General features: G+C 47.6%; 2 protein-coding genes and 2 pseudogenes across 2 annotated transcripts; 2 read left to right on the forward strand and 2 right to left on the reverse strand.

The window, feature by feature from the left end:
• Positions 1–28365: 28365 nt before the first annotated feature.
• LOC136535711 (protein unc-13 homolog) lies at positions 28366–32024 on the forward strand (annotated as a pseudogene).
• A 295-nt stretch (positions 32025–32319) lies between these two features.
• Positions 32320–34092, reverse strand: LOC136535712 (uncharacterized; annotated as a pseudogene).
• Positions 34093–35162: 1070 nt separating this feature from the next.
• On the forward strand, positions 35163–39015 carry LOC136535713 (uncharacterized). Its single transcript, XM_066528085.1, has 2 exons — positions 35163–35248; positions 38601–39015. Exons 1-2 carry the CDS (start codon positions 35163–35165, stop codon positions 38902–38904), a joined length of 390 nt encoding a protein of 129 aa, XP_066384182.1. The 3' UTR covers positions 38905–39015.
• A 10734-nt stretch (positions 39016–49749) lies between these two features.
• On the reverse strand, positions 49750–52486 carry LOC136540683 (protein BZR1 homolog 4-like). Its single transcript, XM_066532692.1, has 2 exons — positions 52155–52486; positions 49750–50919 (listed from the first exon to the last, which is right to left on the reverse strand). The coding sequence occupies exons 1-2, from the start codon at positions 52464–52466 to the stop codon at positions 50023–50025; spliced, it is 1209 nt and encodes a 402-aa protein (XP_066388789.1). The 5' UTR covers positions 52467–52486; the 3' UTR covers positions 49750–50022.
• Between the last annotated feature and the right edge of the window lie 19407 nt (positions 52487–71893).

The raw sequence follows: 71893 nt of genomic DNA on the forward strand, positions 1-71893 counted from the left end.
GCGGAGGGTTGCAACCTCGAATTTCACTGGGTTCTTTGCTGCCACTCTAGAATGATCTCCTTTGCTTTCTTTGTTGAATTTATCAGATCTTGTACTCCGTTGTAATCTCAATGTTCTTCGAGTCAAAGAAATAATGAATAAGATGGTTTCTGCTGGAGGCCGAGTTGTCTATTACTGTATCCGAGTTCTTCTCTATATCTACATGCTTTGGCTGTAGTGTAGTATTGTTGCTGACTTGTTGTATCCTTTTTCTGCGTTGCTTCCTGCTGTGCCTCCAGCTCCTTAGACGTTTTGTGTAATGAACTTGTGGTTTCTTGTAATATATACTTGTTTCTGTGAATATGATCAGGCTTTGCCCTACTTTTGAATCTATCTTTGATTGCTATGAGCAGACTTTGACCTGTCTTTCTTTTACTGCATTTGTGTAATTTTTGAGTAGTCCTTCCACTTTGTGTGACTGGTTTTGTCACTCTTCAGATAACAATAATCGACTACATGTTGATATCCGGTTTGTAGAGTTGTTTTTTGCCACCCTTTTGGGTGTGGGATTTGATCATACTGCTTTCTCGAGTAGATAGCCATCCTTGTAGGGTTGTTTCCTGCCGCTTTTGGGGCGAGTTGGTCGGCCATTCTTGCCAGATTGTACAATTGTTTCGGCTGCTCTTGGGCTGAGGCAGTTGGTCATGCTGTTCTTGGAATATGTAGCCAAGTTGACTTTGATCATGCTGCTTGTTGGGCAAAGTTTGTCGATCGTACTGCTCTTGGGGTAGGCGACCGAGTTGTAAATTTGTAGATGCCACTTGCTGGGCGAAGTAGTCGATCGTATCGCTCTTGAGGTAGGCGACCGAGTTGTTGGAGTGATTGTGCCGCTCTTGGGGCGAAGTAGTTGATTGTACCGCTCTTGGGGTAGGCGACCGAGTTGTTGGAGTGATTGTACCGCTCTTGGGGTAGGCGACCGAGTTTTCTTTGTTGATTGTGCCGCTTGTTGGGCGAAGTTGTCGATTGTACCACTCTTGGGGTAGGCGACCGAGTTGTTTTTGTAGATAGCGCCGCTTGTTGGGCATAGTAAACGATCGTACCAGCTCTTGGGGTAAGCGATCGGACCCGTATAGCACAACCGTTTCTAGGTTGGCTGTTTGTAGGGTAAGTAAGCAATCATACTAGCTCTTGGGGTAAGCGATTGCGCCCGTATAGCAATAATTGTTTCTAGGTTGAGCTGTCTGCAGGGCTGCCCCTTTTTCCCCAACCTGATTATGGGTTGGTTCTGTCCGTTGGACAGGGCTGTCAGTCGTACCATATCTTTTTATGGTAGAGTGACAAATGCTAGCTTGGGTCTCCTTACCCAAGAAGCTATTTGGCCGTTGGCCGTCAGTCAAACCATCTCCATATGGTTGAGTGACAAAATTGCCCGTGTAGCGCAACCGTTTCCAGGTTGGCTGTTAACAGGGATGTCCCTTTTATCCCCAACCTAATTGCAGGTTGGTTTATCGGTTCGACAGGGCTTATATCTTAAGTCGTTCTTCTTGAAGAATTTCTGCTTTATTTCTCCTGAAGCTTGAGTACAATATGTTGTACTAATTGTAGAATCTTTTGAGTTGGCTGATATGCCAAGTATTCTTCACTGGTATTTCATCTGGAGTCATCAACTCGTATGTGCCGAGTCCTGTTGCATTTTTCACGATGAAGGGTCCTTCCCATGGACTGAGTAGTTTGTGTCGTCCATCTTTCTTCTGGATTAGTTGTAATACTGAGTCCCCTGGCTTTAGTGATCGGGGCTGAGTGCTTTTGTCATAATGTCTTCATAGTCCTTGCTGATATCTTGCATTTTGGATTATTGCAATGTCTCTTATTTCTTCTATTGAATCAATTTCTAACCGCCTTGTTTCTTCGGCTTTGCCTTCTTCGTATTGTTCTATTCTTAGAGATAGCCATATCAAGTCGGCTGGTAGTACTGCTTCTGATCCATAGACCAGAAAGAAAGGTGAGTAGCCGATGGCTCTGCTGATCTGGGTTCTTAAACCCCATACTACTTTTGGTAGTTCGTCGATCCATTTTCCACCATAATCTTTCAAATCTTCATATAATCTTGGTTTTAAGCCTTGTAATATGAGTCCATTTGCTCTTTCGACTTGTCCATTGGCCTATGGGTGTGCTACTGATGCAAAGTCGATTTCTATCCCACAATCTTTTGCCTAGTATTGAAATTCTCTTGCTGTAAATGGTGAACCAAGATCTGTGATTATTCTGTTGGGCATGCCGAACCTATGCATGATGTCTTGTATGAATTCCACTGCCTTTTCTGCACTATATTTGACCAAAGGTTTGTATTCAATCCACTTTGTAAATTTGTCGATTGCCACAAATATGTATTCGAAGCCTCCTTTTGCTTTTTTGAGTGGTCCGACTTGATCCAGCCCCTAGCATGAGAATGGCCAAGCTGGTGGTATGCATATCAAATTATGAGCAGGCATATGTGATTGCCTGGCAAACATTTGGCAATTCTTGCATGTTTTGATGAGCTCTTCTGCATCTTTGAGTGCTGTTGGCCAATAGAACCCGATTTTGAATGCTTTGCCGACCAGTGTCCTAGAGGCTACATGATTTCCACAACATCCTGAATGGATTTCATCCAAGATTTCCTTTCCTTTATCTGTTGGAACACATTTAAGTAGTACTCCAGATGATGCTGCTCTTTTGTATAGTTTGTCTCCCACTAGAACATAGTTTTTGCTTCTTCGCATAACCCAGGTTGCTTCTGCTTTGTCTTTGGGTAGTTTCTTCTCTTTGATAAAATCAATGTATGTTTGTCTCCAATCATTTTGTATGACCATGATCTGTCTTGATTGGTCTGGTTCTTCTACTTGATCTATTTCCATTGGATCTGTTGTCTCCTTCTTCTTTTCTGTGTTCCTGGGTTGTTTGATAGATGGGGTTGTAAGTTCTTCTACAAATATACCAGGTGGTACTTTTGCTCTATCTAATCCCAGTTTGGCTAGCACATCTGCTGCAACGTTGGAATCCCTTAGTACATGATGGATTTCGAGCCCTTGGAAATTTTTCTCAGATTTTCTAACTTCTGCACAGTATGCATCCATATTGTCTTTTATATAATCCCAATCCTTATTGACTTGATTGATTACTACAGCTGAATCACCGTAGACAAGTAGCCTTTTCATCCCAAGTGAGCTTGCAACTCTTAGACCATGTATTAATGCTTCATATTCTGCTTCATTGTTAGTTGCCTGCCAAAGTATTTGTAGCACATACTTTAACTGTCTTCCTTCTGGTGATATGAATAGCACTCCTGCTCCGGCTCCTCCTAACTTTAGGGAACCATCAAAATACATTTTTCAATGATCAAGTATTGGTTTGGGTTCTTTTTGACTGATTTCTGTCCATTCAGCAATGAAGTCGGATAATGCTTGAGATTTGATTGCTGTTCTTGGTTTGAAGTCTAGGTTGAGAGCACCGAGTTCTACTGCCCATTTTGATATCTGACCTGTTGCATCTTTGTTGCATAGAATGTCTTGAAGTGGAAAATTGGTTACCACTGTAATCTTGTGTTCATGGAAATAATGTCTCAGCTTTCTTGACGATATCAGTACTGCATAAAGTAGTTTTTGCACGTGTGGGTATCTCACTTTTGATTCTATTAGTACTTTGCTTATATAATAGACTGGTCTCTGCACTTTGTATGCGTGTCCGGTTTCTTCTCTCTCAACCACAATTGCTGTGCTGACAACGTTCTTGGTTGCTGTAATGTATAGCATCATGTCTTCTTTGCCTTTTGGTGGTGTCATTACTGGTGATGATGCCAAGTATTCTTTTAACCTTTGGAATGCTTCTTCTGCCTCTTCTGTCCATTCAAAATTTCCTGCCTTTTTCAATAATTTGAAAAAAGGTAGCCCTTTTTCTCCTAGTCAGGAGATGAATATATTGAGTGCTGCCATGCATCCTATAAGCTTCTATATGTCTTTAACTTTCTTTGGAGGTTTCATATCCATGATGGCTTTAACCTGCTTTGTACTTGCTTCAATTCCTCAATTGCTGACTAGAAATCCGAGTAGTTGTCCTGATGGGACCCCAAAAACACACTTTGTGGGGTTTAGCTTCCACTGCCATGCTTTTAGATTCTTGAAAGTCTCCTTGAGGTCTTCTATTAATGATCCGAGTTCTTTTGTCTTGATTACCACATCGTCAATGTATGCTTTTGCGTTCCTTCCGACTTGATTCCCCAAACAAGTTTGAATTGCTCTTTGATATGTTGCCCGTGCATTTTTAGCCCAAAAGGCATTGATTTGTAGCAATATGCCCCAAAGGGTGTAATGAACGATGTCTTGCTTTGGTCTTCTTCTCTAAGGGATATTTGATGATAGCCCGAGTAGCAATCCAGAAAGGATAATAGGGCTGATCCTACTATTGAGTCGATGATTTGATCAATCCTTGGTGGAACATATGGATCTTTTGAGCAATTTTTGTTGAGGTCTGTGTAGTCAATGCACATGCGCCATTCTTTTGAATTCTTCTTCTCAACTATGACCGGGTTGGCAAGCCAATCTGATGTGACCATGCTAGCACCGACCACTTCGGCGAGCTCTCCGACCACTTCAGTGAGCTCTCCGACCACTTCGGTGAGTTCTCCGACCACTTCGACGAGCTCTCCGACCACTTCGGTGACCTCTTTGACCACTTCGGCGACCTTTCCGACCACCTCGACGACCTCTTTGACCATCACGGTGACCTCTCCGACCACCTCACCAGCTGATACACCACTCCAATTCCATACTGGACTGATCACCCGTAGCCGCGCCCAAAAGATACAGCAAGAGGTGCACGCGCTACTTTGTGAATTTCAATTAAACATTGATGGTAATTTCGAGCTACCTAAGTTGTGCATGTTGTTATTACTCAGGTTCTATGAGAAGAAAGACAAGGATACATCAAGGATGGATCAGAGAGAAGAGCTACGTTCGAGTCAATCCAGCATGGCGTCCGACCAGTTTTAGTGAAGACTGCTCCGAAGCTCAATAGTCTGCATAAAGCTAAAGATCCCGTGCAAAACTGAAGGAGTTATGACCAAAACATTAAAGACTGCACAAAAGCCCAGAAGACGTGTGGAAACCGAAGACCACCTCGTAAATTCTCTAGCTAGTTGACCTTCCACCTCCTAACGTGGCTTCTTCAGTTCACATCTATCTTAGAGACTTCTCATAGTATAAATACCACCTCTAGGCTATTAGAAAAGGACTTTTTGATGATTTGATAATCCCAGTGATATTGCAGCCGAGCTGCCGAGTGCTTACTCAAACCCTTGTTCTTCCTTGTTCTTCCTGGACTTATGAAGAGATTCCTCTAGAATCCACTAGTTCGTGCTCTGCGGGTTCCAGTACGGCTGCCCCACCTTGTGTGGATTAGCTCCAGTTGTGGTTCTGTGGTCGTTTGGAGATCGAGTCGAAGTCTTTGTGGTTTCGGTGTCTCTCTCCCCGTCGCTTGGTCGCATCCAACCTTGGTCAGGTATAAAGCTAGTTACTCCGATGTTCTTCAGCAAGTTATCCTTTTATTCCCGCTGCCTTTTTGCAAGTTACCTTGATCATGACCTACTATCGTGAAGATCGGGCCAACTCTCATACTGAAATAGTTCAGTACATATCATCTAGTATCAGAGCTTCGGATTGACATGGTAGGTCTTTCCGTCATCCACATCAATATCCTTGTTTAATCTACTTCATATATTTGTGTTTAATCATATCCTAAAGTCCAAAGCCACACAAAAAAATACCTATAACCATTTCATGGTACTGTTACATTGTGTTTTGTGCTCATCGAGTTGCTAGTCACCATCATTTATATATATTTTGAGTTGTTTCGTTCGTTACCGCTGTTAGTGTTATAAAAAATAGATAAAAAAAAGGAAGAAAGAAAGATTAGTTTCAAAAAAAAAGAGAGAGAAGTGAAAAAATTTGAAAGATCTATGTTGCGGTGTAGTGCTAAAAATTTCAGATTACATATTTGAGTTGGTGGTAATCTTGTTAGCAACAACGTTGTATCTTTGAGCACATCAAACCAATCGATTGGCAGTACCGTAGCCCTCCTTGATAGCCACCTATAGCTCCACCAAAAACCTAAACTGGGACGTTCGATTCATAGTCCTTATGACCTCTCTACCACCTCCATTGAAGCTGCCACACCAGCACTGTCATGGTCCTTGAGATCAGGAAAGAACTTGGGTAAGTAAAAGGTGAGATCGAGTGTTTTCACAAATTTACCTATTCCACTTTTTCTTGCAACTAGTCTAACATGGCATGATCCAATTCGAGTATTCATGGTGGAAACCATGGAGATGGGGAGCCCCCTGTCACATGGGCTAAGGTGCGCCACATGGTAAACTCGCTAGTGGAGGCAATGGAGAGGATGCTTGACGTTCGTCTTCCCACGGAGGGAGGCCGAGGACCACATTGTCGTCATGAAGAAAATCACCGGGAGGAGTCTGGTGATGAGAATTCTGGTTTTGGCCATGGATTTGATGGCTTCGGCGATGGCCATGGAGGACATGGTGGTGGTCGCCGTGCTGGTCTTGATAATCAGCGTGGTGGTCGTCGTGCACATGGACGTCGTGTACGATTCGAAGATGAAGATGAGGTTCATGATGAGTATGAGGCGGGATTTGATGATAATGAAAATCCTTTTGGTCACCATGGGCGTTTTGGACAGCCACATGAACATCGTCGTGGTGCTGGTCCTGATGGGGAAAATCATCGTGGTCGTCGCAATAGAGATGATCTGGATAGCATTGCTCATGTAAAGTTGAGTGTTCCAAAATTTTCAGGGAAAGAAAATGCTGATGCTTATCTTGAATGGGAGGAGCAATGTGATCAGATTTTTAGAGTGCATAATCTTTCTGATCAGAGGCGTGTCAACCTTGCTTCTGTTGAGTTTTTAGGTTACGCTCTCACATGGTGGAACCAAGTTCAAGAAAATCAACGTGTGTTGGGACGTGATCATATCAACACATGGGCTGAGATGAAGAGAGTGATGAGAAGACGCTTTGTGCCATCAAGCTATCAGCGTGACCTCCACAGTAGGTTACAAACATTGAGACAAGGATCAAAATCTGTTGATGACTACTTCAAGGAGATGGAGTTACTCTTGGTGAGATCTGGAATTAGAGAAGACGAAGAGTAAAAAATGGCAAGATTTTTGAATGGTCTCAATGAAGAAATTTTAGGTTTTGTTGAGATGTTTCCATATCATAATTTGCAAGACCTTGTTGATCAAGCTATGTATACCGAGAGAAAAATTCAGCAAGAGGAATGAAGAAGGTCTTATGGGAGCCAATCAATTTTAGTCCCATGGCATCGGTAGCAGTCCGGCACCTTTATTGGTGGGGGAAGATCACAAGGAGTTGCTACTAGGCCTTCTCCATCCATTGGTGCTGCAAAGACCATGGTTTCTATTGCTTCTTCACATGTAGTTCAGCAAGAACAGCGATGTCCTGCTACAAGCACAGCAACCCCTTCTGTTGCATCAGCTGCTGCTTCTTCTTCCCATACCTGAGGCATTGTTTGTCACAAGTGCCAAGGTCGAGGACATATTGCTGCTCAATGTCCTAGTCGAAGGACCATGATCATAAATGAGCAAGGTGAATGGGAATCTGAAAGCGAACCTGAGGAAGAAGCTCCAATATATGATGAAGAAATTATGTAAGATAAAGGTGATGAAATTCAACCTGATGATGGAGACAACAATTGCTTCATTTCTCACCGAGTGCTTAGTGTTACTGCTGTCCAAGAAGAGAATAATCAGTGGCACAATCTTTTTCACACCCGGGGCATGATCAAGGACAAGTTGTGTCAAATCATTGTTGACAATGGTAGCTGCAATAATATTGCAAGTCAAGAATTAGTTGAAAGAATGGGACTAAAATAGCGGCGCCACCCTTCTCCATACAAGATGCAATGGTTAAATGATTATGGTGCGCTGCGTGTAACCAATATTGTGACCGTTCCCTTCTCCATTAGGCGGTACAATGATCATGTGGAGTGTGATGTGGTTCCAATTGAAGCATGCCAATTGCTATTAGGAAGACCTTGGTTGTATGACCGAGATGCTCAGATTTGCGGTCGCGCCAACAAGATTGTTCTCATGTACAAAGGAGAGCGCATCACTTTGCTTCCCTTGTCACCGGAGGAGATTGTGAGCGATGATCTGAAAAGAAAACAGCGAGAGAGCGAGAACCACCTATGAGTGACCCACAAAAATAGTGAGGGAGAGATTCCACAGCCAAATAAAACCCCACAGCCTCAAAGAACCAAGATAACGGGAAAAGAGGGTTTAGTTCTGATGGCTAGGAAGGGGGATTTAAAAGAATTGAGTGAACCCAATGCTGTGTTCTATGTACTCCTATATAAAGACAATTTTCTTGTTACTAACGACTTACCCTCTACTTTGCCAAGTGTTATCTTTGATGTGTTACAGGAATATGAGGATGTCTTTCCAGATGAAGTGCCACCAGGACTACCACCTAAGAGAGGAATCGAACATCAAATTGATCTTGTGACCGGTGCTTCACTCCCAAACCATGCTGCCTACCGCACCAACCCGGAAGAAACCAAGGAGATTCAGCGACAAGTGGAAGAATTGATGAGAAAAGGGTACGTACAAGAAAGTCTGTCACCTTGTGTTGTTCCTGTCCTTTTAGTGCCTAAGAAAGATGGGTCTTGGCAGATGTGTGTGGATTGCCAAGCAATAAAATAACATTACCATAAGGTATAGACACCCCATCCCTCGGCTAGATGATATGCTTGATGAATTTAGTGGTGCTATCATATTCACTAAAATTGATTTAAGAAGTGGATACCACCAGATTCGCATGAGAGAAGGAGATGAATGGAAAACAACCTTTAAAACAAAATTTGGGTTGTATGAATGGTTAGTAATGCCTTTCGGATTAACCAATGCACCAAGTACATTTATGAGATTGATGAATCATGTGCTTAGAACTTTCATTGGCAAATTTGTTGTCGTTTACTTTGATGACATCTTAATTTACAGCAAGTCTCTTGATGAACATGTTGAACATATTCAATGTGTGCTTGCTGTCCTACGTGAACAGAAATTATATGCTAACCTTGAAAAGTGCACCTTTTGCACCGACAAGGTAGTCTTTCTTGGATTTGTTGTTACAGGACAAGGAGTGGAGGTCGATGAAGAAAAGATCAAGGTTGTATGAGACTGGGCGCCTCCATAGAACGTGAGCCAAGTAAGAAGCTTCCTTGGACTTGCTGGTTTCTATCGGCGGTTCGTGAAGGATTTCAGCACTATTGCTGCACCAATCAATGAGCTAACAAAGAAAGAAGTACTTTTCAAATGGGGAGAAGCACAACAGAAGGCATTTGAAGAATTAAAGATAAAGTTAACAATAGCCCCAGTCCTTGCACTCCTAGATTTTGGTAAGTCATTTGAAATAGAATGTGATGCAAGTGGAGTTGGGATTGGAGGCGTGCTCATGCAAGAACGAAGACCAATTGCATACTTCAGTGAAAAGCTAAGTGGTCCAACTCTAAATTATTCAGTTTATGATAAAGAATTATATGCTCTTATTCAGAGTCTGGAAACTTGGCAACATTACCTTTTTCCTAAAGAATTTGTGATACATTCAGATCATGAATCATTGAAACACCTTAAAGGACAACATGAAACTGAATAGAAGACATGCAAAATGGTGTGAATTCATTGAATCATTTCCCTATATTGTCAAATACAAGAAAGGAAAAGAGAATGTTGTAGCAGATGCTTTGTCTCGACGCCACACTTTGCTAACCCAACTTGACACTAAGATTCTTGGATTAGAAAGCATAAAGGGTTTATATACAACTGATTCATATTTTGCCTGAACCATATTCCAAGTGTCGAGATGGCAAAGGATGGAAAAACTTTCATGTGCATAATGGGCTTTTGTTTCGAGCTAACACACTATGTATTCCTAGATTGCTCTGTTCGAATTTTACTTGTGCAGGAAGCCCACGCAGGAGGACTCATGGGCCATTTTGGCAGCCAAGAAGATAGAACAAGTCCTTACCGACCACTTCTTTTGGCCAAAGATGAGAAGAGATGTGGAGAGACATGTTCTTCACTATGAATCTTGCCACAAAGCTAAGTCTCGTGTGAACCCTCATGGATTATACACTCCTCTGCCTATCCCTACTGTGCCTTGGGAAGATATCTCCATGGATTTTGTTCTTGGTTTACCTCGAACCAAGCGGGAGAAGGGATTCCATCTTTGTTGTGGTTGATCGTTTTAGCAAAATGGCACATTTTATCCCATGCCACAAGAGCGATGATGCTTCACATATCGCTGAATTGTTTTTCAAAGAAATTATACGACTACATGGAGTGCCACGAACCATTGTTTCTGATCGTGACACCAAATTTTTGAGTTACTTTTGGAAAACTTTGTGGGGAAAACTTGGAACACGGTTGCTGTTCTCTACGACGTGTCATCCACAAACGGATGGACAAACTAAAGTTGTGAACCGTACTCTATCAATGCTACTGCGAGCTATCCTCAAGAAGAACTTGAAACTTTGGGAAGAAAGTTTGCCACATGTCGAGTTTGCATACAATAGGGCAGTACACTCGACCACTAAATTTTGTCCATTTGAAATTGTATATGGGTTCAAACCCACTGCTCCCATAGATCTTTTGCCTTTACCTATGCTAGGAACTGTGTAAACTTCGATGCAAGCAAGCGAGCCGAGTTTGTTAAGAACCTTCATGATAGAGCTCGGACAAACATTGAAAAGATGACAAGGCTGTATGAGAAGCATGCCAATAAAGGTCGAAGGAAGGTGTTATTTGAACTAGGAGACTTGGTTTGGGTGCATCTACGCAAGGACATATTTCCTGAACAACGCAAAAGCAAGTTGCAAGCCAGAGCTAATGGTCCATTCAAAGTGCTACGCAAGATCAACGACAATGCTTATGAAGTTGATCTGCCAAGTACTTATGGTGTGAGTACCAGTTTTAATGTGGCCGATCTATCTCCATTCTTTGGATTGGAAGAGTCGAGGACGACTCTTTTTCAAGGGGGGAGGATGATGTGACCGCGCCAGCGCCGACCACTTTAGCGAGCTCTCCGACCACTTCGGCGAGCTCTCCGACCACTTTGGCGAGCTCTCCGACCACTTCAGCAACCTCTCTGACCACTTCGGTGACCTTTCCAACCACCTCGGCGACCTCTCTGACCACCTCACTAGCTGATACACCACTCTAATTCCATACTGGACCGATCACCCATAGCCGCACCCAAAAGATACAGCAAGAGGTGCACATGCTACTTTGTGAATTTCAATTAAACATTGATGGTAATTTCGAGCTACCTAAGTCGTGCATGTTGTTATTACTCAGGTTCTACGAGAAGAAAGACAAGGATACATCAAGGATGGATCAGAGAGAAGAGCTACGTTTGAGTCAATCTAGCATGGCGTCCGACCAGTTTTAGTGAAGACTGCTCCGAAGCTCAATAGTCTGCATAAAGCTAAAGATCCCATGCAAAACTGAAGGACTTATGACCAAAACATTAAAGACTGCACAGAAGCCTAGAAGACGCGTGGAAACCAAAGACCACCTCATAAATGCTCTAGCTAGTTGACCTTCCACCTCCTAACATGGATTCTTTAGTTCACATCTATCTTAGAGACTTCTCATAGTATAAATACCACCTCTAGGCTATTAGAAAAGGACTTTTTGATGATTTGATAATCCCAGTGATATTGCAGTTGAGCTACCGAGTGCTTACTCAAACCCTTGTTCTTCCTTGTTCTTCCTGGACTTGTGAAGAGATTCCTCTAGAATCCACTAGTTCGTGCTCTGTGGGTTCCAGTACGGCTGCCCTGCCTTGTGTGGATTAGCTCTAGTTGTGGTTCTGCGGTCATTCAGAGATCGAGTCGAAGTCTTTGTGGTTTCGGTGTCTCTCTCCCCATCGCTTGGTCGCATCCAACCTTGGTCAGGTATAAAGCTAGTTACTCTGCTGTTCTTCAGCAAGTTATCCTTTTATTCCTGCTGCCTTGTTGCAAGTTACCTTGATCATGACCTACTATCGTGAAGATTGGGCTAACTCTCGTACTAAAATAGTTCAGTACATATCACAATCTGGGATGATTATTTCTCTGATGAATCCCGCTGCCATGAGCTTGGTGATCTCTTTTTTGATTGCTGCTTTTCTGTCTAGAGCGAATCTTCGTAGCTTCTGTTTAACGGGTTTGGACCCTTTGTTCACATCAATTATGTGCTCAGCTAATTTTCTTAGGACCCCTAGCATGTCGGTCGGCTTCCAAGTGAAGATATCTTTGTTGTCCCGAAGAAAGTTGGTGAGCGCGAGTTCCTATTTGGGATTGAGTTTTGCACTGATGATTGTTGTCTTCTCCGAGTCACCAGTCAACAAGTCAATAGTCTTGGTAGCGGCTTCTTTTGGTGGTACAAAGTTGGCTGGCTTCTTAGCCGGTATTTGAATCTCATCCGGGTTCATTTCGTTGGCCAGTATTGCAATCTCCTTTCCTTCCTTTATGTCTTGTAATCTTTTAGATATTTGTACTGCTTGTACGTCGCAATCATGTGCTTTCTTTAGATCTCCTTTCAATGATAATACACCCTTTATTGTTGGCATCTTGAGTAGTAGGTATGGATAGTGTGGCACTACCATGTATTTTGTTAAAGCTGGTCTCCCAAATATTGCGTGGTAGCATGATTCAAAGTCTGCAACTTTGAATTTGATGAATTTCGTCCGGTATTTGTCTGGTGTGCCAAAGGTGACTGGTAGGGTTATCTATCCGAGTGGCATAGCTGCTCTGCCGGGTACTATTCCATAGAATGGTGTGCTTGTTGGTGTCATTAGTCCTTCACAATCCAGATTCATCCTTCTAAGAGTATCTGCGAAAATTATGTTGAGCCTGGCTCCTCCGTCGATGAGTACTTTAGTTACTACCACTCCTATGATAGTTGGACCTAGTACTAGTGGGTAGCATCCTACGTTTGCTGCACTGGTCCATTGGTCTTCTCTTGTGAAGTGGATGGGGTACTCTGACCAATCTAGATATCTTGGGGTGGCTAGTTCAGCTGCCATGATGGCTCTATGAGCTAGTTTTCTTGCCTTTTGCTTCGTGTGTTAGGAACACCTAAAAATATAACTGCTAATTGGCATTTGGGTTCTTGATAATTTCCTTCAGCTTTCTTTTCCTCCTTCTTGGATTCTTCTTGCTTTTGCTCCGAGTTGTTTTGATTCATGTTTTCTCTCTTCATGAATTGCCGCTGAAAAGTGCTGCATTCAACTAACTTGTGTCTGGTTCCTGGGTGTATGTGACATGGCATGTTCTCTATGTTTTCCGATGCTCTTCCTCGGTAGTTGTTGCTCCAATAGTTGCTATTACTATTGTACCCGTTGTTGTTACTGTTGTTGTTATTGTTGTAGTTGCCATTGTAATTGCCACCGTTGATGTTGTCATTGTATCTTCTCTTATTGTCTGTGGTTGCCACCATGTTGTCCTACCTTGGCCTTTTGTCTTGCTGTCTGTAATCAGGTCTTCTATTTTCTGGGTTGTCCCTAGCAAACCGATGCTAGGTTCTTTCTTCTGATGAAATCAGCTTTTCAACAACCCTCTTGAAATCTTCATTTGTTCTTGGGTTCTCATTGAAATAGTCTTTGTATTGCCAGTTTGCTAAGATTCCTTCCACAAAGGCTTCTATCACTTCTCTGTCGGTAATGTCGTGGACTTGAGCCCTGAATTCTCTGAATCTTCTATAGTATTCCCTTAGACTTTCTCCTCTCCTTTGCCTTACTCCTTTCAACTCGGCTGCGATCATTGGATGGGTAATAATGCCTGCAAAGTTGTTGCAGAAAGCTTCTTGCAAGTCTTCCCAATATCTGATTGATCTTGGCCTCAATTTGTCAAACCATTGTAGTGGCATTGCTTCGAGGGCCATTGGGAAAAATAGAGCCTTGATGTCTTCATCTCCTCTGGCTAACTCAATAGATTGGGAATAAACTCTTAGCCATTGTCTTGGTTCTACTTTGCCATCATACTTGGAATGATTTGCTGGTTTAAATTTGTGTGGTAGCTTCAATGTTTGTAGTCTTCCTACAAAACAAGGAAATCTGTCGTATGGTTCCGTTCTTCCATAGTCTGGCGATCTTGCCCTTCTGTAATAAGATCTGTCTTCTTTAAACTCGGATTCTCCATAATCATCTTCTTTGTCAAATCTTCTTGATGCTTCCGGGTATCGTTGACTTAGTTCTGGCTTGCCCTTTTCTTGTAATCTTGGGTAATGTTCTTGCCTTCCAATATTGTCAACATTTTCCCCTAGTCTTTGAAAAATCGACTTTTTGGGTGGTTGTTCTCCTTGTGGCTCTTGTGGAACTTCCTCGCCAGGTTGTTTTTCTGGTCCCCTGACTTCTTTCTTCTGGTCTTCCTCTGACTTTCCGTTATTCATGAGGGTGTGCAATTCTTTTGTTAATTCTTCAATTCTTTCCCTTTTTGTACTTTTTGTGGCTTCTCTCTCCGCCTTCTTTCTGTTGTATTCCATTAGTTCCACCTTGTACTTATTCCAGATTTGCTTCCTTTGTTTAGCCCTGTTCCTTCTTCCAGCCTTCAATTTATTCTTCTTTAGTCTTGCTAGCCTTTGCTCATCATTTTCGTTGCTGTCACGAGGTACCCAAGATGGTGATTTGTTCGTAGGGGTATCGGCGTTTGCAGGAACTCGATGGTAAATGCAGGGAGACAATGATTTATACTGGTTCAGCGCACCAGAAAGTCACGGCTCCCTACGTCTAGTCTGGTGTGGATAGTATATTGTGCCCTATGCTATTTGTTGTGTTGCGAGGTATATTGTGGTTGTGAGTTTTGTCGGTTATGTGTAGGTGCTGATCTAGGGACCCCTATCCTCCTTTATATAGTCCAGGGGATGCAGGAGTCCTAGTCGGTTACAAAGTAGAGATCCTAGTAGGATTACGTGTAACTAGTCCTAGTAGGATTACATGCAGGGAATCCTAGTTGGACTAGGTCTTCTTCTCTCTTCTTTGTGGGAAACCCCATGGGTCCAGCATCGACAAGCCCCCGAGCATCTCATGGATGAGCTTCGGAAGCCTTCTTGTTCTTCTTGGTCTTCGTTGAGTTGTTGTAAATCCGTTCTAGGTTCTTCTGAAGTGAAACCTTGAGATGGTCTTCTTTGATTCTTCTTCTGACTGATGTGCACTTTTGCTAAAAAAAGTGCACTCAGTGAGTGCAGCCCCTGAGCCTCTTGCTTGTAGTGACAAGAAGCCAGAGGGTCCCTTTAGTCTTCTTGGTTGCTCCGAGTTCTTTTTCGGTGGGTGCAATTTTTCGTAAAAATTGCACTCACTGAGTGTAGCCCCCGAGCCTCTTGCTTTTGCTTGCAAAAGTTAGAGGGTCTAGATTCTTATCTTCAAAAATTTCTGGGGTTATGTATCCTACAGCCCCTGAGCCTTCTCCGAGTTCTTTTCTTTCAAAAAGAAATCGGATGAAGGGTCTTGATGTGTTGTCATTTGTTGTAGTCTTGAGTTCTTGTATTCTTGGTCCTTCGTCTTTAAATCCGAGCCCCCGGGCATAGTTGAAGCGAATGCCGAACCCCCGAGCTTAGTGTTTGACTAAGCCGTGATGTTCTTCTGAGTTATTTTTATTCATCCAGGTCATTTCTAGACTTTTCTGGTTCTTGATGTTCCTTTTCTAGGTTGTTTGCACTTCGTCTAGGTTCTTTCTGAACTTGTATGTACCTCATCCGGGTTGTTTTCTGATCACTCCAGGTTCTTTTTTGTCTTGATTTCTGTTCCCAACTTGTTTGGGTTGTTTTTCTTCAATATGGGTTCTTTTTTATCTTGACTTGATCTCTGTCTCTCCTTGTTGGGGTTCTTTTCTGATCAATCCAGGTTCTTTCTAAGCTTGTCTTGGTTCTTGCCGCACCTTGTTGTGGTTCTTTTTTGATCAATCTGGGTTCTTTCTAAGCTTGTCTTGGTTCTTGCCGTACCTCATTGGGGTTCTTTTTTGATCAAACCAGGTTGTTTCTTGACTTATCTGAGTAAAGTAGCTCTCAGGAGCGAGTTTTTCCTGATCTCATGGTACAGATGTAGCTTTCCTGCATGTTAAACATAAAAATATGTTGTAAATGACATTCCAGATATAAAGTGGGGAGCATGTCCCATATTTGAATAATCAATCAGGGGCAGGCCCTGGCATTATGAAATGCATATAAACTTTTTGCGTCTTGCTCTTGCTAGGCCATGCAAATTCCTCAGGTAGTGTCCTGTTACGTTTAAGCACTTGAATCTCTAGCATATGGTTCAGAGGTTCATGATGTGACCATGTGAGCCTGGCACTCGGTTCGTGACCGTCCATGTGAGTAGACAAGCTTCACGGATTAAGGCGTGTTCTACCTAAGGAATTCGGTGACCGTTAAGAGAAGACCTAGAGCACTATGTTTGCTCGCATGATGATTTTTTGTATCTTGAGCACTATGTTTGCTCGCATGATGATTTGACTTTAGAGCACTATGTTTGCTCGCATGATGATTTTTGTGTCTTCCTAGAGACATATATGAATAATATCTGAAATATATAAAAAATGAGACATGACTTAGCTTGGTTCGTGGCCGCGTTGTCGATCGCTGTAGTCGAGTAGTCGATTACCACAGCCGGGTTATCGTTCACCGCAGCCAGGTAGTCGGTCGGCGCGGCCAAGTAGTCGAATGTGCAGCCGAATAGTTGGCGTAGCATCCGAGTAGTTGTTCATTGTTACGTCGAGCGTAGGCGGAGTCACCGAGTTGTTGACACCACAGCAGAGTAGTCAGTTGCCATGGTCGAGTTGTTGTACACCATGACAGAGCAGTGGGTTGCAGTTCGTGCTTGGAGTAGAGATCCAACCGAGAAGGCATTGGCTGCCAGTAAGCACGTGAAGCCTGTACATGTTGCATGTATGTACAGGTTGATCACATCTAGGTATATATATGTATGACATCATCTTGCTTTGATGCATCATCATATGGTCTTGGTTTGTCGTATCCAGGTAGATCTCCAAAACTCATCATGTCCAAGTTCTGCTTGGTGTGGGAGCTGACTTCTTGTCCAACTAGAGTTGGCGTACATCTGCCGGGCGATTTTGAGTACTTGCCACGATCCGTGTTGAAGCCTTAGACGGAGGCGGCATTGTAGTCCGACTTGTGCTCGATGATCCTGATGGAGTGGCTTGTGTGGATGTATATTTCTTGACGTATCCATGGTGATGATGATTAAAGGCATCAGTAGTTGTACTCATTCGACGTGCATGCGAGATGGTGGCTGAAGTTATTGGATTCTTCTTGCCAACCTGCCTCCATGAACGACGCTGATGAAGCTTTGTGAGCATGGCGAGTTGTCCGTCAGTATGCCGAGTTGTTGATGAGGCTGATGAGAGCCGCCATAAGTTGTCGACGAGACTGACGAGTGTCGCAATGAGTTGGTCTTGAGGTCTTCTGAGCTGCAGCGAGTTGTCGACAAGAGCCGACGAGTGCCGCGGCGAGTTTTTTTTAGGTCCACCAAGCTCTCGAACGCAAAGCGCTGAGAACCCCTACCTAGCGCGCCAGCTGTCGATGTTTTACCACCGATAGCCTACCACGGGGGTACCCAGGACAGTTGTTTGGGCTTCGACGAATAGTGGAACTCAGTGGTTATGCAAAGAGACTCGAGCTGCCATAATGCCAAGATGACCGCGTATTGTCATGAGGTCCAATAGTTGGAGGACAAGATTGATGGCCTCGAGCTCAACCATATCTAGAGGTGGCTCAACGAAGCAGCCGACACGTTAGCAAAGATGACATCGAGCCGAGAGCCGGTCTGATGTAGACTAGGCCCGATCTTCCAAAAGGTATGATAGCGTCGATTGGTGGAGACTTGATGTTCACGATCTAGGCTTCAAACCAAGACTGATTTGGGCCCCCACAACCGTTACACCACTGCTCCATTGGTTATCAACCACGCGAATGCGATTGACCTCACCGAGAAGGCTTTTCTGCAAGCGAATCAAGAACACAAGTAAGAACAAGATAAACGCAATCTGAAATTACAAATAAATATGAGGCTTATGATAATGAGAAAGAGTTCAAGTCTTTATTTAAAAGGACTAATCGCCACAGGCAAACAAGATCAAGAACTAGGGCCCTAGTTTACAGCAAGCGGCCTTGGCGGCGACAGTTGCAGCAAAACAACATCTGTTTCATGAGGAAATCAAGAAATAAACAAAACCCAAACCCTAAGGACGTCACACACTCTCAAGCGTCTTACCACGGTCTTACAAGTGTTCTTACCAAAGCAACATATGGTGAAATTGGTCGGTGACTGTGATACTATTGTAGCTTAAGTGTAACAGTTGTAAGGTGAACCTGTACTTGGATAGAAGAAAGTGGAGCTTCGACAGGCACAATATAGTAGCAAGGAATAGCAAAATTCGCAACTGAATGGCAAAGCTGAATAAGTATCCCAAGTACTTGTCTTAGTTGCTGGCCTACTCGCGTTCCAAGTACCAGATGTATTAAGTGATGTGAACAACAAGAATATGATTAGGAACAAGGCAGAAATCAGCACACGTAAACACAGCTCAAATGGCGCTCTCTATGTGCTCCTCTAGATATTGTTCCACTTTTGCCCCTCTCTTTTTTCTCTATTTTTGGGCTCTTGTTGTTTTTTTTAGGAAATTTCAACTTTTTCACTTGGGAGCACAAAAGAAGTAACCATAGAAAATATGAGCTTAAACAAGTGAAAGTCGTGACCTGTGGAATTTTCAGAAGACATGCTCGAAATCGATAAAAACCTTGTGACCACAGAAAGAGGATCTTGTGACCACTTTTTGACCAAAATAAAAATCTTCGACCCCGACAATGCGAGGGATAGACGGATCCAAAAAAATTTTCTGATCGATTTTGATATATGGAACGTCGAAATTCGAGTTCGTATGCGAAAACTAGACCAATTTTACGAACGTACTCTGAATTAGAGGACAAAACGGGAACAATACGCGCAAAATTGGTCATGGCAGGAATGATTTGATGGAAACAGTGAAGACAAGTGTAGGAAATTAGATGGCATGGACTAGGGTTTGATGGATACAAAGGAAACTCAATCAAGACTTAGAGATGTTCACGGATTATGATGAAAAACAAAGGGGAAAACACAAACTGGACTCAAAAACGATCTAAAACCAGCAACCAGAACTTGACCTAGGGCACAAACTCAACAACGCGAAACAGAGACAAAATTGCACAGCACAATGAGGCTATAGGATAGGGAATATGTGATGATGTATTTTTTTTTGCTTTTTGTGGACTATAGGTAATGTAAAAACAGTAACAATCTAAAGGGGAAAACAAAGTTATACCTAACAGGTAACAAGGTCTCTGATACCACTTGATGTAGACTAGGCCCGATCTTCCAAAAGGTATGATAGCGTCGATTGGTGGAGATTCAACATTCACGATCTAGGCACGAACCAAGACTGATTTGGACCCCCGCAACCGTTACACCACTGCTCCATTGGTTATCAACCACGCGAACGCGATTGACCTCGCCGAGAAGGCTTTCCTGCAAGTGAATCGAGAACATAAGCAAGAACAAGATAAATGCAATTTGAAATTGCAAATAAATATGAGGTTTATGATAATGAGAAAGAGTTCAAGTCTTTATTCGAAAGGACTAATCGCCATAGGCGAACAAGATCAAGAACTAGGGCCCTGGTTCACAGTAAGCGGCCTTGGCGGCGATAGTTGCATCAAAATGACGTCTGTTTCATGAGAAAATCAAGAACTAAACAAAACTCAAACCCTAAGGAGAGCGACGGCTGATATTTATAGAGTCTTGGGCGTCACCCCCTGGACGCGCCCCTAATACGCCCAAACACGATACACGATGCAACGGACCAAAAGACGGTGTCGCAGCACCCTGATAGATTCTAGATGCTAACTTGTTTTGATGATTCCTGTTGATTCCGAAGGGCTTTTGACATGAGACCAATTGGGTTGACTTCCTTATCAAATTAGCTTTCCATCCATATGTGGATCATCAAAAACGGAGTCCGGATACGTCCTGAGTGACTAGTTTAAGGGAGACTGGTCCTGGAGCCCGAGCCGGACTCGAACTTGATTTGGGTCTCCACCTTGGGGACTCGAACCGGATGAGCTTCGGGCCTCTTTCTCGGTTGGGACACCCTCGCTGATCTCCTTGGTCTCCATATGGTTCTCCAAGCATGGTCATATGTATGGAGGTCATGTCCTCATCACGGTCCCCACCAGCATCTTCGCTAGCGACTTGCACAAGCCCTTGGTCCGATACGAGGAACCAGAACAGACCGGCAACAAGCCGCCAGTTCTAGGCTTGGGGGCTGACCGACCCTTAGGTCCATCTGACCCTAAGGTCATGGAACTCATCAAAGACCCAGTGGCAGAGCCCGACCCTCCAACCGACTGGAGAACACCTTCATCGTCATCAAAGGGGAGCTCTACAAGTGTAGCCACACCGAAATCCTACAGCATTGCACGCCACCGAGCAGGGAAGGACCTGCTGGAAGACATCCATGGAGGGGTCTACGGGCATCACGCCCCACCTAGAACCTTGGTTGGAAATGCATTCTAGCAAGGTTTCTACTGGCCAACCACGGTGGTCGACGCCGAGCATGTCATACGCACCTACAAAGGATGTCAGTGCTACACTCGGCAAACTCACCTGCTGGCCCAAGTGCTCTAGATGATCCCCATCATGTGGCCATTCATGGTCTAGGGGCTTGACCTGGTAGGGCCCCATAAGAGGGCGCCTAGGGGCTTTACGCACTTACTTGTCGCCGTGGACAAGTTCACAAAGTGGATAGAGGCTCGACCGATCACCGTGCTCAAATTTGAGCAAGTCGTATTGTTCTTCACGGACATCATCCACCGATTCAGGGTCTGAAACTCCATCATAACCGACAACAGCACATGGTTCATGAGGAAGAAATTCCTCCAGTTCTGTGATGACCACCACATCTGCGTTGATTGGGCTATCGTAGCACACCCCCGCACGAACGGACAGGTCGAGCACGCAAACGGTATGGTCTTCTAAGGCCTCAAGCCTAGGATCTTCAACCGGCTCAACAAAGCCGACGGACAGTGGGTCACGGAGTTCCCCTCGGTACTCTGGAGCCTAAGGACGTCTAGCAGCCGAGCAACTAGTTACACGCCGTTTTTCATGGTCTACGGCTCCGAAGCCATCCTCACGACCGACCTCGACTACAGAGCACCAAGGGTCAAGGCCTACAACGAGCAGGAAAACAAAGCATCTTTGGAAGACGCCATGGATCTGCTTGACAAAGCACATGACATTGCCCTACTCCGTTTGACCAAATACCAACAGGTGCTACGATGGTACAATAGCCAACACGTGTGGGGTCACGCCTTTGGCGTAGGTGATTTAGTCCTTCGCCGCATCGAGAGCAACAAAAATCGCCATAAGCTTTCGGCGCCATGGGAAGGATCATACATCATCGCAGAAGTACTCCGACCCGGCACCTACAAGCTCAAGACCGATGACGGCAAAGCCATCGCTAATGCCTGGAACATCAAACAACTACGTCGCTTTTACCCTTAGTCTTCTCATTCCAAAGCTTCCAATATGCTTATCAAACTAAGTAATGTTTCTGCAAAAACCAAAAAATGTTACGTCCCATCGGGTTCGCTTCTGATCTGATCGGTCTTCAGTAACACCCGACCCCCGCAACTGCCTGGGGTCAGATTTTACTCGGGGGCTGATAGGAGTACATTTACTCAAGAACATTTTGGAGTACATTTACTCAGGAACATTTTCCCATCTGACCCTTCTTTTTTATGACAAGACCTAGAAATAAGAGTTGTCGAAAACTAACGATGAGTAAAACTGGTAGGAATGCAAAAAGCCTACGCCTCGATGGCTATGGCATCCTTGCTCACCAGCGTGATCATTCCTTAGTCGCTCACAACTTAAGTTTCTAATGCCTTAACATAAAACAAGGGTCGAATCACAACAAACTTTATATAGGAGTACATATACTCAGGAACATTTTCCCATCTGACCCTTATTTTTTATGACAAGGCCTAGAAATAAGAGTTGCCAAAAACCAACGATGAGCAAAACTGGTAGGAATGCAAAAAGCCTACGCCCCGACACCAATGGCATCACTTGCTCACCAGCGTGATCATTACTTAGTCGCTCGCAACTTAAGTTTCTAATGCCTTAACATAAAATAAGGGTCGGATCACAACAAACTTTATATATGTATATATATAGAAAGGCCAAACAATGTTTCCGGCCATAATAAAAGTCTTTACAAAAAGACTAACGCCGAACTCATCTATCTAACTAAGCACCCTTGGGCAGGATTTCTTCTCCGACCTTCTCCGCTAAGTCCTGCACCGAGGGAGCCGCTTCCTTCTTAATTTTGTCCAACTCTGTGTCAGTGTAGCTAGGCGTGAAGCCCTCACTGATCATCGATAGGTCGATGTTAATGTAGTGGGAGCAGGCGATGGCGAATGCGCGATGGACGCCGATGTATAGGGCCTCCCTTGTGAGCGCATGCGCCCGATCCAGGATCTGGGTAACCCGGACTGCGAGCGAGCTCGTCTCCACGGCTAGGGCGACCTCGAGGTCATTGAAGACCAACCCGACAGCAGCGCACAAGGTGTCGTGGTCATCGCTCTCTGACTGGAGTTGACCCCGCACCTCAGAGAGTTGCCTCTGTAGGACTACCCAAGCCGAACATCAAAGAGCGTCAGAAAACCGACTACAAACATCAAACAAAAAGGTAACCAGAGCCTCACCTTTCACTTGCTCCTCAAGGACCATCTTCTCCCTCTGGAGCATGCCAACATCCCTGGCCAAGGCGGTAGCCAGGCCCTTGGCTTCTTTCTTCAACTTCTGCTCATTTTCGAGCGTGAGCCAAGCGTCGGCGCTCTCTTGACGGGCAAGGTCGAGTGTCGGGCAGAGTTGTCCAAGCTCCACGGCATCTTCCTCACCCTTGGTGACCACAACCTTGAGCTTGTCCTCGGCCTCGTCGGTGTGTTGACAGGATTCCTCTTCCTTAGTCTAGAGGCTCGCCACCTCCTCCTGCAGATGCGACACTTCGGCAGCAAGCCCCAGACCTCCTCTCACGATGGAGGAATAGGGACTTCTCTCGGCTGCACATCACAAGGGACTACGAAAAAATCAGGTTAGAATTATATAAACAGGGCTCGAAAGTAGAAAATGTGAAGACATGACAAACTTGGCCGGCCAGGGCGACGTCATCCTTCAACACCCCCAATGCGTTGGTCAGAGAGCGGACTACGGACTCAAGTCCCGAGCGCACACTCATCCAGTCCTTCACCTCCGCCGGGTCATCGAGGGTGAATACCAGGTCGCTCGGGTCTAGCCGCCTGGCCCAATGGAGTTGGTTTCTTCCCCACACGAGCGGATCGTCTCCCAGCTGGACAAGGGACCGGGAGGGCCTAGCCCCAACCGAGGGGTCGGTCGTTGCAACCGTCGGCGTCAGCCCGACGAGAGCCAACAGTACCTCCTCCATCATCGGTGCTCCCTCGGGAGCGGACCCTCCTATGGCAGAGGAGGCTAGCAGCTTAGGCTCTAAAGTCCAAGCCATCACCTCATCTGTAGGGGATGCCTCAATTGTGCCTCCTCCCGTCTGCCCCACCTCAGGCACGTCGATCCGTGCGGGCACCGATTCCACAAGTGCCTCCTCTAGCACAATCAGTGCCTCCGCCTCCCCCGCTTCCTTAGGTGGCACTGTGTCCGCCTTGGCGCCATCACGACGCACCCTAGCACCATGCCAGTCGGCTCCTGGGGATTGGCCAACGCACCAGGATCTTCTGCGGCGCCAATGCCAGGCGGTTGCTGGGGCCGGTCATGCGAAAAACACCAATGTTACACGACACAATATGAGAACGCAACAAAAGGGCGAAGAAGTCGTTAACTCACCTCAACGCCATTATCTGATAATGTTTTGGGGGTTGGTTGCTCGACTCTGACTCTGCCACATCGGCAATTGGCCGCTTGGATCCCCCGGTGGGGTCGGTCGAAGCGGGGCGGACTTGCTCCACTGACCTCGGGGGCGCGTCCTTCGCCGCCGATCTTGGAGGCACATCCTCTTTGGTTTGCGCCGGGGCGTGCTGTGGAATCAGGGTCATGTTGGCCTACCCCGCGTTGGCCTGCTCATCCTCGCGCACAAGCGCACCCCATGGGATGTTGGGGTCGGACTCGTCCTCCTCCTCTTCCTCCTCCTCATCGCCGCCGCTCTCCTCTGAGCCTTGCCGGTGCTTTCCACGCTGTAGCTTCGCTTGCTCCTTCTTTGCCTTCTTCCGCTCCTTCTTCGCCTTTACCGCCTTAGCCATGGCGCGGTTTGCCGCCCTCTTGGCCACGTCCTCTGGCAGTGGCGGGTCAGACTCACAGGCGAAAAGGCTAGGCTACAAATCCTAGCGCTTAGAATCTGAGAATAGATGAGGGTCGGCCAAGGAAAGAAACTCGAAGAAGGCTTACCAGTTCGATAAAACCCACGTCCGGCCGCACCGTGGGATGCCCTAGGACCGGGTACACCGGGGCGAGATCCACCGAGATCCATCGATGGATCCGTCGGGCACTCCATCGCCACCTTGATGCGTTGTGCCATTTCGCCGACACTGAGGGCCTCACCGGTGACCATCACCGTCCCTTCAGGCGTGGAATCTGGTGTCATCCTGTACATTGGAAGAGCGTGCGCCATCAACGGCGCCAGCCTCCTGATGTGGTTTGCTCCAACGACACCGGTCCCGTAAAGACCATGGCCCTTTAGAGTCATGATGGCTTTGAGAAGGTCGTTGAGCCTCTTCTGCTCCTTCACGATGGGCCCGTACCTCCACACGTCCGGTGCCTCCTCGATTAGGTGGTCGGTGAAGATCGGTAGGGGGCGGCGGCGGTGTTCCTTAGGTAGAACCAGAGCTTATGCCACCCCTTGTTGGACTTCGACAGCGGGATGGACATGTACTCCGACGACCGGTTGCCTCGAAGATGGATGCTCGCACATCCCATCGGCACCGCTAGGTCTAGCTTCTTCTTCTTCTTCTTCTTCTTCTACAGCTCGACGGCGAAGAAGTACTTTCACAACTCGAAGTAGGGCTCGATCCCCAGATACCCCTCACACAGCGTGATGAAGGTCAAGATGTGCTGAATCCCATTGGGATACAGATGCTGCAGCTCAAGCCCGTAGTAGTGCAGCAGCCCTTGGAGGAATCGGTTGGGGGGAGTCATGAACCCACGCTCGTGGAAGGGGACAAAGGAGACGACGTAGCCATCGAGCGGCGGCGATAGATCCTCACCACTAGGTACGATCCACTATATCGCCGCGGTCCTTGCGCGGAGAAGGCCCTTCTTAACTAGACCCTTTATGCGCGCGTGGAAAACATCAGAGTGAAGCCACGACTCCATCGAGGAATAGGGATGGTGATGCAGAAGATCCGGCGGTGGCGTAGGGCTGGAGAGCGAGAACTTCACCGGTGGCAGAGCGGAAACAGGGGAGCGAAGGCCGAAACTCGAGAGCGAAAGGCAGAAAGACTAGAGGGGCAAGGATGCGGCTACGCGTACGAAGGCTGGGGAGAAACGGCTCCGTTTATAAGGTAAGGGCGGAACGGGTGAGGGGCGTGCCTCGCCAGATCCGCTTCCTTCGGGGGTCGTGCCCTCACTGTTCCATGCCGCATCAGTCGCATCGCGGCCTCGAGAGACGTGCGCACGCCTATCCAAATCTTTCCCGTGAAGGATCCATCAGGTGACGGTTCACCTTCAAAGGCTATGGGCCACCGCAGGTAAGTGGGATACGGAGCTGAAAACGCTCCCATGACCCGTTAACGTCCAGAAGTTCGAAGGCTGGCCCACCAGTGGGTTCACGGCCACTCTAGGGCACCCTAGAGTGAGGGGAGGTTAAGGACGGGCCCGCTAGCGACCAATACCCAAGGAGCGTGAAGCGCCACGGGCGTCCCGACCCTCGTTTCGAGTCTTGGATGATGCAAGGTCCATGGTTTTTTCCCGAAGAAATGCATCGAGCCCTTGGACCGGTCGAACGAATTCGAGAACTATATGGACCGGCCACCGAAAATCTGGAGTCAGTCACCAGCTGATCTCGAACTGGGCCCCTGTGAAGGGGATGCCGGGGCTCCACTCGAACAAGCCCGTTAACAACTCACTAAGCACCGTGCTCCGTCCAGCGAGAAAAGCACGGCACGGCTCAGCCCCTCCGTTCTAGCAAATGGACATGTGAGGGACGACGATCACAAGACGAACCGACCCCTCGACCGGACCCCTCCTATGCGCAGGGGCTCGACATCGCAAAGAGACTGAACACGTGGTCACAGACAAACGACGAGTCACCTCCGGTTGCGGAAACCACGGACGGACTGCAAAGCGACAGTAACGAACAATACTCCCGTGCTCCCTCAAACAACGGATCGCAAAAAGCCTTTGCAGGAGTGTCTCACTCCTCCAAAGGCTTGGGGGCTACTGTCGGATATCTATATCCGGGTATCCGAGCTAAAGGATTAATGAGCGTTACGTTGGCTCATCCGATGGTTAAGGACGCAACTACGGCCTCGTCCGACCCCGAGGGGCCGGGCTACGCCTCGTCCGACTCCGAGGACGAAGTTTCCGCCTCGTCTGACCCCAAGGTGTGGGTTCCGACTCCGAGGACGCAGTTTCCGCCTCGTCCGACCCCCAGGGGCCAGGCCACGCCTCGTCCGACTCCAAGGACGAGGTTTCCGCCTCGTCCTACCCCAAGGTGTGGGCTCCGACTCCTTAGACCCCAGGGTGCGGGCTCCGACTCATCCGGTCCCACGAGAAGGGCTCCGCCTTGTCCGACCCCCGAGGGTCGGATTCCGACTCGCCCGGCCCCTGGGGCGAGATTTCCGCCTTGCCCCGCAGCAATGAGCGATAAGTACAGCTGCAACGAGCTAACCATTGCTGAGCCCAGCAGCTCATAGAGAAAAACCCCCTCGTTGTCAGTATACTGGGAGCATTCCATGCACGACAAATTGAAGAACGGCGTGATGATCGCGGCACTACATTTTCAGTCAGCACTGTTAGATTCCTTACTCCTTAGAATAGGGAAGCGTGTTAATCACGCCGTCGAGGCTGTCGACAGTCTGAGTCAACATTGTTTTCTTGGACTGAGAATGAAGCGAGCTGACTGACTTGGACTCTGGAGTGTGATGGCTGGCGAGTGGCGACTTCAGCTACGGCCCAGTTTAGATGCAAAATTTTTGGCAAAATGCAACTGTAGCGTTTTTCGTTGTTATTTGACAATTAGTGTCCAATCATAGTCTAATTAGGCTTAAAAGATTCGTCTCGTGGATTTCGTCTAAACTATGTAATTAGTTTTATTTTTTATTTATATTTAATGCTTCATGCATGCGTCCAAAGATTTGATGTGACGGAGAATCTTGAAAAATTTGGCAAAATGAAGTGGAACTAAACAGGGCCGGAGCCGAAGCTTGTGGGCCTTGCTCAGTGCATTCATTCAGACATTCAGGTCATCACATTATTGAGTGGTTTGCTAAATCCGGACCAGCACTACAATGCTGACTACTGACCATTGACCACTGAGGAGGACTTGTGCTCCTTTGATTGATCAGCTTTTGAGGGATCATTGGTTCAGCTCTGTAATTAGTGGAAACGGCACAAGAGAAGAGCAATTAGCCTTGTACTAGCGTATGTGTCAAGAGCTCAGTGAAAAGGGATAAGAATCACTTGTCTTTACCTCAATGGCGGAGTTCCCGGTTGGTCCTTGTGAACCGCAGACAGTTTTGATCCAATCCCTAGTGATTCTGGCCGACAAATGCTGGCTAAGCCACTGCTTTACGTGTTGTTTTCTCCACTTATTTCTTCGTTAGAGGAATCACCTGTAAAAGCTAGAATCTGGCCACTTCCGTAGTTCACTCGTAGAAACCCAGCTTTTTTTTTTTTTGGAGCCCATTAGCTCAAGACAAATCAAACAGAAGAATTGGGCTGCAGACGCACGAGGCTTGTTGTTGGTTGGACCACGCGCGCTTACTGTCCTCAGATGAGCCTACGGGTCCAGGGCCCGTGTCGAACCGAACAGGCCCTTTTTGGAAAGTCCACTCAGGTCCATCCGTCCCAATTCCCAAGAATAACTGGCGGATTCAGGTCCAGCTGTCATGTTTACCTGGAACGGCGGCGCGGCAAGCGGCCACGGCCATATGCCAGCCGCCCGCCTCCCCTTCCTAGGCGTCCCCCCGCCCTCTCCCTGAGGCCGAAAGAGGCATCACGCGCTGCTGCTCGATCGGACGCGGGAAGAGGACGAAATGGGGCGCCTCCAGTACCACCACCGCTCGCAGGTCCGCCTCCTCCTTCGCGCGCTCCTCCGAGACCACCGCCGTCGACCTCGACGTGCGCAGCCTCGGCTCCACCGCCACCGCAGCCGCAGCCGCCGCGGAAACCGTCGAGTGCCCCTTTGGGCACGTCGATGGCCTCTCCCGTGCCGAGCTCCGGGAGGCCGCGTACGAGGTCTTCTTCATGTCGTGCCGCGCGGCCGGGGGCAGGGGAGGAGGAGGAGGCGGTGGACTGAACTATTACCCGTCGGGCGGGGACGGCGGCGGGGGAGACGGCGGGTCGCCGACGATCGGGGCCGGCCCGAGAGGCGGCACGGGGATGAATGTCGTCAGCAGCAGGGTGAAGAGGGCGCTGGGGCTCAAGGCGCGGCGGTCGTCGCAGCCCACCACCGTGCGGAGCAGCATGAAGTCGTCGTCCGCGCCGGGGTCGCCTGGCCGGATGCGCTCGGTGAGGGACCAGGCCCCCGGGTCGCCCGGGAAGTCCCGGCGCCCGATGACCTCGGCCGAGATCATGCGGCAGCAGATGCGGGTCCCGGAGCAGAGCGACGCCCGCCTGCGCAAGACGCTCATGCGCACCCTCGTCGGCCAGGTCCGTACGTCCACACCCATGCATGGTTTAGGCACCTCCATTGATGCGCGTCGCGTCTGCATTCATGCACGCTCAAAAGGTTAGAATTGATGACAGGTTAACGTTGCAGGTGGGGAAGAAGGCGGACACGATCATCCTGCCGCTCGAGCTGCTCCGGCAGCTGAAGCAGGCCGACTTCGCCGACGGCGGCGAGCACCATCAGTGGCAGCGCCGGCAGCTCAAGCTCCTGGAAGCGGGCCTCATCCACCACCCGTCCCTCCCGCTGGACCGCCTCAACGCCCCCGTTCTTCGGTTCCGGGAGATCGCGCAGGCCGCCGACGCGCGCGCCATCGACACCGGCAAGGCCTCGGACACCATGCGCGCCCTCTGCGACGCCGTGCTCGCCCTCGCCTGGCGCTCCGCTCCCGGCACCGGGCCCCCGGGCGAGGCCTGCCACTGGGCCGACGGGTACCCTCTCAACGTGATCCTCTACGTCTCGCTGCTCCAGGCCATCTTCGACCTCAAGGAGGAGACCGTCGTGCTCGACGAGGTCGATGAGCTCCTGGAGCTCATGAGGCGGACATGGACAACGCTGGGGATCGACAAGATGGTCCACAACGTGTGCTTCGCCTGGGTACTCTTCCAGCAGTACGTGGTCACCGGGCAGATCGAGCCGGACCTCGCCGGCGCCGCGCTCACGGTGCTCGGTGACGCGGCAGCCGACGCCAGGCAGGAGGACCGTGACCCGGTGTACGCCCGAGTGCTCTCCAGCGTTCTCGGGGCGATACATGACTGGTCGGAGAAACGATTGCTTGATTACCATGAATGGTACGGGAAGGGCGTGGCTGCCACCGGCGCTGGGGCGACGGTGAGTGCCCTGTCGCTGGCACTTTCCACGAGCAAGATCATCGCAGAGAGTGTGCCTGGGATGGGCATCGCTCTGGCAGACTCCGAGCACGAAGGCGACGGCATCGGGAGCTTCGCTGGCAACCTCGTGGATCACTACGTCAGGTGCTCCATAAGAAATGTCTTCACCAAGGTTAGCAACGTACGTATATACGTCAATGCCGTGCCAAGATGTTGAGAAATCTGATTCAACCACAGACACTGGAGAACGAGCTTGGACAAGGAAACAGCATGATCATCCAACGCGACGACGACCCCAGCGAGATCGTGGCGCGGCTCGCCCAGGACACGGAGCATCTCGCTCAGTTCGAGCTGGACAACTTCAGCCCGGTGCTGAAGCGGTGGCACCCGTTCCCGGGCGCGGCCGCCGTGGCCACGCTCCACAGCTGCTACGGCGTCGTGCTGAAGCAGTACGTGACCAAGGCCACGTGCCTGACCAACGAGCTCGTGCACGTGCTGCACGCGGCGGGCAGGCTCGAGAAGGCCCTGGTGCCGATGATGGTCGAGGACGTGGCGGACAGCGACGACGGTGGCAGGTCGTTGGTCACGGAGGTCGTCCCCTATGACGTGGAGTCCCTCGTGGCGCGCTTCCTCAGGACTTGGATCGAGGAGAGGCTCAGGATCGCCAGGGAGTGCCTCCTGAGGGCCAAAGACACCGAGGTCTCTGTCCATCAACACATCCGTGTCGATTCGATCTTATACGGAATCTTAACGGTGTGCTCATGTCGTGTAGAGTTGGATCCCAAAGTCCAAAGGCGAGCCATATGCGCGATCCGCGGTGGAGCTGATGAAGCTGGCCAAGGCCACCGTCGACCAGTTCTTCGGGATCCCAGTGAGCGCGAGGGACGACATGGTTCAGAACGTCGCCGACGGCTTGGGTGCCATCTTTCAGGAGTACATCACCTTCCTCGCGTCTTGTGGTATGCTGACGATCACGACCTGCACTGAAACATGCAGCCTATGCAGCTCTTGCCATCGTGTTACATGCTTTTGTGTTTGGCTCAACAAACAAACAGGCACCAAGCAGAGCTACATCCCGTCGCTGCCTCCGCTGACTAGGTGCAACCAGGACTCGAAGATCATCAGGCTCTGGAAGAGGGCGGCGACGCCGTGCCGAGACCCTGGGACGAGCCCACGCGGCCGCGTCCACCACAGCCAGAGCGCGTCCTTGTCGGGCGGCAACAACCCGCGCCAGTCCACCAGCCGCGGCACGCAGCGCCTCTACATCCGGCTCAACACCCTCCACTACCTGCTCAGCCACATCCAGGCGCTCGACAAATCCCTCTCCTTCTTCTCGCACGGCCGGAGCACCTCGCCGCCGGTGGCGGCATCGGCGTCCGTGGCAAACCGCCACCTCGCGCCGTCGTCCAGCCATTTCGACCGTGCCCGCGCCGCGGCGCAGTCGGCCATCGTCCATGTCGCCGAGGTCGCCGCGTACCGCCTCATCTTCCTGGACTCGCACCACTCCTTCTACGGCGGCCTCTACGTCGGTGGCGTCGCCGACGCGCGTATCCGCCCCGCGCTCCGCGCGCTGAAGCAGAACCTGTCGCTGCTCGTCTCCATCCTCGTCGACCGCGCGCAGCCCGTGGCCGTCCGGGAGGTGATGAAGGCCTCGTTCCAGGGGTTCCTGATCGTCCTGCTAGCCGGTGGCAGCGACAGGAGCTTCACGATGGAGGACCACGCGATGATCGAAGAGGACTTCAGGAGCCTGAAGCGAGCCTTCTGCACGCGCGGAGAGGGGCTTGTGTACCGAGGACGTGGTCGAGGCGGAGGCCCGGGCCGCGGAAGGCGTCGTCGCGCTCATGGCGCAGACGGCGGAGCAGCTCGTGGAGGAGTTTGGCATCGCGGCGTACGAGTGCACCGAGGCGGTCTCCGAGAGGCAGCGCCTACCGATGCCGCCGACGACCAGGCGGTGGAGCCGCAGTGACCCAAACACCATCCTGCGCGTGGTGTGCCATCGCGACGACGAGGTCGCCAACCACTTCCTGAAGCGCACATTTCAGCTTCCCAAGAGGCGGTAACTGCTAACTAGGCTCGCAGGATGTTTTTATCGTACTTACGGCCAGTGTGTGTGTGTTGCAGACTTCATTTGCATATATTAACATGGGGTGTATGTGTGTTAATTTATTACAAGTACCTGAAAACAAATACGCTTGAAACATTTGCAGATTGTAGTTTGACTTTGCAGGAATGAAGGTCGAGGGAGGAGAATTTGTCTGAGTGTTGGAATTTTAAGTGATTTTGGTATTGCAGATGCTGGTACAAAATAGTCCAGCATTAAGGTGCTCCCTAAACAATTGTCAATCCAGACAGCAATGCAGAATGTAATGTTTACATTCTGCAATTCAGACAGGTTAAAGTTTATTGCGTCTGCAATTCAGAATGAGGGAACAGGTAGTCAGGGGTACTAGCATAGTTCAGGAAGGGGAAACATGCACAAATACAATTGGTCATATTGACAAAAGAATAATATTGAAATACTGCACCATATTGACAGTGCCACAAAAAACACCATACTAGAATATGGATGACAATGTAATGTTTACAAACATATGAAAGAATATGGATATGGATCACAGAAATGTAAACTGGTTTCACAATCTCGCATTCTCACAGACTCTGTATCTTTGCATTTCCACCCAGCTCGGCAATCTCTGTCTCCTCCTAGCGGGAGGTGTTCACTATTCAGTAGCAATCCACCATTTCATCCTGCAAAATTCTGCACACGTTTTACCATCAGAAGATTATACTTGGAAGAGCAAACATGGATTACATCAAAAGTCAGATTACTGAGACAAAGCTCACCTGGCCAAATCTGGTTCTGGTCCTCATAAACCCCCCTCTTGTGACCGGATCAGCCTCCTTGGCACCGCAGTTCCAGTAAGCCCCCACCGTCCCCAGGATCGGCATGTCATCAGGGCTCGGGCTCGGGGACCTCGACCTCCTCGGCGTTGAGTTGGCCGACGATATCTTGATGTCCTCCACGGTGAGGGCCCCAAGGATCGGCCGGTCCTCCCGGCTGATCGGCGAGTAGGACCGGACCGAGTTGCTCTCGGGCGTCCCCGAGGAACCGAGCCACGTGGAGAGGCTGGCGTCCACGGAGGCCTCCTGCTTGCTCGGCGTGCTGGGGGTGTAGCTGTAGTCCGAGACCGCCGGCCTCTCCTCCTTCCTCTTGGCCGCCGCCGGTGGCTCAGCGAGGAGGTCCATCCTGTTCTCCTGCCCCACGGTGACGTTCTCCTTGTCCGAGGACTTGGGCCCGGCGGCGGCGCGGGGCTTGGGTTCCTTCCAGCGGGTGAGGTTGAGGTTCTCCACGGAGCTGAGCACCGAGGGGGACTCCGCCGGGGGCACGACGGGCGCCGCTACCTGGCCGTCGGTATCCTTGGACGTCTTGCCAAACGGAAGCAGGAAGAGCGACTCGCACGCGTCCTCCTCGCTGCGGCCGATTCCGAGGAGGCCGTGCTCGTCTTCGTCGTCGTCCATCGCGCACTCATCGAGCCCGTCGTCCCCTTCCTCCTCCTCGTCGTCCTCGAACTCGTCTTCCTCAGCGTCCTCGTAGTCGCTGTCGCTCTCGATGCCGGTGCAGTTGCTGTACCTGTGGTTCAAGGGGAAGGCCTCGGACTTGGCGCACTCCGGCGCCAGCATCCACCCCTTCTCGCCTGCTATCCCCACCATCCTCCGGATCGGCTCCCTCGCCGTCGTCCTCCGGGATCGGGGCCGCCTCGAAGGTGGTGACGTTGGGATCGAACGTCACCTTCTTCTTCACGACGGCCAGGCACATGTCGTCCGTGGAGTCCCTGAGAACAAGCACAACACACGCCAGATGAAAACGACGAGAGCGGCGGCTCATCTCGCAGACCGAAACTGCAGCGATCCACCCACGAACCTCAACTCGAGGAGCGTCGCTAGGAGCGGCGCGGCGGCGGAGACGGCCTCCCCATCCAGATCAACCTTCTTCGGCGTAACCCGCGGCACGGCCTGATCCCACATCCATCACACACAGATTCGATCAGGCGATCCGATCCATCCAACCCTAGAACTCGATCGAGGAACAGGGAGAAACAAAACAAAGCAGGAAGCGGGTCGAGTCGGTTACCCGGGCGCGGCCGTTGGGGGACTGTGACGGCGACCGCTTGCGGCGGCGCCGGCGCTCCTTGGCCCCCCCGAAGCAGCCAAGGAAGCAGCCCATCGTGAACCGCGGGCGACGGCGTGAGGCAGCAGAGAGCGAGTGGGAGGGGATCGCGGGGCAGTGGTGACTAGTGATGAGGAGGCGGCATTTGGGGGAGCGGGAAGGGGAGGAAAACAAGTGGTGGGGTGGGGATGAAGCCGTTGGGGGGGGGGGGAAGGAGAAGCGCCTCGACTGGTAACGGTCAAGTTGACCCAGCTGGCAAGTGACCGTTGGACGAACGGAACCCGTGTCCGTGAGAGAGGCTCCCACTGTCCCGTCAGAAAGGAATCCGAGGGCCACCAAGAATGCGGGCTAGGCTTACTCAAAAGAAAAAAAGAATGCGGTCTGGGCCAACATGGGCCGACTCTATGTGGCCCGTGGTCATGGATGGACCACTAAACAACCGCTCAACCGGGCTGGGTCGACCATCCGTCTAGCAACAGTGTCTACTTGTTCGGTCATGCAAGTGCAAGTTACTTTTACTATCTTTATTACGGTCCCACCATATCTCAAAATTACTATCTTTATTACGGTCCCACCATATCTCAAAATAAATAAAGTACAGGCACAGCGGCATAAATTTAGATGCAAAAATGAAATTCGGCAGATCATTTTGTTAATACAGACATACAGTGTTTAAAAGCAATCTGGACACTAACGCCTGCATTAAGTAGAACAAAAGATGATGGTAGCAAGGATTAAAAAGGAACATACCATGTTAATACATCAAATAGTATAGACAAAATCGATCTGAATCATGCATAGGAATTAGTAGTGTTCGATTCTAATAGCATTTGCATTATCACATGAATCATTACTCTGCCAAAAACTCAGGATGCTGTTGGTATCCAAAATTAAACCAAAGAAAGGCATTCTTTCTCGCCTTCTTTAATCCCTGTCTACCTACTGTATCCAGTGATCATATCTAGGTCTTTGATGTAACTCCCAGTTAAGGCCAGCTAAATATCCACCCGCTGCTTATCACCAGTTTGGCGATCATTCCAAAATGCGCTCCCTTGCGTCCAAAGGACAGCCGGAGTCTGTTGGAATGAACTTATGTATGCAGGATTTTTACTGTACTGTTAGGACCAAGCCGAAGACAGGAATACTGAGATACAGATCTTTATACACATGATAGAATCCACCTGTGCAAGATGTATTTACATGATTGAGCATATGCATGTATCCAAATATTCATCATCTGAGTCGCTTGAGTCACTGCAAATTATGGAAAAGATAAAAGCATATTTAGAGGAAGAATTAAAATAATTTGTTCAAAGTAGTAAGCTTCAAACTTCACCATAAACAAGATCAGCACGACAATTTAAGTATAGCATGGAGGCTTTTCAAGCAGTAGCAATTGGAAAATATATCTGATTTTTTACAAAGATAATCAACTTGAAGGCTTAATGACATCACGCTCATGCCCGACCCCTAAGGAGAACTTTTTTCTCAATGAAAACAATATTCATAATACCTAATGTGGTTTTTTGTATAAATTGAATAATATTAATACACAACGGAGGGAAATTATAAGTTTTAGGAAACTATAATATCCTCAGTTGGAAAACATATTTGTTGAGAGAAGTGCAAAGTTGGAAGATAACAGAGGGAAATTAATACTTTTTGCAAAAAGGTAACTACAATATGCTCAGTTTGAAAATATAAAAGTGCAACGAGCCCCAACAGAGATCATTGTTGATTGCATTACGTCATGACTAATTAATAATAACAAAGAATTCAATGAATCTCAAAAATCTACTAAGAGAATAAAAGACTCCGCTAGTGTTAAAAAAACAAGGCTGTTAGCTGGTTCCCAAGAATTAAAAAGTGCAACAAATGCGATGTAGTAAAAACAGAACATGCACGTTAACAAGGACAAACTGCAATAGCTTTGTCAGAACAGGACCTGAGGAAATGATACTCACCTAATTATTGCCCTACAAAGCTACAAGCCTACAGCTGCATAGATAATAACACTAGAAAAAATGTTCTGTTGGTTACTGGTTAGCATGCATGTTCATAGCACCAAACCTCTAAGATTATTCATAGCATCAAAGCTTTGGTCAAGCCAACAAACAAATCCTCAAGTAGCATGATATTGTCGCAAACAAGCTGATAGTTCAATGGGTAGGTGACTGGTTGCAGCACCCACCCACCCGCGTTCAAGCACAGCTCGACGCAGATGTTGTACTGGGTTTGCCCAAGTAAATCCTGTCTCTTATGCATGGAGCCACAAAGGGGCTGCGATGTGCCTTGCGGAGTCTTGGATGGTTCTGTCAATCACACCAGGGACGCAATTGCCTGACTTATGTGTAGTCTGTAGGTCTTGGATGTGTGCGTGGAGGCGAGGGTAAGCGGGTGTGCATGTGTGAGGTCTAGGTTTGTGTACGCACATGTGTTCAGAACTTCAGACACTACAGCAGTACCAACATGAGGCATAAAACAAAGTAGCATGAGGTTGGCATGTTATATTCATATCTTACCAAATTCTACTCATTTCACCTTTGGATATAAGACTCTGGCCCATTGCAGAGTAGTTGAAATTTAATGGGTTCCTATGTGGATCAAATAGGAACATCAAAATAGAGGGTTATATTGACTCACTATCACATGAAGTGCAGTTTCATCTCAACTGCGCTCTCGATGAGAGATTAGGGGTAGCGCCAATTGAAGAAAAGCTTGTCCAACACCGGTTGAGATGGTTTGGACATGTGCAACGGAGACCTCCAGATGCACCGGTGCGTAGTGGAATCCTAAGTCAGGATAGTAACGTGAAGAGAGGCAGAGGAAGACCGAAGTTGACTTGGGTAGAGGCAATAAAAGGAGACTTGAAAGGATGGAATATACCCAAAGACTTAGCCTTAGATAGGAGTGCTTGGAAGACAGCTATTCACGTGCCTGAACCTTGATTGCTTCTGTTGGGTTTCAACTCTAGCCTACCCCAACTTATTTGGGACTTAAAGGCTTTGTTGTTGTTGTTGTTGTTGGATAAATAAAGCTAATTGGAGACTAGTGATAAAGTGCCATGAGCGGTCTCCACAGAAATTCTTCCAAGTAAGTGGAAAATGAACTTTTGGTTATAGTGTGGTTAAACCCACTGAAGATTTTCCCCATGTAATCAGATTCCTTTGCTCCACTGGGTCAGCTAAACAGATTGGGAATCAGAATGGGTGGCCATGTGATCGTATCTAGTTCCAGCTGGCTGTTAGACATACTAAGACAGAATTTTTCTCACCATTTCATTAGTGCAAAATAAAGCTTCAGATCCCATGAAAAGCGCTAGGCATGGGCATAAAAAGCATTAAACATGTCCACTCCGAAAAATGAATAGAAACAAAGTTTTCAGGTGCAGCAGAGGTTGTGTAATCTACATGCATGTGACCAGATTTAACTGTCAACTTGGCCAGTTGACTTCATATGTATAAAATGATGAAAATAAGATATTGAGCATTAGCTGTCTTAGATCTCTTTTCCTTTGAAGAACTAATTATCTTAACCCCTAAGTACTGGAAGTTCATTTATTAGTTGATAAAAAGAGTACGAATTCAACAATCTATTGTTAATTGACATGTGCAGCTCCTCAAGAATGATTAACAAAGGTTCAGAAAATCACAAAGTTCAGTTCATCTAGACTGCCTATACTAAATAAAGTGATTGACACCATTGAATTCGACTGCTCATCATCTCTGACTAGAAAGCCAGAAATAGCACAGTGTTCAGATCATAACGCTTGAGACATTTAATCATTAAAGCACATTTTGCAAAAAAATGTTTACTGATGAACACCAACTCATAAACTGAACTTCAGAATAAACCAATGATCACCTTTTGTGCTTGTATTGCAGCAGAATAGTATATCGAAAGCAAACAGGGAAAAACATGCAAACCAGACTCATTAGAAACACAGTAGAGTTCGACATTTACTCTCCCTTCCTCTCCCAGCAATTAACAGCAGAGACCATGCCTTTAGACCTGAGTAACAAACTCTGCCTAAACTTTAGTAGGCAAGAAATTCACATTTAGAGCGTATTAGGTGTCTTGATAACGACAAAACTTTTCAGTTTTTATTCAGGTCTCCAAGCTACTTCAGAAAAAGGTAACCGCAAGTATTGAACCAACTTACTTGAATTAGATGATTGAAAGCTCCCAAGCCCAACCATTCCGTTAGCCTTGCTGAGAATGGAAGGTTACGACATCCCCAACAAAACACATTTTCTAACGTCATACCCTGCCAGACAAGATGTTGCCCAATAACTGAAACCAAAGTTGAAGCTGCAGCTCCAGACAAATAATCGGATCACCATTCTTCCCATTTCCCGCTATAGACATATAGTCTTAACAAATGTTACCGCGGGACACTTATAGCTATCCAGATAACTCCATTTGTGCAAATTCATGCAACCTCACCAAAGAGCAAAAATCACACAGAACTCATCTAATTCAATAGTATAATTTGGTGTCAAAAGAATTTTGCTATCAGGTAGCATCAATCAATCATTAACAATTGCGCCAACTCATTGCGAAAGGACACATAAAATGTGAGTGGGGATGCCTGTTTTCGACGTACCTAGGCTGGAACTCCCTGACATCGGTGAGCTTGCTGCCATGCCTATCCTTCCACTGCACACGGCGTTTGGGCCCCTTGCGGCCCTTCCGCGCCATGCCCCCAGGCGGCTGCCGCGGCAGCAGCGCCTTGCGCTCGCCGGCAGCGTCGTCGTCCTTGGAGCCGATGCCGCCGGAGGACACAGACCGTGAGACCGCCGCCGGAGAGGAAGGGGGCGGGTTCTTACCGCTGCCGTTGCACGGCGAGGACCTAAGGATGCGGCGATCCATCGTCGGGTGGCATCAACTCCCCGCCGCGCGAGCTTGATTCATTCGATTCGCTTTCTGCGGCCCGCGTTCGGAGCTCCTCAAATTGGCAACTCGGGGTCGATGGGAATACAGCAGGGTGAAAAACATGAGCCGGATCTCGAGGTCGGGACTGATCGCGAATTCGAAAAAGGCCCAATCCAGATTTCAGAAAGGGAGAAACAACGAACAACAATCAATCCAAAATAAAGGGGAAGAAATATCCACAAAGCTGAACGTTCAAGCGAAAATTAACGGGGAATCGAATCTAACCACACGGTTGGCGATAAGCTCGGAGGAGAGTAAGCTAACCGAATTCGCCGCAGAATCGGAGGTGGAGAAGGGGATTTGTGGACCGAAGGGGGCGAATTTGGAGCCGAGACGATGCAAGGTTGCGGGAATTTTGAGACGATGGATTGGGTTGGGTTGGAGGATTTGTGGGGGAGGAATCGCGGGAGAGCGAATCAGGCGAGCCCGTATCGGCAGAGGCACGCAGGTTGCCTTGGCCCTTTCCCTTGCTCGTTCGCCGCTCTAGTGGATATCACATGTCCTACGTTTTTTTTGGCCACGTAGTTTTTTACAATGTACATATAGAGAAATCTAATTAACAAGGTGAAAATAAGAAACTTAGAGTTCAATCCAAATCTTAAGTAAAATGACTCGTGTTAAATTCAATCTAATTGTTTTTTAAGTCCAAATCCATTCAAAATGGTCAAATAATAAAATTAATGCAGCTACATGCCAAAAGTTTGACTCTACAATTAACTAAAATCTTGTGTTCATAATTTAAATTTTAGTTAAATTAGGGTGAGATGAAGTACTTGAAACTTGTTATTAAGGAGACATTGAGGTAGTAGGATTAGAGATGGCAACGGTGAATTCCCGTTGGGGGATGCCTTCCCATCCTTGTTCCGCGCAAGGGAGAAAATTCTTTTCCCGTCCCCGTCAACACTCACGGGGAAAGGTTTCGCCCCATCTCCAGCCCGCACGACGAATTTGTCCTCGACAGGTCCCATCCCCGCAAACATAGATGAAGACCACAGAGAGAACACATTTGCATCAAGGGGGCCATCATCAAATTACATTAATCAGGCAAACATTATCTCGAGTTGTTTTCAACACAACAGCCATGCATAAGAAATTAAGAATGACAACGCTGCTCTCGCACCTCGCATCATCGAATGTCGTCTAGGACGACACAACGCTGCCTCCGGCAACGACGTCGCTTAGGCGGTTGTTGCTAGTTTGCCACCGTCGAACCTCTCGATGCTAGCCTCTAATTCCCCCAACCCACTTGCATCACATTGTCCTTTTACCTCATCACATCAAACGAAGTCCATCGTGATGTGCTGATTTACAAGGCAATGATCAAGATGCATGGTGATTTGCATGTTTCCTATATCTTTGTTTGGAACAACTATGCTCCACCAAAAGTCCAATTCTCTAGGGTAACTAAACTAACTTGAAGCTAAAACTGATCATTCACGACGATGTCTTGTTAGAAAACTTAGGGTTAACAGGATCTTACTTAGTCCAATACAAGAACACCTAATCTATGATTAGTAATTAATGAACTTAATTAGACATTGACCTTAACCGAAGATGCCGTTGAAGTCCACGTGTGTTGATATTTATTAAGTGCAAATAGAATATGAAGGATTCCGCAAGCGTACATAATACCATTTTAACTATTTTATCAGGAGTATTCCAGGTATCGTTATTTATATTTTACCACAGAGAAACAATTGATTAAAGATTTATTAGATAACAAAGGAATGTCTACTAATCAACATATCAGCATAGCTAAAGCAGGGGTGAATGTAATGATAGGAATAAAACATAATGACACTCAGGGGATAAATCACTAAGATAATGTAAACTAGTCAACTCGGAAGAGAACAACGGGCGAGGTAGATTCCTATGATATTCCTATTACATAGTCAAAGTATATATACATCCGACTATAGCTAAGACTAACTCTACTCTTGTGTCACTTCAGGACGCCACTTAGACGGTAGAGCATCCACAGTAGATAACTCTACTGACATGACTACGGTCCTATAATTTAAGAACCTGCTCAATTCGGAGTGGACTACAAAGGATAGATGGGGCTGTCACCTCCCGCTGCTACCACCCAACCAGAGAACAGGGTGCACTCACAGGTAGAGCATCGTATAAACACCATGCTTACACGAGACTCGGCTACTTAGCCTAACCGGTAAACTAGCAGGCTAAGCACTCTATGAAACCGCACACAAAAGTAATGATAACCATAACTAAGCAAGATATATATTCAAAGTAAGCATAGTGTCGACGGTAGTTAACATTTATCATAAACCATCAATATAACTTGTATAAATGGCTAAAATGGATCACCAATGTAAACTTAGAAGGTTTAAACTGCTAAATTACACGAGTTTTGGTGAATTTGTGTTTTCAGCAAGATTTAATTAGAAACCCGACAAGGAGGACCTATTCGTCAAAGGAAATTATAGAATTTCGCCTGCGTAATCGACGTGGGAAGACTCTAGAAGACTCCAGAAGGCGAATCACCAAAGCGGAGCCCGTGTCCCTAACATGTGGGCCGATCAGCCCTACCTAGAGGCCGCCTAACCTGTGGGCCTCCCTATGTCAGCCTCCTGTTGCTATGTTTGCATCTCCGTCGTTTATTCAAGTCGGTTTGATCTGAGGGCTCAGGATCAACGCTCTAGCCTATATATATCTGCCTACACCCTCCCTCTAGGGGAGAAGCCTCATTTGATCCTGAGAGCTGAGAAGCCAGAAACCTCTAATTCATATGTCCACCAGGATCAAGGCTAGCAATCAAGAGAAGATTAGTCCTCAATTGGATCTAGTCTTGTATTAGAGATAGTGGGATAGAGTGAGAGAGAAGAGTTTCGGAGGTGTGATAATAACTCTACTGACGCGACTACGGTCCTACAATTTAAGAACCTGCTCAATTCAGAGTGGACTATAAAGGATAGATGGGGCTGTCACCTCCCACTGCTACCACCCAATCAGAGAACAGGGTGCACTCATAGGTAGAGCATCGTATAAGCACCATGCTTACACGAGACTCGGCTACTTAGCCTAACCGGTAAACTAGCAGGCTAAGCGCTCTATGAACCCACACACAAAAATAATGATAACCATAACTAAGCAAGATATATATTCAAAGTGAGCATAGCCATATAGATAAGAATATGATAAATTGATAATAAGTCTTACAAGATATAGAAGTAAAGATACAAGGCTTTGCCTAGCCTCTAAGACTGGATCCAGAACTTGAGCATGAGCCCAACTCGTCTCTCACTCCCGAGCTACTAATCTACTACATTGGAGAGCTCTAGACCTAATCCTCTTAATGTGTGTTGATCTAAATGAGGGATATAAATTAGGGTTTTAGGAATGCCTCCAAGGAGGGGGGGTATGGGCTGCTATATATAGACTGGAGCATCAATTCTAGACCCTCGGATCAAACCGACTTGAAAGAACGGCGGAGATGCAAGCAATCCTTAAGGTGGTGGAGAACTGACATAACAGCAGGGGACTGTCAGGTGGGCCCTAGGGGTTGGCCGGCCTATAGGTGGGGTCGGCCAGCCCCACCTGGCGGTGCCTCGCCCTCCGCTTTGGCGTGGTGTCTTCTCGAGTCTTCTGGAACCTTCTGTGGTTGTTTTCGCTGTGGATAAGCGCAATTAAATCTGACATTTAGGTCCATCTTGACGGTTTTCTAGATAAACCCTACAAGCAATCACAGATTCACCAAAACTCATAGAATTTGTTAGTTTAAACCCCTAGACCTATGTCTGGTGATGGAATTAAGTATATATGCAGGATATATGGACTGGTTTATGATTGATGTTAATGGCCGTCAACAACGTGCCTGCTCCCGATTAAGGTCAGTGTCAATTCACTAATTACTAACCACGGATTAGGTGTTCTTGTATTGGACTAAGTAAGATCCTGTTAAGGCTAAGTTTTCTAACATGTCTATCCCGTGTGCAAAGAAGTCCTTAAAACCTTCGCCTCTCACCTCGTGTTGGGGTATACCTTACTACTTTGACACGTAATGACTGATATCTTTTGGGCATCAACACTGCTAAGATTGAGGTGAAATAGAATCGAGATCTCACTATCGTCAACCCTTCGAAGCAATCGCTACAACGTCCTACTTTGCTAGTCACTCTAGGAAACACCAAAATGAAAATGGGGTCTTCAACTGGTTTGTGCCATCTATACCATGCCTCCATGGCATGCCGAGACGCTTGTGTCATGGACTTCTGGTGCGATCATATTTAACACAATGTGTAACACCTAGAAGGAATTATGTTTCTTTGGCACCTCTAGATGTAACACTACTTTGTAATCATATGAGTTGTAGTTTGTATTGCACTCCCATGCAGTCATACTCTCACTTGCTCTTCACCAATGTCAGATTAAATATCATCAAGATAGGAACAGACCCTGAGAGGCCAAATTCTAATACGTCATAGTCATCACTCACCACCACCTTGTCGATGACACCAGAAGCCATAGTCACCACCACCTTTTTTATGGCGTCATTCAAAAATCAAACTCTAGACTAACAAAAACTAAATCTACAGAGGGATCGGGTCCGTTCATCTAGCCACCAATGAGGTCGTTGGGCAGCGGTGGATTTTTTGTCTAATAACAATGTTTTTTCGATTAATGTATGAAGACAAAACATTTAATCATGGGGGTATAGTATGTGTGGGTAATTTCCAAGTAGACAAATTGTGTGGTTCTGTGGCCTCCTAGGAACCTGTCGCTTGCGTGGGCTCGCTACATGGCGGAAAACTCTATTGTCGGCTGAACGACAGGCTATATATTGGTCGAACGTTGTTTGCATGATGAAAGAACATTTGGTCAATTTAAAAAGAAAAAAGTATATTCTATCTCTCTAAACTATCATCATAGACTTAGTTTTTCTTCTCAAACCCTAAAACTGACATATTACTTTCTGAACTCTAAAAACCATAAGTTACCTCCTGCTCTGTTTTAGAGTGGTTGTCTTTTTACTTAAAAATAGTCAATACTAAATACTTAGTAAGGTTTTTAAAACATAGAAAATGTCTCTAGGCTTTTAAAAATTCTAAAAAAATCAATGATAGATTGGTATACGATATATCCAAATAAAATAAACTCATGAAAGCAACTTTAGAAAGTTCAAAACAATAGGTTTAACTGTAGAAAAATGGGAAAATGTATATTGAAAATTCTAAATTTATTTCCAAAACATCAATTTATAAGCATGTTTTTAAAAAATCTATATGGCAAAAATATGAGATGCGACCAGCATGAATGCAACACATTAATGTTAGTTGTGTATTATGGTTTTTGTTGCAAAAAGTTTTAAAAACAAGTTTACATATCAATTATAATGTTTTGGGATTTTTCTATTTTTGGATATTTTTTCATTTTCCTTTAGCTAAATCTATTATTTTAAGCATCTAGAGATATTTTCATGAGCTCTAATTATTTTATTTAAATTTGTTGTATCCCAATCCATCTCTAAATTCTTTGGAAAATCTTAGAGACATTTTCTATGGTTTATCAAGTATTTACCGATTTTTTAACCGGAAAGGATAAAAACCACCTTCAAAGCCATTCCAAATCAAGACGGAGAGGTAATATGACTAGTTTTGAAAATTCAAGGGGTAAGAATGTAAGGTGTGTGGTTTTGAAGATCGAAAAAGAAAAAATCAGACTACAGCGATACTTCAGGAAAGTGGGATGAACTTTTTCCTCTTCGATGAAATACATGACTTAGATCTCGTAAAAAATCTGACTTGGATCCCAGTAGGATATATGTGCTTATAGTTTACTAAATTTATTTAGAGTCTAACTGTACTGTCATTTCAATTGCAGACGGCACACCCGTCGACAATGAGTTTGTGAGGCGTATGGCACTACTTTGTCAATTTCAAGATTTACCAGCGCATTTTTTTTCTAATATGCTTATAGAGATAGAATGTATATGTGTTTGTTCATAGGCATCTATATGAGTACCCCATGTATATTGTATTTTGAAAAGGGAGAGAGGCTAGCTAGCTGATACATGCGGATGGTCAATAGATACTGGACAATCAGCGTACGTACATGTATATGAGTACCACGTATATTGTGTTTTGAAAAAGAAAAGATAGGCTAGCTAGCTGATACATTTTTTTTTTTAGATAGCTAGCCGCCGTACAAGATGGGAATAGGTCGGCCTCACAGCGCCCCCACCCCACCCCCACACGTGTATTAGGCAGGGATGAAAACGGTACGGATATTTTCCGACCGTATTCGAAACCGAATCCGTTTAGAGGGGTTGAGATCTGTCCGTATCCGAGTCTAGATATCCAACATCCGATACCGTATCCGTATCCAAATACTCAAATCACATATTAATGATGTCGATATCCAATCGTATCCTATCCGACATAGTTGACACTATCCGTATTCGAATCCGAATCCGGACAGAAATATAAAAACAAATATAGTATCGGTGATATCCGTCCGTATCTGATCCGTTTTCATCCCTAGTATTAGGTACCACTCAGACAATCTGCCAGAATCGCAATTTTCAGATTTTTGCCACGTGTTTTCAATTTCATTAAAATAATAAGAAAAATCCATCTAAGTCGTTTTCAGAAGGCGTCATATGAATCATACGTGTTCATCCCTGCTACATGGTGTTTGGCAGGGTTCTTTCCGAGGGCTCCTCCAGAGGAGTTGGAACTGTTTTGGAGAGGAGCCTCCAAAACAGTTTCGCCTCCTCTGAAAAAACAAAAATGATAGTAATATTTTTTGCATCTTTCCTTGTCAAATATGCTCCACGTGATTGTAATAGGGTAGCACATGAGCAGGAGTAGGAGCCATGATTTAGCTCCCTCAGTGTTGGCCGGTGTGCCAAATTGTATCATGGTTTTGGTGTGAGGCGATTTAGCCGACGTGGTTGAGTAATGGAATGTAAATTCCTATAAAAAACGGTTCTTTCTATAAAACGTTTGACAGAGCTTCCTAGAGGAGCCGAAGAAAAGCTCTGCCAAGCAGAGTTACTATTTGTAACTTTGTAAGAGCAGTGAAGCACACGAAATTACACGCACTTACAAAGTTATACGATGCGACATGTTAATTACTACTGTATTACTACTAGCGCGGACCACTTACTGGCAAATGCCCCAGTGATTATTCTAAACGTGCTGACAACGATTCCTCGCTTCTTGTCCTTCGCCATGAGCCCCTTCTTCATCTGGAGCACGACGGACAGCTTTGGGTCCCCCGCGTGCCCTTGCAGCACCGTGAAATCGAGATTCCACAACACGGCGGCGACCACGCACTTCATCTGCGCCACCGACACGTTCTTGCCCAAGCACGACCTCGGCTCGGCGTTGAACGGCAGGAACTTGTGCGCCGGCACGGCAGCGCGCCGTCCTCCATGACCCAATCGTCGCCCCACACAGCCTGCATCCTGCCCATTGAGTAGAGCAAGATCAAGATGTTATCCCCAGCGCGCACTGGGTGGCCGCTCGGCGTCGTCCGGACGCTGCTCCAGATCGAGCGCAAGCACCGTGCTTCGTGCCTCGTTCTCGTCCCCGCGTAACAGAAGCGTGCCCGCTGCCCCGCGTCACCCCACGGGGTCCCATCCTCGTCGCGTGCCGCGTCACATCGGCATTCTCGTCCTGGTTGAACCCACGTCACCCCATGGCGTTCCGTCCGCCACGCCCTGTCATCTGCCGCACTCGTCTTATCTCATCTCTTATAGTCGTTGCAACATATACAACAATAAAATCTATTTTTATAACATTCAGATGACACATTTGTAACATACGTCTGAAACTAATGAAACATTTAGAACATACACTTGCAATATACATATATAGCCATTGCACACGTATGCAACATTCAAATATACTTTTGCATCATATAAATAAAACACTTGCAACGTACATCTGAAATAGATGAAACATTTATAGCATACACTTGAAGCATACATGTATAGCAATTGCAACATATTAACATCCCGATCTACTTTTGCAACATCAATATAAAACACTTGCAACATACCTCTGAAACACTTGAAATATATGTTTGCAATATGCGCTTTCAGCGCAACATCTCTTTGCTGCTTCGGCGAATGGAGGCTCGTAGACGCGTGGAGGTCACCAGTATAGAGCTCGCCAACAGCATGGAGCTGGGTGGCGGCGTACAGAGAGCGGGGTGGGGGCGGCGCGAGCGACAGTGACAACGCAGAGGGTTGGTGGGCATGGTGGCGATGGCGTAGAGGGTGGGTGTGGACGTGGCGGTAGCAACGACGACGTAGAGGGCAGGTAGGGACGACAGTTGAGGGGGTAGAGGGTGGGGTGAGACGGGGCGGCAGCGATGACGCAGAGCGTGGATGGAGGCAGCACGCAAAGGAGTGGAGCGCGCGTATCTTGGGACGAGGTGTCTATGTGGAGAGGGCGCCTGAGCATTACCGGATCCAATTACCCCTGCTGTCGTGGTATGCTGTTAGAGCACAGGCACGAGGCACTAGTCCACTTTTTGCGCAGTCCCTCCAGCATGCTGCATGGCCTAGGAGGCTAGGACCGCTAACGTTACTCTAGGGCTATGAAGTAAAAAAATAAAAGCTCAAAGGCTCGTGGGTTACTCATGTTCGGTGCAACATCAATTTGACTCCATCTCACTTGCTCGCTGATTCACATCGGTGGAGACCCACTTCGAAGACCGAATATCCAACAACTCCAATATCTTATTGTGCCTCCAGAACCTAGCCGATTCTTGGTGGTTGATTTGCCGACTCTTCCATCTTCTGTATAAGTATCCCTATCTCCACTCCTAGCTCTTGACTGAACATTGGCCTCCATCTTCTCAAAGTCTTGGAATCCAAATCATCACATATCTCTCCATCCAAACTGTGCCCTAAAAACAAATTTGGTTACGAAACTTTCAAAGACACCATAACACCACGCGGAACTAGTAACATTATTCAAAACATGTTTTTTATTCGCAATCCAGCGGGATGCTACAGACTTAAAAGTCTAATCACCCCTCAGATTTAAAATCTCTGCCACCACACTCTAAATCCTTCTAGCACCACAACACTCAAAAAACAAGTGATCAATATATTCAGACTCGTTACAAAGAATGCAAGTTTGATATGAGACATCTCTTCTTTTAGTTAGATTGTCCCTAGTTAGCATTTTGTTCTTTAAAAGTAGCCACAAAACATGCACCCTAGGAGTACTTTCAATTTCCAGGTAGTATGCACATGGACTGAGGTAACTCCCCTATGATTAGTAACATACATGGATTGTACTGAGAATTTGCCATTGGAGCTAAAGCTCTAGATTAGCTGGTCCTTCTCTTCTACCACCAGATTAACATTTTCCATGATTCTAAAAAGCTCTACCACATATTCAGACACATTCCTTCTAAAGAAAAATTTTCAAAACTTCCCCATCCAAAACTTGTTGAATAGTCCTACAATGTTGTTCATAATCACATACAAAGGCTAATATTGAATAGCTAAACTTGAATCCCCAAACTAATCCTCCAAAACCTTCCTTTCTGTCCATTACCTATTTTCCACATAATACCCATTTAGAAAGTTTACATTGACCAAAGCACCCCTTTCCAAAAAGGAGATGCCAGGTTATCCAAACAGCAAAGCACATTTGGGTTATTTTCTTCCATACTTATAATCTACATTTTTTCTCCAAATCAAATTAGACTGCAAGCTATATTTGAAGATCCAAACACCTACTTCGGGCTCAACAACGCATGAAACGCCAGGCGGACAAGCTCCATTCAGAGTTTTCCTTTTCGGTGGGCGTGATATGGTTTTCTTCAAGCTCCGTTTTCGGTGCCGATTTTGGCTAGGCATACAGTATCCCGAAGCAACTATCCAGTGCAACAGGCGTTGATCAGCTTGTCTAGCTGGCCTACCTCTACATGCTAAGACATGATCATACTCAAGCAACGTTTTCTGTTCGCTCCTCCTTGAGGACAAGGAGCGCCTAAAGGAGGGAGGAATGTGTGCGAATTGAGGATAGCTCAGCTGGTTAGGTGTCTTGTGGTGGAACCTGTCCAATCGGATTCAAGTCCCTGACTTGACATGTGTATTCGTATTTTTCTGGATTTATTCCAGAATTTAACGGCGCTATTCGTTCAGTGGTATGCGACGTGCCCATCAATAGCGAGGCACGTGTGGTGACTTAGTCAATCTCGAGATTTACCTGTCCAACTCAGTTATTCGGAAGTGCTCATAGAGGTAGGGTGTACGTGCGTGTGTTCATAAGGGTGAGTGTACGCTCATGTGAACGACTACGTCTCCAACAGGGCCGGGGAAAAAAATCACCAGGAAGCCTACCATCGCCGATGGAAGAACGTGGAGCTGAGCACGGAAGAGTCCACATGACTAGAAGCCACAAGCTAATTTGCCGCTGGGCCACGTCAAAGACTCAAAGCTCAAAGGCCCAAGCCAAGTAATATGCGTTTGTCCGGAATTTGGACCTTCAGGGAAGAGTAGCGAGGAAAGGATATTATATCTCGTCAAAGCAACCAAACTAAGAACAGCATTCCTCGTCCAATAATCCCCGCTGTCCCCTCTTGCTCCCTTCCGTTTCCCTCTTCCTGATCCTGCATACTGTAACAGTACGATAGCTTGTCATCCCGACCACCGTGCCGTACTGCCATGGAATGAGTCTTATGAGTGACACGAAATGGACCTCAAGAAACTGATAGTGGTAGGCACAAGCTGCAGAGCTGCTCAGAAACCATGGAAACTGAATAGACGATGGTTAACTAAAGAAAGCACACACAAACAGAACACATTTGCTTATAACTGGTACTTTCCCATTAGCTTTAGTCCAACAGCCTGACAATTAATCCATGATTACAAGAACACGTCCCTCTCCCCTTGCCATGTCTGTTTTCTTTTTCATTTCTTGAAAATAAAAGATACTTTGTTAGGGAAAAAAAAGGATAACTCATGATGAGATTAGGTTAAGGTTCAGCACCAGTCTGCCTGAAGTCAAACTACGGTCACTCCCTATAAAGATGCCTTCCCACCATCTCATGCACGCATCGTCTTGTTGCATTGCACAGCAGCTCGATCGCGGTCTCGGTGAGCTCAAGCGCGGTCAGCGCCGGCGCCGGCCCTCGAGTTCCCCAGGGTGAGCTCCAGGTCCCCCTCGTCGATCTCGCTCACCTTCTCCCCCTCCCACGCGCCGAACGCCCCGCTCGCCTTCTCCCCCTCCCACGCGTTGAACGCTCCGGTCGCCTTCTCCCCCTCCCACGCGTTGAACGCCCCGCCGCACCAGCCGAAGGAGAACCCGTGCGGAGCCATCTGTGCGTCACCGTCGCCAGCGCCACGAGCTGCTGCCGCCGCCGCCCACGGCGCGCTGCTGCTCTGTCCCGCCGACCTTGATGAGTAGCTCCCGGCGTCGAAGTCGAACATGCTGTACGCCGGGGACTTGTTGGCCGCGGCGGCGGATATCTGCAGCCCTGTCAGCAGGCTCACCGGGTCGGCCGCCACGGCCTCGCCGCGGACAGGGGTATGCGGCATGGTTACTGGCAGGGAGGCGTAGCGGCTGGGGCCAGGGCTGGCGGCCCACGGCGACTGCACGTTGGAGCCGCCGCCGGCGGGGGCGGGAGCATTGTCCGGCGCCCAGCGCGCCATCTTGCGGCGCGGCGGGGAGCCGTTCTGCGGCGTGACCGGCGCGCTGAAGGAGTAGCCGTCGGCGTACGAGGCGTCGTCGGAGTGGGATAGGTTGTTGAGCCACGGGAGGTGGCCGCCGCCAATGCCAGTGCCGCGGCTGCTGCTAGAGCCGCCGTAGAAGAAGCTGCTGCCCCTGCCACCGAAGTGGGTCGGCGACGACGGGGAGCTCAGGCCGTTGTAGCCTCGCGGGCTCACCGGGCAGGACACCATGCCGGGGCTCACCGGGCAGGACATGCCGGGGCTCACTGGAGAACACCCGGGGATAAAACCAGCCATGTACGGATCACTGCTACCCGGAGGCTTGCATCCCTGCAACACGAAACGAACAGCTTCACAAATCGGCAGAACAAAAAACAAAAATGCCAACCCACAAACAAGACAAAAACAATTTGTAAAGGGAAACAAAGTGAGGAGCCTTTAGAAAGCTTGCAAAGACATCACGGTTGCTTCCGTTTTGCCAAAGACAAAGAAGTTGTAAATAAAAGGAAAACAAAGTGAGGAGCTTTAGTAGTCAGGACCAATTTCTTCCCCTTTTTTCCAGGGGAAAAAATGGCATAGCATCAAACGTTCACGCTCCAACTAGCAACTGAAGCAGCAGCGTCGGAACAGGCATGAAACCTCCCGAAAAAGCGACGAAGGAAAACGACAATAATCTACAGCGACTGTGGTCTACGTATACCGCCGTAACGGGACATGGTAGCTTTCATCAGAAGCTGTGGCGGCCCGTGGACTATGGCCGACGTGATGCTCTGCTTTGCCATGTGACAGCCACGTAGGAGTACACAAGAACACAAGAGAAAAGAGCTCCTCTAAATCTAGCGAAAAAAATTCCATGAAATCTGTATCCAGCGCGCGGCCGTGCATACCTACCTTGGATTGTTTCCACGTGTCCACCCAGAACGATCCAACCATGCGTGCCACAGCCCAACAGCACCGTGCGTGAGAGTCGAGCCGAGCTTTTCCAGACACGCGTTCTTGGTTTTAACTTCTCATACACGTGGCAAACAATTACCGATGCTGAAATTTGATTTATGCTTATGATGAGATACTGTGAGAGAAAAACATTATTCAAAAGTAGTTCTGAATAAGGTCAGACAAATAGGGCGAATGACGATGTGTATAGACGCCTAGGTAATGGATATGTTTCCACCGATTTTTTTTTCCCAATCTGGGAACAAAGACAGAAAGGCATTGGAACAGCTGGATAGATTTAACGAGGAACACTGGCGTTCGGGAAAACAAGCTTTGGATTCTCGCTACGCACGAATAAAACGAAACGGGAAAAGATAGCCGGCGTGCAACTGCCGGTAGGACGCGACGCGACGCAGCTCTGCAAAGCGAAGCAGTGCAGGACGAGCTAGCACGAAATCCACGGCGAAATTCAGTAGCAAACCGCTCGAATCATCGAGATTTCACCCAGAACCAAACCAAAACGACGAAGCCACGCACGGATTCCACGTTCCTCCCTCCGAGACGGCGAGGCGGCCGGTGGCGACCGTGCTCGGAACAAGCAAACAGAGGGAGCTAGGGGAGGGGATCAGTACCTTGCGGTAGGTGGTGCCGTCGGGCTCCACGGTCCAGCCGGCCTCCTCGCAGAGCGCCTTGAGCACCTCGTTGTTGTCGCAGTGCCTGCGGAGGGCGTAGTTGCCGTGGGCGCGCAGGCCGGTGAAGATCTTGGACGCGATCGCCCGCCGCCGACGCTCCCGGCGCCGGTTGTTCTCGCGCTCCCTCCACGTCGGCACCCGCGGTAGTGTCCTGGCCCCGGTCCCAGCCGCACCCTCTCCGCCACCGCCGGCTGCTGCCCCGCCTGCTCCGCCGCCGCCGCTCCCTCCCGCCCCTCCTTCTCCTCCGTTCATCGTGCCTCTCCCTCCGCTCAGAGCTGGAGAGCACGTCACGAAGGAGCTGCTGCTCTGGTGGCGTGGTGCCTGGCTAGCAGGCCCGCTGCCGGTGCAGGTTTATACTACGCCACTAGTAACTGGCAGGCAACCACTCAGGCCGGGCACGCGAGAGGGGAAACGAGACTCATGTGCACGCTACTGCTTGCGGTCCCATGGGATTCCCAGGCTTGCTGCCGTGCGCGCCGCGTCCGGCTGGCTCCATATCCATATGCACCGATCGATCAGCAGGCTCATGCACCAGCAACACGTACTGTACCATTTTTTTTTCCCGCGAGAGCATGCACGGATGCACCACGCATGGTCACGTACATATATAGCACGAACAAGGTTCCGGTGCAAGGGAAGCGTAACCATCCAAAAAAACGATACAAAGCCACAAGTAATAAGCCTCTCGCATTGCACGGTATGCATAGCAAAGAACGTGCTAGCCTAGCAGTCGAATGAATGAAGCTCACAAATGTGTAGACATGGGTGTACGATGCTACTCGTATCTTCTTTTTCTTTTTGGTCATTTGAGATAGAATCGGCCCTGGCTAAGCACCCAATTTGAGGTCATGTTTGACACAAGTCCAAATGGCTTCAACTCCTTGCTGCAATGTGTAGAGAAGCCAGAGCCGATGAAGAAAAAAAAGTAAATTAATAGACTCCTAATTTATTTTGAGAAGGGAGAGAAAAACGATTTCTCCTTGTGCACAGAGGAGCCAGAGCCTGAAGCCGGGCTCTACCGAACGAGGCCTAGTTATACTCTTTTTTTAGCAATGTTTATTTGCGCTCTTGTCTCTTGCGCATTGAGGCAGTGATTAAACATTACAGTGAGGCAGTATTATATCAGTAATTAAATGGAAATTTTTGGTATACCACTAGTGTTCAAGTAGTACATGGTATAGGTAGTCCACTACATTATGATATACCAACTCAATGTCTTCCTAATTTTTTTTTTGTCTTTTATAATAATATAAAGAAAAGTGGACCCATATATGAGTTCAGATCCTCGATTTGGGACGTATATGATCTCGCTTTTTCCTATCTATTTCAAGATCTAACGGCATTTTCAATGATAGATGGCATGCCTATCGATAGCTGTATGTACCGTGATTTGCTAAAAAAAAGAAAAGAAAAACTCCATTTTCAACTAGAAAAGGAAAAAGGAAACTCCTATCTAAATTACTTGTACAGTGTCCTCGCTCAATTTCTCAAATAGAACTGTAGGTGCAAAAAGTGACTAGCAAGTAAATATTTATCGTTTTGTCGTACGTTGTGATCGGATGTGGCTTAGCACTCAATGACACATGATTTATACTGGTTCAGGCAACGCGCCCTACATCCAATTTGAGTCGGTCGGTGACTTTATTCCTGAGCTCAGGTGCTCGAAGTTTGTTGTGGGGTTACAAACGAGTGGGAATAAGATGGGGGTGTTAGAGGTCCGGTCGGACTCTGGACTGAAGGGCCGAGAGTGACGGGAGCTCCTACGTGCGCTAAGTATTGGAACGTATGCTCTGTGTAGCTTTAGAGTTCTAGAGCCGTGAAGCTGTTTGACTGCTTAGAATGTCTAAAGCTAGCAGAGAGAGAGTCAGAATATCTATCGTCCCTGTTGGGAGAGAGCGTATCCCCTTTTATAGATGAAGAGGGACGGACCTTACAAGTTCGAGAGAGAGAGAGTGTGTGTGCCCTAGTCTTGTTGCCCATGCCATCGGGTACAAAGACAGTTTGTCGGACGCCCACAATACTGTCGATGCCCAGATGCGTGTGGAAGGTTCCATCGTGTTCTTCTGGTATGGCAAATTTCGGCGCCTACCATACTGTAGGACAAATGTCGGCGCTTACAACACTGTTTGTGTTCTGACATAGTCTGGAAGGCTGCAAAGTACCCTTCTGGCATTAGCTGACAGTACTGTTCTGATAGGTATGCCGGGTATGGTCCTCGGTATTGATGGTTGACTTGAGCACCTTACCTTATCTGCTCCGCCTGATTTTATGGGTCCTCACCGAGTGGGCGTCCTCGGCGGGTCAGTTCATAGGTGGCTCCGACCACGCTCGATCGGAGAAGAGCCATAAAGCAGAGGTTTGGATGTATTCCTGGTCGGAGAAGCGGGTTGGAGTCGGAAGTGAGCGTCGTCCCCTCCTTGGCCAGGCATTTCGGTCGGAGAAGTGGGTCAGAGTCGGAAGCGAGCATCGTCTCCTCATTGGCCAGGCCTTCCAGTCAGAGAAGCGGGCCAGAGTTGGAAGCAAGCGTCGCCCCCTCCTTGGCCAGGCCTTCCGGTCGGATAAGTGGGTCAGAGTCGAAAGCGAGCGTCGTCCCCTCCTTGGCTAGGCCTTTCGGTCGGAGACTGGACCACTCTTTCGGCCTGTCGTTAGGTATCTAGGTCGGTCCAGAAGTTGCGCGTTGTTTGTAATGCCATCTGTTAGGCCGAGCTTTTGCTAGAAAGCGGGCCCAATAGGGACCCCGAGTTTATGAACCCGACAGGAGCCCCCGAGCCCCCGGGCGATTCGGGTAGAATCATCTAGGAGATTTTTTGACTTGACAGCGGGTGCGCGTGAGCGCACTCGTTGGGTGTAGCCCCCGAGCCCCTGAGCGATTCAGGTAGAATCGTCTGGGGGATTTTTTGGCTTGCCAGCGGGTGCGCGCGAGTGCACCCGGTGGGTGTAGCCCCCGAGCCTGCGGCCGACTGGTGAGTCAGTTGGAGGCTAAATATCTTGGTACTCTTTCTTAGGGCGACAGACTTGGTGTTTTATGTCGTTCGGGGTGTTCGCCCATGTTTGTCCCACTCCATGACTTGTGCGGTCGGTTGTTTTCCTAAGTCGGCGTCGGGCGACCTCCTTAGGTTTGGTAGGGGTTGGTATAGTTCCGTGCGTTACCCTATCCACGGTTTCCGCAACCGCTGAGCTAACATCGCTTGCCTCAATGGCTCGAGTGACGCGCTCAGTGAGCTCACTAACGGGCGTGTTTGAGCAGAATCTGGGTCCATCGTTCGTAACGGAGTCGGCATAGCCCTCATGTGGCATTCAACTGCTCCTTAACCTGCCTCCTAGCAGATGCCTGGGTCATTCTAGAGACCGACTCAGGTGGCTCGCTGGCCTCCCCTCGATGGAGATTCTATGGGCATGGCTCGAGGTTAGAATCGAACGAGAAGGTCAAGATGACCCTGTCTGCTTCTGAGCATACCGGGCAAGGGCCGCTGGGGCTCATCTGCGTTTTCTTCCCCGTCTATGTTTGATGCGAGGCTACCTCGAGCCCTTTGTGGGCCGGCCTTTGAACCCCGGTCGGTCGTTGCTCATATCGAATGAGGCAACTACCTCTTCGTGATACAACACGAAGCATTGTGATTCATTAATTGCATTTGCGATGCTTTAGATATATGGGATAAATGAATGATTATATGAATGGATGTGTGAATGCGTGTATGATAAATGATGAATGAATGATTGTATGAATGAATGTGTGAATGCATGTATCATAAAATAAAGTAAGAGCGTTTGGTAAAGTTACCTCGATGACTCGAGTGACGGATTTGAGGAGCTCTTATCAGATATGTCCGAATGGGATCCGTATCCATCATTCATTCATTCATGATGGAGTCGGCGTAGCCTGCATGGGGCATCCCACTATCCCTTACCTGTCTCATAGCAGTCGCATGAGCCGTCTAATCGACTCAGGTAGCCCATTGGTCTCTTCTCGACAGAGCTCCTATCGGTGGGCCCTTCCAAACCCTGCCTGGGAAGGTGAAGGGTCATTTGCATGTGATTGCGCCTTGTTTCCTACACCTAGGTTGTGGTAGTTGTAGGCCCAACCCAGGCCACATCCCGCTTTAACCGGGTGACGTTTCGTTAGGTAGGGTGCATCCCATCAGTCAGGACGCATCCCATCGCATGCCTATTCACATTTAAATAGGGGGAGAGGGTTTTTGTCCTATTCCATTACCCCTCTCCATCTACCACCTCTCCTCCTCCTACCTTCTTGCCAAGCACGTTCGTGCACCATGGCGGTTTCTAAGAGAGAGGGTAAAGCGAGGGAGGGGAGAACTCATTGATTTGTTTGTAAATCCAGAGAGCGATGTCGAACTAGAGGCCATCCAATGTAGATGAGGCGGTGCTGGCTGCCTTCACCAAGAAGGGGCTGCTTTCATCGAAGGAGGTGGCGCACTAGAGGGCTCATACGCCAAGGGAAGCCATTCTGTGACCTCGGGCCAATGAGGTTGTCTCCTTCCTTGCCTTCCACGAGCATGGGCTAGGATATCCCGTGCACAGGTTCTTGCATGGGCTCCTCAATGAGTGGGGCCTGGAGTTGCATCACCTCAATCTGACTGAGGTGCTACACATTGCGGGCTTCATCATCGTCCATGAGGCCTTCCTCAGGATGGAGCCGCATGTGGACCTATTCTAGCGAATCTTCACCGGGTGAGCCCTATCGGAGGGGAAGCCACCTAGGACCACGCCGGTTGGGGGTTTCACCCTATAGAAGAAGTCGAGGTCATCAGGCTCCTACCCTACATACTCCCCCTACGACTCCAATTGGGGGTGGCATGGGGAGTGGTTCTACATCAAGAACCCAGCGGAGGCGCCATTCTCGTCGTTCACTAAAAGAAGGCTGGAGAGGCAGGAGAGCTGGTCGTAGGGACCCTTCAGTCAGTAGAACAAGCTAGAGGTCATCGAGGCGGAGCTCTAGAAGCTGGTGCAGCATGGCCTCGATGGGCTACGGGTGTTCCACTACTTCTTTTGCCATCGAGTCACCCTGCTAGCGGAGAGGAGGAGGCCGATGTGGAACTACTCTAGCTCGATGGATCCTGACCACACGTCGCTAGAGAAGTTGGCGAAAGATGAGGTCTGGAGCTAACTCGACCGGATGCTGCAGCTGAGGGATAAGGAGTCCCTTGAAGGAAAGCCCGGACCTCTCCACGCCATGAAGCTATCCACTCTAGTATGCTCCCCTCTCTATATTCTATGACCTTTTTTTTCTCTTGCTCTCCTTTGTTTTGACTTCGAGTTGTCCATTTTGTAGGGACTCTCTGGTTACAAATCCTGACCACATCTTCTAAGAGGGACGGAGGGCGTAGCTTGGCAAGTCACTCTAAAAGAGGCAGCGGTTGCCAAAAAGAATAAGAGAGCTAAGAAGGCCCGGAGGAGGCACGAGAAGGAGAAGGAGATCACCTGGCGGGTGCGGGCGGCAAAAATCAGAGCGACGTGGAGGCAGAGCTTGAGTCGGAGGAGCCCACAGAGATGGGTGGCGACGTGAGCTCCTCCAAAGATGAAGGAGATTGGGGCATCATTGCAACCTCGGTGGAGCATCATGAGCCTACAGCCATGTCCGCCAGCGGTGGGTGGGATGCAGACAGGTGCGGCGATGTTCCCATATCAAGGAAGTGTGTCACGAGCTCGGACGCTGCCGTCAAGCGAGAGGTAAAGTGGGCATGGTCGCCGCACCCTTCGGAGGCATTGTTGGCTTCGCCCCTCGTTGTTCCAAGCATGGTGGGGCATGTCGACTAGTCAGAGGAGCATGCTCATACCCCCGCATCTTTGGGGTTGGTGCATGCATGTGACCCATAATGGGGAGATGCCCCATTAGTTGCCCCAATGGGTGCGCCACAAGCCGGTGGTCGCGGCGACTTGTGGGCCAATCGGGAACTGGCTAGGTTGGCTCCTCCCTCAGTTGATGTGAGGGGGCATGGGTTATGACCCTGAGTGGTCCTTGTCCAGTGGGCTCATTGCCAGTGGGTCAGGGCTTCATGGCTCTACCCCTTTCGTCTTTGTATGTACCTATGTTTATTTTGATCTCATAGTTGAGTTCTTTGAGCGTGACTGACCTATACTTTTTTGACAGCAGCCAGGGACTGATGGGACTGGGCATCGCACCGCCTCTCATGTGGGAGGAGTGGAGGCCTAGCCTACAGCGAGTCACGATGAGCGGCGGGGAAAGCAGACTGGCGGTGGTGCGACCTTCCCTTCTGAGGGTTGTGTCCTCCTGGCCGGTAATGAGTACGGTGGCAGCGGCGGCGGCGGTGATGGCGGTGACCCTCATGGTTGTAACATCCCGGCCCAGGGCTTAACAGGATTAATAGGATACTCATACCAATAAGTTGCAACTTCTTTTCTGGAAGCCCATCTGCAAATAACTCTGAGGTTAAGCGTGCTTGGCTTGGAGCGATGGGTGACCGACCGGGAAGTTCTTCCCGGGTGCACACGAGTGAGGACAAAGTGCGCAGAAAAGACCTGTGTTGGTCTGTGAGGACAGTCTATATCCTAGAGAAGCTGTCAGATGTAAGCGGGCCCGGCCTCGAAGAGGCGGGACGTTATAGAATGGTATCAGAGCCGACTCTCACGGTTTCACGGGCGCGTGTGTCGCAGTTGCGCAGGCATGGTGCGCATGGCTGGTGTGGATCCGTCGTGGTCACACAGCATGGCACATGCGCTGGCTCTGGACACACGGACGTGGCCAAGAGAGGACGCTCCTGGCTTGGGATTGATCGACGAGGACGTCGATCTCTTAAGGGGGTGAGGATGTAACATCCCGGCCCAGGGCTTAACAGGATTAATAGGATACTCATACCAATAAGTTGCAACTTCTTTTCTGGAAGCCCATCTGCAAATAACTCTGAGGTTAAGCGTGCTTGGCTTGGAGCGATGGGTGACCGACCGGGAAGTTCTTCTCGGGTGCACACGAGTGAGGACAAAGTGCGCAGAAAAGACCTGTGTTGGTCTATGAGGACAGTCTATATCCTAGAGAAGCTGTCAGATGTAAGCGGGCCCGGCCTCGGAGAGGCGGGACGTTACAATGGTGACAGTGGAGGTTGGGTCGAAGGTGACCCTTGTGATCCCTCCCCCAATAGCCATGGTGGAAGAGAGGAGGGAGACAGGGCTCCCTACCTCGCCCAACAGAGGAACACATGGCTGGCCCTCCTGATTGGAGCTGGAGGGGTTAGGAGGAGACGTGGCTAGGCCAGAGGCAAAACATTTGTCGGTAGGCCACAAAGTCAAGATAGTGGAGATCCCCTGCTCTAGCGAGGTAGGCGCCAGAGTGGAGCCACCGACCATTCCACCATCACAGGAGCTGGCGGTGGTCCGATCGTCGCATGATGTTGTGGCGGCTAGATCTTCCAGTAGGTTGGGGGTGACCCACGAGCTAGTGTGGCCCAGCACCAGTGACCCAAGGAAGGTTCAATTTGTCCTATGCGATGGGGAGGAGGTGGTGCTCTAGCACTTCCTAAAGGAGAGAGGACTGTCGATGGAGTCCAATCTCGTCCAAACTAAGGTGAAGCTCAAGGAGGCCTTGGACTAGGTTGAGCTCATCCATCTAGCAGTCTCAGTCGACCTGCCACACGTTGCCAGGGTAAGCCTTCTATGTTTTTGGTGTTTGTCCTCAACTCTTTGGTCTTTCGCTGGTTGTGTCAGCGTGTTTGCTTCTCGCTTTGTAGGAGTTAGAGGCGACATTGATCCGCAAGTCCCATTTCCTTTAGGAGGAGCACGGTCGGATGGAGCAGGAGGCCATGATGTCGTGGTGGTTTGACAAGCTTGAGCGCCAGCTAGAATCCACCCGCCGTGAGTCCCAAGACCAGGCTACCGAGGAGATAGGAGCATGGGCGATGGAGTTGCTGGTGTTGAAACAGGCGACTGCTGTCGAGCGAGGACTCGACACAGTGAAGGTCCACCTGGCGAAGACTGAGGTGGCGCTTTAGAAGTCCTTGGAGGCTTTGGAGATAGAGCAAAAGTCCTGGTCGGAGGCTGATCGAGAAGTGCTCATGCTCTAGGGTAGGTGCTTGGGGTGGAGGAGTCGAACGCCCTGCTGCTCGAGAAGGTCACCCGACAGGAGTAAGGACTCTCCATCCTCAAGAACAACTGCCTCGGTATGTACCTATTCTGTCTTTGGTTGATGCCTTGGTTTTTCCTTTCCTTTGCTTCTGAACTTGTCGTCCCTTTTTGTAGAACTGGGCGGAAAACTTGGTTCTCTGGAGCAGGAGCTAGAGATGGCCAAGGCGATGATTGGTCGGAGGGCGGAGGCGCTAGCCAAGTCCCTCAAAGAGCCACATGCTCTCAAGGGGGAGCTCGACTAGATTTGTAACATCACCTAGGTAGTCATTTTTGAGGTGTTCAGGTCGGCGCTAAGCACCAGCACATCCACCGTCTAGCTGGTGGAGGTCCCGAACGAGGTTTGAGCGCTCATCTCTGATGGGATGTTCTACAAGACATCGAGGGTGCTAACCTCGATGGTGACACACCACCTGGACCTAGACTTCACTGCCATATGCAGAGGGTATGCCAACGTCTAGAGCATGGATGCCATCCATGTGCAAGAGGAGAGCTTGTGCTTTACGCACAGATGGTTGCCGAGCAAGTCTCTATGATGGAGGCTCATTGTGTGAGCATGGCTGAAGGCATGCGCTAGGAAGACATCATCTAGCCTATGGATGGAGTGGAGACTAGGATGAAAATGAGCATCGTCCTGCCTCCGACCGAGCCGAACATCGTCCCATCAGCGAGCGCGTAGCCCTTATCCTCGAGGACCGAGCCATCAGCCAATGACACTGGGCGGCCATAATAGAATTTAGAGTAGAAACAATTAGTAAATGTAAAGGATAAGTTCATGGGTGAGCCCCCATGTGAACATTTTTTTGTATTCATGAATACTTCAGTTTCGTTTTGTGATGGAATCACTTATAAGGGGAAGCATGTCCCATCCGTTCTTTGTTTTTACCCTAGCATAGCTTTATTTTTTATCCCTTCTTTTTCGCACCTACCTATTTGACCCATAGGCTACAACCTTAAGAACTCGGGCGTGGCCCACGAGGCTCAGCTGCTCATAACCATAGGTCGTGGTGGGGTGTGATCGATCGGGAGCTTAAAACAAAGTTACGTAGGGTAATTAAAGGAATGGACTACCCATTCGTTCGTGTAAAAAGTATTTACTATATGATAGTAAAAAGAGAGGTGATATCGCACCCTCGTAGAGCCCCCAAGAGACCTAGGCCAAGAGTGCTTGGGCTAGGGTGCTAGTAGGAGCAAATGTTGAATGAAAGAAAGCGGTAAGACCGAATTTTTAGGGGAAGAAACAACGTAACTGTTTGATGTTACAAGTGTTGGTGAGAATATTGCCATTGTCATCCTTCAGTCGATAGGCGCCTAGTCAGATCACCTCGATCACCATATAGGGACCTTCCCATGGTGGAGAGAGTTTATGTTTCTCCTTGGTTGATTGGGTTCTTCAGAGTATGAGGTCTCCGACCTCGAGGATCCTCCCTCTGATTTTTCTTTTGTGGTACCTATGGAGAGTTTGCTAGTAGCGAGTGGAGCGAATGATAATCATCTTGTGAGCCTCCTTGAGCAGGTCAACCACATCCTGCTGAGCCTCTGTGGCTCAGTCATGGTTGAAGGCCTTCACTCTTAGGGCACTATGGTCGAGGTCAGAGGGCAATACTACTTTAGCTCCGTAGGTCAGGAAGAAATGTGTGAACCCTGTGGATCAGTTTGGGGTCATTCTCATGCTCTAGAGGATCGCTGGGACCTCAACAACCCATTGCCTAGCATACTTATTGAGTCAGTTGAAGATGCGTGGCTTAAGTCCTTGGAGGACCATGCCATTAGCCCATTCGACCTAACCGTTAGTACATGGATGTCCGACAAAGGCCTAGTCAATCCTGATGCCGTATCCATCATAGAAGTCTAGGAACTTCTTCCCGGTGAAGTTAGTTTCATGGTCAGTGATGATATAGTTAGGAACACCAAAACGATAGATGATGTTAAGTAAGAACTTGACCACCTCTTTTGAGCAAATGTTAGTGATGGGCTTCACCTCTATCCATTTGGTGAATTTATCCACCGCTACGAGTAGGTGAGTGAAGTCGCCCAAGCCCTTTTTGAGGGGTCCAACCATGTCGAGGCCCTAGACCACAAATGGCTAGGTGATGGGGATGGTTTGAAGCTCCTGTGCTAGCAAATGAGTTTGTCGAGTGTAGAACCAGCATCCCTCGCACCTGTGGATGACCTCCTCTATCTCTCACAGCGTAGTGGGCTAGTAAAAACCTTGTTAAAAGGCTTTTCCAACCAGCGACCTTGGGGCCACGTGATGTCCATAGATTCCGACATGGACCTCGAGAATGAGTTGTTTCCCTTGGTCGGTAGGGATGCACTTCATGAGTATTCCTGATGGACTTAACTTGTAAAGTTTGTTACCGAATGTGATGAACATCTTGGCGCATTGAGCGATCCATCGCGCTTTAGTCCTTTCAGGTGGGAGAACCTCCTCGAGGAGGTAGGCGAGTAGCGGTGCTCTCTAGTCAGTTTGATTAAGTGCCACCACGGCGATGTCAATGGGCAACATCATCAAGGAGGCGCCAAGGTTGGAGCCCCCGAGTGCTTGGTTGGCATCTGGGTATGTCTAGATCAGACCTTCTAGGACTCGGGCAGATGGCTCATGAAGGTCATTGATGAAGACCCCACTTGGAGACAGAACCCGCCTGGCAGCCAATTTTGCAAGAAAATTGGTGGCATCATTATCCTTTTGGTGGACATGATGTAGTTCAATCCCCTAGAATTTGTCCTCAAGTTTGCGCACCTCCTGGTAGTATGTTGCCATGAGGGGGCTTTTGTAAGAGGACTCCTTCATGACTTGGTCGACGACCAACTCTGAGTCACCACGAACGTATTGTTTTGCTTGGGAGTACTATGAGATGCCTGGTCTAGACCGATCAATTGCTAAACATTGGTTGCCAATCAAACCAAGATATTGGTCGTTTAAACAAGCTCTAAGGAGATTCAACCCGAACATACTTGATGATATCAAAAAGGAGACTGAAAGGTTATTGGAAGCAAAGTTTATCCAACCGTACCGATATGCAGAGTGGATATTGAATGTTGTCCCTGTGTATACGAAGAATGGAAAACTAAGAGTTTGCATCGATTTTAGGGATCTGAACAAAGCCACACCCATGGATTGTTATCTGATGCCAATAGCTGATATGTTAGTAGATGTAGCAGCCGGACATAAGGTTATTAGCTTCATGGATGGCAATGCAGGGTATAACCAAATTTTCATGGCTGAGGAAGACATAACAAAGACAGCTTTCAGGTGCCCCAGTGCAATTAGTTTATTCGAGTGGGTTGTGATGACCTTTGCTCTAAAGAATACCGGTGCAACTTATTAAAGGGCGATGCATTATATTTTTCATAAGTTGATCGGTAGGATTATTGAAATCTACATCGATGATGTGATGATAAAATCCAAAGGGTACAAGGAGCATCTAGCTGATTTGCGGGAGACTCTGGAATGCATAAGAAAACATGGTCTAAAGATGAATCCTAATAAGTGTGCTTTTAGAGTGTCAGCTGGATAATTCTTGGGTTTTATGGTCCACGAGAGAGGAATCAAAGTTGGTCAAAAAAACATAAAAGCAATTAATGAGGCAGTTCCCTTGACTACTAAAATAGAGTTAAAATCTTTACTTGGTAAGATTAATTTTATTAGAAGATTTATTTCAAATTTGTCAGAAAGAGTTCTACTGTTTTCTCCCCTGTTGAAGTTGAAAAATGATCAAGAATTTAAGTAGGGTGACATACAACAAAAGACGTTTGAAGAGATAAAAGAATATATGAAATGTCCACCTGTGCTGGTCCCTCCTCAGCAAGGTAAGCCTTTTAAGTTATACATATCGGCTGATGACAAGACAATTGGATCGGCCTTGATGCAAGAGTTTGAAGGAAAAGAGAGAGTTGTTTTCTATCTGAGTAGAAGGCTCCTAGATCCAGAGACAAGATATTCTTCTACCGAAAAGTTATGCTTGTGCTTATATTTCTCTTACACTAAGTTACGACACTACTTATTATCGACCGAATGTACGATTATTTCCAAGACTGATGTGATTAAGCACATGTTATCAATGCCAATACTGAATGGGAGAGTGGGAAAGTGGATTCTCGTGTTATCGGAATTCGACTTGAAGTACTAATCGGTTAAAGCAATCAAAGGACAAATAATGGCCGATTTTGTCACCCAGCATCATAAGCCAAGCATTAATTATGTAGAGCCGGTACCTTGGACGTTGTTCTTTGATGGATCATCATGCAAGCAAGGTGGTGGCATTGGTATTGTTATTATTTCGCCTTGAGGGGCAAGTTTTGAGTTTGCTCTTCCAACTGAACCAATGATTACCAACAACCAAGCAGAATATAAGCCTATTTTTAAAGGACTTCAGCTTCTTCATGAAGTAAAGGCCAAAACAATTGAAATGTTCAGAGATTCATAGTTAATTATTAATCAGTTGATCGGCCTGTATGAATACAAAGAAGATACTTTAAATGATACTATGATGAGTGCCAAAAGTTGCTCAAGGAATTTCTTCATGCCTCTTTTCAACATATTCTAAGAGCACAAAACCAAGATGCTAATCATGTAGCTCAAAGTGCGTCACGTTATCGAGTGTTTCGAGAAGTCTTGAGTAGTGAAAGCTCGAATGATGATTGGAGAGTCAAAATAGCCGACTACCTTAGAAATCCATCATAGAAAGTTGCTAGAAAGCTAAGATATAAATCAACTAAGTATATTTTACTAGATGATCAGCTGTATTACAAAATAGTCGATGGAGTGTTGCTCAAATGCCTAAATCAAGAGGAAGCTAAGGTATTCATCTGCGAGGTGCATGAAGGGATATGTGGAGCTCATCAATAGGCTTATAGGATGAAATGGATTATTCATAGAACTAGATATTTCTGTCCAACAATATTGGAAGATTGTTTTGAGTATTACAAGAGGTCCTAGGACTGTCAATGTTTTGGTAATGTCCAGAAGTTGCCTGCATCTGCCATGAATCCAATAATCAAGCCAAAGCCATTTTGAGGTTGGGGAATTGATTTAATTGGTTAGATTTTTTTACCCTCAAGTAAAGGACATAAGTTCATATTGGTAACAACAGATTACTTCACTAAATGGATTGAGGTAATTCCTTTGAAGATAGTAACCTCAAAGAACATGATTGATTTTGTCAAGGAGCACATTGTGTATCGTTTTGGGATTCCTTAAACTATAACTACCAATCAAGGGACAATGTTCATATCAGAAGAGTTTGGAGATTTTGCTGCTAGTATGGGAATCAAGCTACTAAATTCTTCGCCTTACTATGCTCAGGCTAATGGCCAGATAGAGGCATCCAATCAGATTATGATTAAGCTGATCAAGAAAAAGATTGAGGAACAACCAAGAAAGTGGCATTCAACGCTTAATGAGGCACTATGGGTATATAGGATGGCCTGTCATATATTGATTAAAACATCACCTTATGAACTCATGTATGGCCATAATGCAATTCTTCTTTGGGAAGTTCAAACTGGATCGAGGCATTTTACATTGCAAAATGATTTTTGTCAACCAAAATCTACAATAATCTTATCATAGATGACTTAGAGGATTTGAATTGCTTTCGACTACGTGCTCTTAAAAATATCGAAGTCAATAAACTGAGGGTTGTAAAATATTATAATAAAAAGGTCAAGATTAAGCAATTTTCTAAAGGAGACTTAGTCTGGAAAGTAAAGTTGTCGATCAGTCAAAGGACAGTAAGTTTGGCAAATTGTCACCTAATTGGGAAGGACCTTATCGGATCAAACATTGTGCATCTGGTAATGCTTATATTTTAGAAACACTAAGAGGAAAGGAGGAATTTGGTAGAGCAATCAATGAGAAATATCTAAAGAAATATTATCCTAGCGTTTGGATTAATACTTGACAACCAATTTGTTCAGTCATGGGCTCTAATAGTCGATACCGAAAAGGTATCGCCTCTAGTGCAAAAATAAACCCTAAGAGGTAAAAGCTGGTACGATGTGTATTGCCTATAGAAGCAAAGCAAACACGGATAAAGCGGTGCATATAATATGAAGTACGAAGCAAAAGAAAATCACTCAAGATGGAGAAATTGTTTGCTAAATATCACCTATTACAAACTACGGGCAAAAAAAAACTTTTGTTACTATATCATCGGCCTAGGAAACGAAGGCTACGGAGTTGGCGGCGCTAGAGAAATCCACAACCAGGCACTTACGATCCCTAAGGTGCGCTGCGGCTAGAAAACCATGGGGGAGAAACTGAAGTTCGTGGCCCGAATGGGCTTGCGCAGCAGCCAACGCCATGGCGGCACCATGACGAACGCCATGCAAAGCGACCTCCCTAACATGGTTTGGGATGTTGTGCAAGTGAACCACTAGGACGACACCTCTGGCGTTGATCAACCCCACCGCGTACTTCGTAGCCAATCAGAGGCTTTTCAGTTGAGCGGATAAATCTAAAAAGATTCAAAGGGGAAATGATCAGAATCTTGAAGATGAAATTAAGAAGAAGCAAAAGTTATGATAGATATCTCACCCGTGATTCTGGCCTTGGCCTTGGCCAACCTATCCTCCACCGAATCGACCTCGGGAGGTGATCAACATCAGACCATATCACCATAGCCAGAGCCGATTCTACAAGGGAAAGATAGTCGGTGAGATTCTGTCCATGCCTGTCGATGGAGGCAAGTAGGCCGTCATTGTTGACCCACCTCCTTGGATAGCAGGGGAGTTGATGGTGAGCTATTGACGAAGAGAACCTCAAAGGCTGAACAGAGTCGGCCCTATACCTTGAAGCAGTGAGAGCATCATGAGTTGCACACTCCTGATGATGAAGGCGCTGGCATGATGACGTAGCTCCATGGAGGACCTCTTCAGCAGACCTCTTGCTGTTCTCCATGATCTCAAACCTATGAGAAAGTAGAAACCACACTAAAAACATGAAAGGTTTGAGACAAAGCATGATGTTTTTTGATCCACCACCGTGGCCCGTATATATAGCTCGAGAAGGTGAGGAGATAGATTTCGCCAGGGTTGTGGAATTGAAGTCAGATACAGAAATAGATCGACACTTTAGAAATTCAGGGGACGGATAATGAAGAGATAATAGATTTGGACTTATTGCTTCCCATAATTACAAAAAATCGTGGGATGGATAAAAAAAGATTTACATTAACCAGCGATCGACCCACCGAGGCTTCTTTGGATTGAAGGGAGTCTGGATCCCCGCAAGGCCGAAGGTCATCATGAATCGAGTCACATCAGCCTGTTGATAAAATTATGCTAGAGAAGGGGAAAAGCCGTCTGCCTAACAGATACCTAGCTGATTTCTTGGTGACTAGGAAACTGTGGAAAAGAAGCATGTGACTTTCCCAATGGGCATTTGATGAAGCAAGCAAGGGGAAGGTGTCTACACATTTTAGCCCTTATAAACACTAGAATAGCTCTGCAAGCATAGAGAGAAGACTCAGGTGATATCACAAGAATTTTTCTAACCACAGTAGCTTATCCTCTTGTTCGACAAGGCGCTAAGATGAGCGACATAATCACCCTATGCACAAAAATTCTTCTAACCACTCAAGATCTTCATGGCAAAAACATGGGTCATGGAGGGTCCAGTGGAGTCAAAGGCACTTGAGGAAATAGGTAGAATAGAAACATAGCTAAATTGTTGAGTTGCTCTCACTAGAATCGGATAGACATTTTATAGTCGGCCTAGAAAGATGGATCCAAGCGCCTATGAAGCAATGATGCTCTCGTAAAAGTTTTAAAGCATGGGCTCATGAGCTGACATAGACGGTGACAAATAGTAGACCCTAGATCAAGATTCTCTACCCATGACTGCGGACCTATCGAGGGTATAGATGTGATAATTTTGAAATAAAATTACTTTTATCCTAAAATTGGGGGGCATGTGTTTACACCAAAATTTGGAAGAAGAATTGCAGAGACTCGAAAGCTCCCAAGATTATGTCATTAAGGAATCAATTGCATGAAGGTCGATATCAGCTGATTTGAATGCAGCACTAGAATAAGCTTTCTTCAGATAGCACCAACAGATAATGACAAAAGCTACGATCGGCGTTAGAAAAATCATGTTGGACTCTAAAAAAAGGAAAAGATTAGGATCCAAGTTATCTTAAATTAGGAATGTTTTCTCTTAGGCTAAAAATTATGATGAGTCGTGCTTAAGTAGGATTCATGCGTAGGTTCCGAATATAAATATTGGACCTCGGCTATTGTAAAGGACACATAATCAATCAAATACAAATTACTTTTTTTTGGCTCCGACCACCCTTTAGGAGTAGGAGTAGAGTAGATCTCGGTAAGTTCTTCAGCGAGCAGGGCTGTATTGGTTCGATCGACCTCTGGCTTGTCTGTAAGTACCGTCATGGCTTATACTTTTGTTTATACGGCTGCATCGATCTGGTCGACCTCCACTGTAACTCTGGTATAAGCTAGTTATCGACTCTTGTTTAGTTCAAGTACGGCTGTATCGATCCAGTCGATCTCTACTACTTGAACTAGATTAAGGTCAAGTTATCAGCTCTATCTAAGGGTGGCGTCCTTTGAATAAATTCATTAAGTTACCGATATTGCTTATTGCTTTTATTATTTATTTAATTACAATAATATCACTTTGTCTGATTGGGATTGATCTAGATCGACTTTATATCCTATTTAACCCATTATTTATTAATCTAAATTGATCTAATCTGTACTTTAAACGATAGGTTATGTTTTATCGGTTGTTTTATGTCAATCTTGATCATGCATAGTTTGCGGTTAAGGCATGTCTAGTCTTGAATAGATCTACTAGCTAACGAGAACCATTCCATGGCCTGTTATCACGGTCTGTGTGATTCTGTCTCATAGCCCACTGTTAGCACCGTGGAGTGGGGATCGTTAGTTGGTAGATCTATTCCTGAAAGGGCATGACTTTAATTCTGCGCTATGTCGGAATCGGCTGTTTTAGTCGATATCAAGTGTTTTCACATATGCAGTTCATATCACGAGACCATTGAAGTAAAGATAGGTTGAAAGATGTGTTAGCCTCATGATCTTATTATTGTATTATAGCCTGCATGATTTTGCCTCATGCCCCATTGATATTAGTAATAAGTTAGGGTCATTGAATTTATCATTATTTCTACGGCCTACATGATTCTGCCTCATGCCCCACTGGTCAAAACAATAGATGAGATCTAATATGTTTATTAGATTTATCTCTATTAAATAGTTAAATGATGATGAACTATTTCTTTTATATAAAAATGGATTCGGTTACTTACAGTCATTGGCTTAGCATAAACTAATTATTATTGATATCCTATTACCATTGATTAATATTTGTCTAAATAACGAGATTCATCCTGAACGATAACCGATTTTCCTTCCATAACTCAATGAGCTTTAACTAATTTATTCTTATGAGTATGTTGGAATCAGCTATTTAGTCGATCTCCTTCCACATCGGCTCTTAGAGCCACACATTCAGGACTATCTGGCAACACCGGCATGTTCCGCCTTAAATTACTGATTAACTTTCTCTCCTTGTCAATTGTAGGGTCAAATTAACTGGCACATCTCAAAAAGAGTGCGCAGGATCTATAATCCCTGCGTTGAAGCTAGGTGGATCTCCAGCTCCATCGAGCAGACCCTTTAGGCTTGCTCGTGTGCCCTAGCATGGGATGAAATTTCATGCCGACAGCATGGCATCGAGGGTGTCGACGTAGAGGATGTTGAGGCTGATGCCTCCATCCATCAGCACCTTGGTGAGGCACTTCTTGTGGACAATGGGGTCAATGATGAGCGGGTAGCGACCTAGTCTAGCGACATGGGAAGGATGGTCCCTCTGATCAAAAGTGATTGGAGATTCTAACCAGCTAAGGAATAAGGGGACAACCATTTTGGCGATGCATGCCTCTCTGTAGCGCACTTTGTACTAGCGCTTAGAATAGATGGCATCAGATCCCCTGAAGATCATGAGGCATTCCTTAGGATCGGGAAAGCCGTCCCCATCCTTGCCCACCATGCCTCCTTTCTTGGCTGTTGCCTCCCTACCCTTTCCTTCTTTTGGTCCACCGGCCTGTCATAGAAAGCGCTTGAGGAGTTCGCAGTCCTTGTAGAGGTGCTTGATGGTGTAGGCATGGTTAGTGCATAGACTCTCCAATAACTTATCAAAGTGGTTGGGCTGGCCCTGCTAGGGCTGCTTGCCTACGCGATCGGCCGTGCTGACCAAAGCAGAGTTGGCCGATAGGCACCAATCCTTCTTGTTCTTTTTGCCCCTTTGTGTGGAGGGCCCCTCATCTTAGTCCTCATGCTTGGCCTTATCCTTATCTCGACCTCCACTAAAGACCGCTCTGACTACCTCCTCATCGGAGGTGTGGTTCGTGGCAACATCAAGCAGGTCATGGGTGGTATGGGGCTTCAAATAGTTGAGCTTGTGGATCAAGGACTCACAGGTTATCCCGAAGAGGAACACGCTGATGACGTCCGCATCAACGACATTAGGAAGGGAGTTGCATCATTTTTAGAACCTATGGATGTAATCCCGTAGGGACTCATTGGGCTCATGCTGGTAGCTCTTGAGGTCCCAGGAATTCCCAGGGCGAACATACGTCCCCTAGAAATTCCTGATAAAGATCCTCTTGAGATCCACCTAGTCGCGAATGCTATTAGGTGGGAGGAATTTGAGCCATGCTTGAACATGCTCCCCCACGCAAATGGAGAGGTATTGAATGATGAAATGGTCATCATCCACTCTTTCGAGATTCATTTCCCCGGTGTATTTGGCGATGTTGGTAGACAGTCGGAAGTGTTGTGGGAACGACGCTTTTTGGTCCCAGGCTATCCGGACTAGGACTCTGATCATCTAGTCGGTGACCATGCCTAGGGTGTGTTTCCTCGCTCCCCTCAATGGTGTGGCTGGGGCTCGTGCCACCTGCTGTTACCGCCCCTTGATGGACGTCATCATCACGCCAAGCTTGACGCTAATTGTTGATGACACTATGAGCGTCTCGGTTTGGCCCGAGCTGCTCGCACACAGGCGGTCAGTGTGGAGTGGGCACCGGGTCAGGCCATGGTGCAGCTGTGTCCTCCTATTCCATGCTCGGCGACTGTAGTGGTGAGCGGATGGAGCAATTCAACTGGTGTGCCCCATTCCTCCGGTGGGGAGAGAGGCCACGAGTCGGTGTTGCAACGCATAGCTCTTTGCCTATTGAATGGCTACGGTTTCCACTAGCGCCTAGAGGTTCTGGTGGATCGCCTGCTCTTGGGGGTCGTCAGGCTCAGGAAGACCATGTAGAAGCATCATCATAGCGGCGATGTTCTAGCCAGCCCGAGCAAACTTAAGGGGATCATTTCCTCCATCCATGATGTTGCACTAGACCTAGCGAGCGCAACCCTAGGCGTTGCTCACTGGGTTACGTGCGCGTGGCGTAGCATGCTGTGCCAAGCGCGCTAGCATAGGTGGCTGCTAGCTCTACCGCCTTTGTCATAGCTCCTCGCCAAGCTCCTACACACGCGCGAGGGCCTCCATATGAGGGTCCGGAGGGGTGTGAGTCTGTAGGGACTCTGCTACC

The sequence above is a fragment of the Miscanthus floridulus genome, chromosome 2 (genome assembly GCF_019320115.1).
Source record: "Miscanthus floridulus cultivar M001 chromosome 2, ASM1932011v1, whole genome shotgun sequence".
Taxonomy (NCBI): Eukaryota; Viridiplantae; Streptophyta; class Magnoliopsida; order Poales; family Poaceae; genus Miscanthus; species Miscanthus floridulus.

Bases quoted from the DNA above. Each gene is read 5' to 3' on its own strand.
- LOC136535713 (XM_066528085.1), top strand. From the start codon at position 35,163: ATGATAGAATCCACCTGTGCAAGATGTATTTACATGATTGAGCATATG. The intron at 35,249-38,600 runs ACTGCAAATTAT...GTTTTCGACGTA, and splicing joins TCATCTGAGTCGCTTGAGTC to CCTAGGCTGGAACTCCCTGA.
- LOC136540683 (XM_066532692.1), bottom strand. From the start codon at position 52,466: ATGAACGGAGGAGAAGGAGGGGCGGGAGGGAGCGGCGGCGGCGGAGCA. The intron at 50,920-52,154 runs GTACTGATCCCC...TTCGTGTTGCAG, and splicing joins ACGGCACCACCTACCGCAAG to GGATGCAAGCCTCCGGGTAG.